Raw genomic sequence first — 72,089 nt, forward strand, 5'->3', positions numbered from 1 at the left:
CAGACGCACCCTCCATCTTTCCAGCCTTGTGTTTAAGAGCTTTTCTGGGAAGCTCCCACCCTACCTGAGCAGAATGCTCTCCCCGGCTATTCCCACCACCCATAACCTCCGATCCAGCACATTATTGAGTCTGCTTCCATACAAAAAGAAAGCGGCTCAATCCTCCTTTTCCTACAGAGCACCACAATTATGGAACGATCTCCCGCACACTTTAAAACCCTCCCCAAGTCTAAAATCCTTCAAGAGATCCCTCTCAGCATATCTCAAAACAGAATACACCTGTCATGGTTGATTATATATTTCCTACCTGTTCTATGTTAAATTTTGCATATATTATGTATTAATATTTTTTTTTTTTGTATCTTATTGTACCCTATTGTATCAATGCAATGTTTTGTGGACCCAGGACATACTTGAAAACGAGAGAAATCTCAATGTATACTTCCTGGTAAAATATTTTATAAAATAATAAATACCTAGTTAAAATAAATACAAAGTTACCTGTAAAATAAAACCTAACCTGAGTTATACTAACACCTAACAATTACAATACAATTAAATAAATTAAATTAACAAACTACAATTATCTAAATTACAAAAAAATAAACACTAAATTACACAAAATAAAAAAAGAAATTATCAAAAATAAAAATGAATTACTCCTAATCTAATAGCCCTATCAAAATAAAAAAGCCCCCCCAAGGGGGGGCGGAGCCAACTAACTTTCTGAGTGGACGTGTCTGATCATAGCTCCTGCCATAAACGTTAATAAAAGAACTAAACATCAAGATTATTGCACATAAAATCACCCCAGGTCACCCCTGTAGCTGAAATATCAGTCAGACTATGAACCGGGAGTCTGCGGAGTGCAAGATTTATGACGTCTGAATGATCTTGGTAACATACCAGCATTGGGCCCTTAGGCCGCAATGGCCAGAACGGACGTGATTTACCACTGCAATTGACCCTTCACTATCGGGGGGTAAGTGACATCAGCCTGGTGACAAACAGGCCATAAAGGCCATCAACACCTAAGATACGGACATATTTGCTGCCTGAGAGTAACTAACCGCTACACAGCATTACACTGCGCTGCCATCTGCGCTGCTCGGAGTCCTACAGCCTTTAGGATGGAGGATTTATACAGTGCAGTACAAGCTATGCTTGCGGAACATGAGTCTGTGATGCTGGCCAGATTTGATCACCTTATATTAAAACTGCAGGCTGTTAGTGCCCGGGATCATTCTGCTGAGGATACAACAGTAAGGGACATGGGCTCTGCTGAACCACAAGAGAGTACTTTGTGCTTTGCTGGCCAGAAGTCAAAGCCCGGTGAGATCAGATTTACTCACCCCATGCAAACCGGTATTGAGGAACCATACCCCTTGGCCCTGGCTGCTGCGTGGGGGGATACGGCCGCCGGTCCAGTGCGGAGAGCAGAGGCTGAGACTGGCTTTCTTAGCGAGAAGAGACGGCTGAGCATGCCCGCGGCAAAGTTCCTCAGGAGTACACTATCTAGTAAGGTCAGAATTGCCCGCCCAGTGTCTGATGGGCCCCCTGGTTTTGTAGCTTACATTGTGGAGTCCGTGAGGCCCCATCACAGGATGGGATTCAGCGCAGGTCGGCCATTTTGGATCTCGCACAGGCCCCTCCATAGGAGACTAACAGTGTTTGCAGATGCCTTGGTGGGCTGTGTAAAGTCTGGGTGTATAGCCTTTTCACTAGCTCGTAGGAAAGGAGAGGGTTGAAGAGTGCCGCTGGATGTGGATCTAAGTCTACTGGACATTGAGACTCTGCTACTGGTGATGTCTGGTGATTTTAATCCCACAATTTACTAGAGACGGGACATTGGATATTATCTAGTGTTTTTTATGAAGCCCCTGGGCTGATTTAGTATTGCAACCTCTAATCTAGATGACATGATAAGGCAACACTTTTTAGTAAATATGCTTGTGTTTAAAGCTTTTCCATAACAACACAGACCTGTTAGTTATTTATTCTATGTTAAGATGTTGAAAATTACCCATTATATGCAACAAGTTTTTTCCAGCACCTCTATAGACTGAGCATTGCTTAGCAGGGCCTCTCATATGAATACATTTGTGAGTCGTTTGGACTATATACTATAATACTAGATGCAGCACGTGGGGTGATCCTGCACTCATGAGAACACATGTTCTGAAACTACCGAGACCCCACACTTGTAACATTCTTACTTAAGTTCCTGCACTTAGCTGAATATCTTGGTTCATAAGCCTGCCAGAAATCTATATATGATAGTATATATATATATATATATATATATATATATATATATATATATATATATATCTCAAGTGATGGTGTAAGTGCACTCTCACCAACTTATGCAACTTGTCAGGGTGCTGTAAGATAATAGATAAACTGTAGCAAAGAAGCACTCACTGAACGATTCCAACTGTGACAAAAGACTTTAATTCAAACGAGTGACGTTTCGGGACAATAACAGTCCCTTCCTCTGACAAGCTAACAATGTGAAAAAGCAGGCCTTAAATAGGCTCCAAAAATACCCTCCCCATAAGTGTGACCAATCACGGTCAAGGTAACAAAACCTATCTTACCCAGTAACAAATAGTGATCGATATTACAATAGTGCAAAGTAAGTTAATCAAGTGAGATAAAACATAGGACCCCGTGTTGCTAATAGAGTGGGGGGAATAATCACAGTTCAACCCTTTCTAATCAGCTGCTAAACGACCATAAACAAAGGAAAAAACGAAGAAACAACGAAGAAAAAACCATATTATGTGAGGATCGTAATTCAACCAATCAGTGTGATCCCAGTCATGTAGATCGTAATTCCACCAATGGGCCGTCATCAGACTTGTGGGAATTATAATAGTACCAATCAGCAGCCTAATAGCATTCTGTATCAGAAGCGTCATACCATTACGCTTTCCAGATACGCCCACCTGTCACTGACTATGCCTGTTGCCTATAGCAACACAGTAAAAACATTTAGCTAAATCGGATCAGATCGCTGCTTGCCAGTCATGGACAGATGCAGCGATACACTCGCCATAGAGATCACAGCGGCTTTCGCATATCGGATAACAAAGGCGTTGCTCAGCCAAATTAATGCTGTTAAAGAGATGGCGAGATCCGACCAATCAGCCGTGTGTCCACACCCCCATGGGCGTAACAAGATCATCACTGTGTTATTGTCCGCCTCTGTGCCTCTGTATCAGAGATGATGGGCTAATCTATTAAAATAATCACACTCGTCTAAAAGTGACAAGCAGTTTCCATCCTGGGCCACACATAGACTGTCAATGGCGAACACGGCTATATTCGTATAACACTACCAATAAATTTCAGCTGTTTATTTCACAACAACAAACTGTTATTTATAATACCTGTCTGTTTCAACGGTCGCTGCATGCAGACTCCTATGCTGTGCATCAAACAACATCCTAAGAATAAAGTGTAAACAGTGTAAATAGAAACAATATATGTAAAAAAGGGGGACCTATATGTATAAAACCTATATGTATAAAACATATAAGCTATTATATATCCATAGAGAGTAATCACAAAAAAGTGAAAAGTATAAACAAATAAATCTTAGTTGTATATTTCATAACAACCAACTGTTGTTTCTAATACCTATCTATTTCCACGGTCGCTGCATGCAGACTCCTATTCTGTGCATCAAACAACATCCTAAGAGTAAAGTGTAAACAGTGTAAAAAAGGAACTATATATACAAACCGAGAAACCTATATACATATAATCTATATGAATAAAACAACATATAAGCTATTATATATCCATAGTAAGTAATCACGAAAAAGTGAAAAGTATATCACTGTCGGTTCCTTGTAAAGGCTCCACCAGCCTTGTATCTAACCATAATTGTGGCACCGATTATGGGTTTGGTGTGAAGTAGACCACCCAAGCTAAAAAGCAACACGGGGTAAGCACAAAGTGAATATAATTAAAATTAAAATTGAAATAATGTTAAAATTAATTCGTCCATATAATGGACACAATATTAACAACATGATGTCAAGAGAACCACCTATGGATATTACATAGGGGCAATATAGGACAGAGAAATCAGCATTGTCTTCGGTTACATTGTGCTTTTAGATCAATCAACTGTATTCAGGGTCTGGAAAAATAGTAAAATTGAAATAAAATTAAATAAAATTAAAATAAAATAAAATAAAATAACATAAAATAAAATAAAATCAAATGAGATAAACTAAATAAAATGAAATAAAATAAATTAAAATAAACTAACCAAAACAAAAATAAAATAAATATAAATAAAATATAAAAATATATAAAATAAAGAAAAATAAAGAAAGTAAATGAATAATATATAAAAGACGAGGGAAAACAAGGGGGGAAGAAACTGTAGAAGAAGAAAAAGCCAGTAGTAAATAAGACAGAAAACAGCCACCATACAGAAAATGAAACCACATTAAATAAAAATACGGGGGAATCAAGAAGTCAAGTTCGAAAGGAAAGAGAAATAGAGATAGAATAAAGACTAAGAACAAATGGATCATGAGCTCTCATTGAAATGGACATCAATATTCATATAGACTGGGTCTCAGCGTTCATAAATAACATTGCCATCCTGTGTGGGTGTTGAGACCCCTGGGACTGAGGGTACCAAGTTCATAGATCCACCTTGATTCTTTGCGGAGTAGCATGTTATCTCTGTCTCCCCCCCTCCGTGGGGTCGGTACGTGGTCGATCAGTCGAAATCTCAGATCGTTGACAGTGTGGCCTGACTCCAGGAAGTGCCTTGCGACCGATTGATCCGCCTCCTATTAGCGCGCACTCTGCGAAGAAGGATCAGGATTAGCGCAGCTCTCAAACGCACTAAAAGTAAGTATTTTACGATACAAGTGAACTTTTTCACTTGTGGCAAAGGAATATTTACATTTGTTTAATTAAAACAAATTTAAAAGTTCCATGAATGGTCGGTATTCGTTTTGTTTAAAACAAGATGAAAAATGAATATAATGGCCAATTATTCGTAATATATTATTTGTCTAACCCCAAAAATATTCCTGCGCACTTCTATTAAAATAATGTTCACACAGCCTTAAAGGTACAGCGCAATGCATTCAGTCTTAAATGGACAAACATGCACATTGTGCTAATTTTCAGACTCCTAACCAAGCCCCAAAGTTTTAGATGTATACTGATGTCTACAGACTCCTGGTTGTGTAATGGGTCTTTTCATATGCAAGGAGGGGAGAGTGTCATTGTCTCAGCCCATTTCAGTGGGTGTCCCAGCCTAACCTTATCAACAGTGCTAAGTTGGGAGCTTCTAAGTATGTTTGTTTTTTAAAAGGTTTTATTCTGGATTTTCATATCAGTGCATGTGCATATTCTTCTTGATAGTAGTGTATATTGCATGCAGTTATATGAAAATTGCTGTATAAAGTCCCTTTAAGGCTGTGTATGAATGCTTTGAGTCATCTCTTCAAGGGTTTGTTTACCATGAACCATCCCTTTAAACATTCATGATTCAGATAGGGCATGTACTTTTAAACAACTTTCTAATTTACTTTTATCATCAAATTTGCTTTGTTGTTTTGTTATTCTTAGTTGAAAGCTAAACCTAGTTAGGCTCATATGCTAATTTCTAAACCCTTGAAGACTGCCTCTTATGTGAATGCATTTGACAGTTTTTCACAGCTAGAGGGCGTTAGTTCATGTGTTTCATATAGATGACATTGTGCTCATGTACGTGAAGTTATTTAAGAGTCAGCACTAATTGCCTGTAATGCAAGTCTGTCAAAAGACCTCAGAAGGAGGCAGTCAGCAGAAGTTTAGATACAAGGTAAAAAAGGTAAAAAAGCATATTTCTATAACAGTGTTGGTTATGCAAAACTGGGGAATGGTAAATAAAGGGATTATCTATCTTTTTAAACAATAACAATTTTAAACCATTTTAACCCTTTGAATCTGTGCATGAAAACTGTGAGCTGTCCCTTTAAGGCTGTGTGTTTTTGTGCCTGCTGTTGTTTGTCCCTGTAACCTGCATGTATTGTGTGTGTAAGCCCATTTAAGACTGTGTCCGCATGGTGTGAGCTGTTCCTTTAAAGTGAATGTAAAATTTTGATGCTAAAGTGCCCGGTTTTTAAAAATTTGATTAAAAACAGGGGAACATCCAGCTTCCTCCGGTCGTCGCAAGCCATTTCTGATGTCAGAAATGATGAATTGGTCATCCTCCAATCACGGCTTCCCCCGGGGAATCGGTGTCTGTTTCAATGCCGTGATTGGAGGAACCCGGATTCCTCATTTTAGACCCAGGAAGAGGCTTTGCGACGGGTGGAGGAAGCTGGAGCTGCTGTCAAGATTAAAAGGTAAAAAACATTTCACAACACGAGAGAAATGTAAATTTTGATGAATTAAAGTGCTCCTGTTTTTAATCGAATTTTTAAAAACTGGGCACTTTAGCATCAAAATTTACATTCACTTTAAGGTTGTGTGACTCTGTGTACGACTATATCCTGAAGACAGTGTGCGTGTGGTGTTAGCTCTCCCTTTGAGACTGCATGCACCACCTGTCTTTGTGCATGCTGTGATCTGTCCCTTTGCTTTAAGGCTGTATGCATTGTGTGAGTGCATCTGTCCCTTTAAGACTGTGTTGTCTGTTTTTATGTGTGGTGTAATCTTTTCCTTTAAGGTGTGTACCATTAAAATTGCGTGCAGTTGTCCCTTTAAAGGCTGTGTGCCTGTCTCTTTAAGACAGTGCCCTTTTAAAGCTCTGTTCACTTAGGTGCTTCATGAGTCCCAGTAGCTAACAGCCCCAATTGTGTAATTTATGTGACAGGGGTAGTATCATAAAGGGCTTTTGTCAAAGAGAGTGATTTTTGTTAATGCTGCAGTAAGGTGTCCTGTACCTTTAAGGAGGCATAGAAGATCAATTAGGCCTTAAAGGGACATGGAAGTTAAAATGTTTCTTTCATGATTCAGATGGAGAATACAATTTTAGACAGCTGTCCAATTTACTTTATTATTTAATTTGCTTCATTCTCCTTTGCATCCTTTGTTGAAGCAGCAGCAATGCATTACTAGGAGCATTGGGAATGCCAATAACATGAGACATATATGTGCAGCCACCAATCAGCATCTCCTGAGTCTACCTAGATATCCCTGTCAATAAGAACAAAATAGAACAAAACAGTTTAGATAATAGAAGTAAATTAGAAAGTTTAAAATTGCATGCTCTATCTAAATAATGAAAGAACATATTTGAGTTTTATGTCCCTTTAATGCCTGAGGAGGAGTCCAGGGGAGAGGAGCCTGGTACTAGTCTGAAGGATACACAGACTTGTGTTTGCCTCTCAGACTGTGTATGGTATCAGCTGTTCTTTTAAGACTGTGTGCCTTGGGTATTTGTGCTCCTTTACCAATAAGATTGTGTGCCTGTGGTATAAGTTGTCTTTTTAAAGGCTGAGTGAGTTGTGTGCATGAGTGTATGTGTATGACCCTTTAAGGCTGAGTGCATTGCTTTGAGAGAGTGCAAGGTTGTGTGTGCACACATATGGTGATCTGTCCCTTTTAAAGGTTGTGTGTATGCCTACCCCTTTAAGACTGAGTGTTCCTTTGGTGGTTGTGCACCTGTACTATTAAGATTGCATGCTTTTGGTGTGTTGCCCCTTTAAATCTGTGTGTTGTGTCTGCGGGTCTCTTTAAAGGCTGTATGCATTGTGTGTCTGCGACTATCCCTTTAGACTGAGTGTTCTTTGGGTGCTTGTGCGCCTTTACCATTAAGATTGCATGCATGTGGTTTGTTGTTCCTTTAAGTCTGTGTGTGTTGTGCCTGTCCCTTTAAAGGCTGTGTGCATTATTTGTGTATGCCTACCCCTTTAAGACTGAGTGTTCCTTGGGTAGTTGTGCGCCTATAACATTAAGATTGCATGCATGTGGTGTGTTGCCCCTTTAAGTCTGTGTGTGTGTGTCTGTCTCTTTAAAGGCTGCGCACATTGTGTGTGTGCCTGTCCCTTTAAGACTGAGTGTTCCTTGGGTGCTTGTGCGTCTGTAGCATTAAGATTGCATGCATGTGGTTTGTTGTCCCTTAAAGTCTGTTTGCGTTGTTTGGGCTTGTCTCTTTAAAGGCTGTGTGCATTATGTGTGTATGCATACCCCTTTAAGGCTGAGTGTTCCTTGGGTGGTTATGTGCCTGTACCATTAATATTGCATATGTGTGGTGTGCTGTCACTTTAAGTCTGTGTGCGTTGTGTGTGCTTGACAATTTAAAGGCTGTGTGCATTGTGTGTGCGCCTGTCCCTTTAAGACTGCATGTTCCTTGGGTGCTTGTGCGTCTGTACCATTAAGATTGCATGCATGTGCTTTGTTGTCCCTTTAAGTGTGTGTTGTGTATGCTTGTCCCTTTAAAGGTGGTGTGCATTATGTGTGTCTGCGACTATCCCTTTAAGACTGAGTGTTCCTTGGGTGCTTGTGCGCCTGTACCATTACGATTGCATGCGTGTGGTTTGTTTTCCCTTTAAGTCTGTGTGCATTGTGTGTGTGTGTGTGTGTGTGTGTGTGCCTGTCCCTTTAAGACTAAGTGTTCCTTGTGTGCCTGTACCATAATTTCATGCATGTGGTGTGCTGTCCCCTTAAAGGTACATGAAACTCACAATTTTTCTTTCATGATTTAGAAAGAGCATGCAATTTTAAACAATTTTCCAATTTACTTCCATTATCTTATTTTCTTCATTCTCTTGATATCCTTTGTTCAAAAGCATATCTAAATAGGCTCAGTAGCTGCTGATTGGCTGACCATATGCATTGATATTTCTTCAACAAAGGATATCTGAAGAATGAAGCAAATTAAATAATAGAAATAAATTGGAATGTTGTTTAAAATGGTATTCTCTATCAGAACCATGTAAGAAAAAAATGGGTTTCATGTCCCTTTAAGTTTGTGTGCGTTGTGTGTGCCTGCCCCTTTAAGACTTTGAGAGTGTGCAAGGTTCACATACTGTGATCTGTCCCTTTAAGACTGTGTGTGGCGTGAGTTGTCTATTTAAAGGCTGTGTGTGCATGCCCCTTTAAGACTGTTCCCTTTTTCTTCTGGAGATATAACCAGTCCTGCATTATTGTTGGTCACCCCATACCAATATTTAAAGTTAAATATTGCTGTAAATCCAAGAAAATAACTTAATTTTAATTAAATGTTGTTAAATCTGCTAGAAAAAAAAAATACATAAAAATGAATTGTTTCGTCAGAAATTCACTATTCATCATGTAGTGTTACATACAAATAAAGCAAGTTAAAAAAAAACAAAAAAAAACAAAAAAAAAAACGAAACCCCCTTTATTCTGATTGGTTGGTGTATGCCACATGATCATAAAGCCATGAGGTTGCATTTGAATCTTGCTGACTTCCTGTACACAAGCTTCTGGAAGGCTGAAATTGCGCCAAAAAAATCATGAGATGTTTGGTGTTTAGCAGGTGAGATTTGCATTACTTTGAGTTGTGTTAAATATGTGATTTGTATCTTATATTCAGCAGTGATGTTTATATCATGTGTTTGCCTGCAGATGCGTGTGCAGTGTTTAAATTGTCTGCTTATTATGCTTTAAATGTGACCTAGTAACCTGTTTAGCTGCAATGCAGAATCAAATGCACTATCTTCACTACCTATGCTTTACCCATTAATACTGCAAGCATTTTGCTGTTAAACTTTTACAAAAGATTTCTTGCTGTTTATAAACATTTAGTTGTGTAGCATTGATTTGATGTATAGCTCAGATTACAAATAAGAGAACATACTCTTTATTTCAGTGGATAAAAAGTTCCTAAGTAAATGAGATACAGATCTGTAGTTAAAAAACAAACTGCTTTGTACTGAAGTAATGGGCTGTGTAGCTTGTTCCTGTGTTATCACATAATTATGCTATTATATTATTATTATTATTATTATTATTATTATTATTATTATTATTATTATTATTATTATTATTATTATTATTATTATTATTATTATTATTATTATTATTATTATTATTATTATTATTATTATTATTATTATTATTATTATTATTATTATTATTATTATTATTATTATTATTATTATTATTATTATTATTATTATTATTATTATTATTATTATTATTATTATTATTATTATTATTATTATTATTATTATTATTATTATTATTATTATTATTATTATTATTATTATTATTATTATTATTATTATTATTATTATTATTATTATTATATCCAATAGAAATAGCCAACATTTAAATAAATGGGTATATTACACATTTCTGGCGAAACAGTTCATTTTTATGTTTTTTTTCTAGCAGATTTAACAACATTTAATTAAATTTAAGTTATTTTCTTGGATTTACAGCAATATTTAACTTTAAATATTGGTATGGGGTGACCAACAATAATGCAGGAATGGTTATATCTCCAGAAGAAAAAGGGAACAGTCTTAAAGGGGCATGCACACACAGCCTTTAAATAGAAAACTTGCGCCACACACAGTCTTAAAGGGACATATCACAGTATGTGCACACTCTCAAGGTCTTAAAGGGGCAGGCACACAAACTTAAAGGGACATGAAACCCATTTTTTTTCTTACATGGTTCTGATAGAGAATACCATTTTAAACAACATTCCAATTTATTTCTATTATTTAATTTGCTTCATTCTTCAGATATCCTTTGTTGAAGAAATATCAATGCACATGGGTCAGCCAATCAGCAGCTACTGAGCCTATTTAGATATGCTTTTGAACAAAGGATATCAAGAGAATGAAGAAAATAAGATAATGGAAGTAAATTGGAAAATTGTTTAAAATTGCATGCTCTTTCTAAATCATGAAAGAAATTGTGAGTTTCATGTACCTTTAAGGGGACAGCACACCACATGCATGAAATTATGGTACAGGCACACAAGGAACACAGTCTTAAAGGGACAGGCACACACAATGCACACAGACTTAAAGGGAAAAAAAACAAGCGTGCAATCTTAATGGTACAGGTGCACAAGCACCCAAGGAACACTCAGTCTTAAAGGGATAGTCGCAGACACACATAATACACACAATCTTTAAAGGGACAAGCATACACAACACACACAGACTTCCAAAACATGGAAGGTTTTTAATATTTTAAAGGAAAAAAACTTGCCTGCTAGTAAACTATTCTTTAAATTCATTCAGTGGGCTTTGTGTTGTTTAAGCATGTTTTGTATACAGTATTGTGAAAATGCTTCTATTTAAATGCATTTATGCACATTTCTGTTTTTACCTTTCTATTTAAAGGGACAGTATACTGTAAAATAGTTTTTTGCTTAATGTATTTCCAATGACTTGTTATACCAGCTGCAGAGTATATAAAATGTATGGGAAATTGCATCTTCGGGTTTATTTATAGATATTAAATTTCTGGCTTTAAAATGAGTTGACCTTGCAGGTAAAATTGATCTCATTATGTTACCAGTTTGTGTACACACATTTTGCTTCCTTATCTTGTGTCTGTTTGTAAACCAAACCCCAATACTTACAATGGAAAAGTATTTTATTTAGTTATCGCTCTTACCCACCCACCGGGAGTGTAATTTCTACTGCTGGCTGTGTTTACATAGTTTGTCAATTACTTGGACTTAAAGGGACAGTCTAGTCAGACTTAAACTTTCATGATTCAGATAGTGCATGCCATTTTAAACAACTTTCCAATTTGCATTGTTCTTTTTGTATTCTTAGTTGAAAGCTAACCTAGGTAGGCTCATAACGCCTTAGAGGCCGCCTCTTATGTGAATACATTTGACAGTTTTCACTGCTAGAGAGCGTTAGTTCATGTGTTTCATATAGATAACATTGTGCACATGGCCGTGGAGTTATTTAACAGTAAGCACATTTATTGCCTGACATGCAAGTCTGTCAAAAGATCTGATGTAGTGGGATCCCTCAGGCACCTAACAAAAAGGCAGAGGGGAATAAATTAGGATGATCTAGCCCACGGGGAAGATGCAACGATACTATGTGCTAAATAGATTATGCAATGGGTGTACAAATAGGATATAAGCAATGAAAAATGTTACAATTTATTATACACAATCTGCACAAGTTAAATTCATGGATCCATGATACAAAATACACAGTAGCATAAGACAATAAAAAAAAATTTCACAGTGACATAGGACAATAAAAAATTAAAACAATGTATAAAATCAATGGGCTATTAATACTATCTTGATAATTAATAGCCCATTGATTTTATACATTGTTTTAATTTTTTATTGTCCTATGTCACTGTGAAAAAATTTTTTATTGTCTTATGCTACTGTGTATTTTGTATCATGGATCCATGAATTCAACTTGTGCAGATTGTGTATAATAAATTGTAACATTTTTCATTGCTTACATCCTATTTGTACACCCATTGCATAATCTATTTAGCACATAGTATCGTTGCATCTTCCCCGTGGGCTAGATCATCCTAATTTATTCCCCTCTGCCTTTTTGTTAGGCGCCTGAGGGATCCCACTACATTAGATTCCACTAACCCGGTGGTAACTAGGCACCACCTCTCTCAGGCCAGTAGGGGTTGGGTCGGCGCAGGGCCAATACTCTTACTGTCAAAAGATCTGAGATAAGAAGGCAGTCTTCATTAGCATCGATACAAGTTAATTGGAGGTAAAAAGTATATTTCTATAACAGCGTTGGTTATGCAGAACAGGGGAATGGATAATAAAGGGATTATGATATAAAATCTATTTTACTAACACATTACAAGTTAATGGCTTTTATTTTGATCAAGTATATGAAATCATTAAAGGGACAGTATACACCAATTTTCATTTAACTGCATGTAATACACTACTATAAAGAAGAATATGCACAGATACTGATTTAAAAATCCAGTATAGAACATTTTACAAACGTACTTGGAAGCTCCCAGTTTAGCACTGTTGGTGAAGGTAGTCTGGGACACTCGCTGTAAGGGACTTGGTAAACAAAAAAAAGACACCTTTCTTCATTTAAAGGGACAGTAAATGTTCAACATAATGTTACATAATTCTGCACACAGTGCAGAATTATATAACATTATTTAAAGGGACACTGAACTCAATTTTTTTTCTTTGGTGATTCAGACAGAGCATGCAATTTTAAGCAACTTTCTAATTTACTCCTATTCTCAAATTTTCTTCATTCTCTTTGTTTATTTGAAAAGCAAGAATCTATGTTTAGATGCCGGCCCATTATTGGTGAACAACCTGGGTTGTCCTTGCTGATCGGACAGCACCAATAAACAAGTGCTGTCCAATGGTCTGAACCAAAAAAGTGATAGCTCCTTAGCTTAGATGCCTTTTTCAAACAAAGATAGCAAGAGAATGAATAAAAAATGATAATAGAAGTAAATTAGAAAGTTGCTTAAAATTGCATGCTCTATCTGAATCATGAAAGAGGAAAAATTTGGGTTCAGTGTCTCTTTAAGCGGTAACTTAAAAAATGTAAAAGTATTTTCAGAATTTTCATTGAACGTTGGACTCCGCTCCAGGGTCTACTGACCGGGTCTTGAATATCCAAAGAGCTTCACGGGCTTGCTGGTTAGTCACAGCACTCCCGGTCTAGTAGCGGGAGCGAGCTACATTTATTCCAATAGCATGACTGGGCGTGATGCGACTAACCAGCAAGCCCATGAAGCGCTTTAGATATTCAAGACCCGCTCAATAGATCCTGGAGCGGAGTCAAACATTCAATGAAAATTCTGTAAATACTTTTTACATTTTTCAAGTTACCGCTTAAATAATGTTATATAATTCTGCACTGTGTGCAGAATTGTATAACATTATTCTGAACCTTTAAAACATAGCTGTTCTAGTTCTGCTGGTCTCATAGTAGAAAATGAACACCCACTGCATGCAGATCTGCAGACACAGAGGACGCTTTTTGGTTGCCTTGGAGATGTCAGCTTGCAGAGAAGGCTGATTGGTTGCCGGTGCACCAGCATTCTCAAACACTGCTCAGTTTCTGAGCGCGGATGAATAAGTCAGGCAGTCTGCACATAAGCAGGTGTACATAGGTCATACGACTGCCCTGCTTACTGGCCTTTGAAAGTTTGATTTCAGAGGGCACTGGAAAGCTTATACATTTAAAAGGTAAATAACATAAAAATGCAAAAAAAAGTAATAATGGATGATAATTATAAAAATGTAAATGACAAGTTTAACTTTTTAAATGTGTTTTGTTCCCAAAATGACTGTCCTTTTAAGTCCAAAAACTTTCTGTATAGGTTGGGATACCACAGGCTAAATCAGCTATTTCAAATGCCAAAATAAGGGCTAAACTAGCTACTTGTAAACAATGCAATGCACTCCAGCAGGTACAATAGATCATTTTGAACAAATTAAAGGGGAGAACATTTTTGAGTAAACTGTCCCTTTAAGTATGTTGAGTGTGGTTGCATGGTGTGTGTGTGATTTTTTTAATATATGTATCTCTCTCACAAGCTAAAGAATGGTTTCTCAAATTATTATAATCCCTTTTTATACTGTTGCCATATCCTGACTACCTCTGCTAGGCTACTTCTCTAATTGGAATCTATAACGTAAATGTATTGTCTGTTTTGTCTCTTCTAGCTGGCTTATTTGGAATATCTGTCCAGTTAAAAAATGGCTCCAGCAGTTAGAAACAGGTGATGGCACGGCAGAATGGCTTTATGGAAACTTCAAGCATATGACAGCTTAATTTTCTTCCACAAGGCTGTGAGACCAGTTTGAAGGTAAGTACAGGTTATTAATATGTAGGTGTCACATGGTCACTGGCAGATGTTACAGTGAGCTCTCTGCACATGGTGGCAGCTGTAGTTTACGGACACTAAAAGCAGTCCGCGGCTGCTCCTGGTGCCCGTGACTACAGCTGTAAAGCTATGGTGGGGCGTAAACTGTTTCTGAAGCCTCTGGACATGTGACTAGTCTAAAATAATTTCTACCCCTAGGATTATATTTTATTTCCCCCTATTTTCAAAGACTGCTTAACAGCATAAATTACTTCTCTCCCGTAAAGCCCTACATGGTCACTGGCAGACGTTACAGTGAGCTCTCTGCACATGGTGGCAGCTGTAGTTTGCGGACACTAAGAGCAGTCCGCACCTGCTCCTGGTGCCCGTGGCTACAGCTGTAAGGCTATGGTGGGGCGTAAACCGTTTCTGAAGCCTTTGGGCATGTTTAGTCTAAAATAAATTATTGCCTTTAGCGTGGCATTTTATCCCCCTCCCCTTATTTTCAATGGCTGCTTAACAGCATAATTTACTTTCTTCTGTCCTGTTAGACCCAACATGATCACTGGCAGATGTTACAGTGAGCTCTCTGCCCATGGTGGCAGCTGTTTTTATGGACATGTGGAGCAGTGCGCGCCTGTGCCCATGGATACAGCTGTAAAGCTATGGTGGATTGTAAATTGTCTCTTGACGCCTATGAGCATGATATTTTAAAATAAAATAATTTTATTACCTCGAATATAGCATTTTTAATTTTCCCTATTTTTCAAAGTAAAGTTTGTGACTTTATAGTTTATATTAAATAAAAATAAGCTATGCATTTTCTTCTATTAAAGTACTTTTTAAGCCCATCATGGTCATTCGCAGACGTTGCTGTGAGCTCTCTGTCATGGTGGCAGCTGTGCTTGTGGACACTTAGAGCAGTCCGCACCTGCTCCCAGTGCCCATGAGTACAGCTGTAAAGCTATGGTGGATTGTAAATGGTCTCTGAAGCCTTTGGACATGCAGTAAAGATATAATAATCCCTAAATATATCAATATTTTAATGACCATTATACATTATTTCCATTAACCTTTATTATGACCACTTTAAAAAAAAAAAATGGCGTATCGCTCCTTTTCAAAGTACTCTAAGGACCCTTGTCTTTTCCTACATGACTGCTTCACACATGCTATATCCAAGTAACTCCTCTTTGGCAAAGATCTCTCTTTTCCATATGTTAATTGGCAGTAGGTACAGTAAACGCTATTCATAGCAGCTGTGTCTTTGGGAAGTGGAAGCAGAGGGCCCCTGCTGAAGCTACCCAAGGCTAGTTATATACTGTGGTACATTACAAGTTTGTCTCCTCAGCCTTAGGTCATGCTCCCCATCATATGTCCCATGCAAGCCCAACCCAGAAAATGTACAGCTAACATTCATGGTAAACTATTCTGTTGCATTTATTATTGCTCTCTCACTGCCTATAATCACCAAGTCTTTACTAACCCAATTCCTGATCCTTTTATACCATTCCGCAGACACCTGGATTTATCTTGCTTTTCTTTCCCTTCTTATGTTCTTTATTTTATTTTTGTTGCATTTATGAAATTATGATATGGAGCGACTGTTAGGCCGTAGTTTTGAAGCATTTGGTCATATAACTAACAACTTAAACCCACTAAATAGATATGCTGTACAGCCCAGAATATAGCCCTTAAGACTTTATGTTCATTCTTCTAAGTGTTTTATCTCTGCATGTTCTGCTTGAGTATTAACTATAGGCAATGCAAATTTACCACAATGTCCTGTTTCTTACGTTAAGTAGTATGTATTTTTTTCCCCCCGTATCTGCAGGTGATGCTAAAGTTATCAGATCTACAGCACCAGTTGACATACGGCCAACACTTAGTGTCTAGTTCATTGTCAAAAGAAAATGTTTGTGCCTCTTTTGTTACAACAGGTAAGAGTTAAATTGTTGTAAAATACAATAAATTCATAGTATTCAAGCTGTTTCCGGTATAACAGTAGATAATTTTTGTTGCAGACATATTATCATAGTATAATTAAATGGTGATAATAGTTAAATCATTACATGCTCTAATTTGTTATTGGCAAATTTTAAGACTAGCGACCCCGCATTATTGTGTGTTTTAACCCTTAAAGGAGTAAACAGAGTAGAAGGGCTTGCAAAACAGTGCTGGTCCCAATTGGTGGCGCTAGTTAAACATCTGAGTTGTGCTACTGATTGTATCTACTTGGGACTAAACACATAGCATTAGAGCATGTCATTTTTATTACCAACAATAATGTCCTGCTCAAGACGTACTTCTACTTTGTGTTTAACCCATACAGTGGTGCAGGATCACTAGCCTTAAAATGACATATTCTAACAAATTAATGTAATTTTACCACTACAATGACCCTGTAATGTTGTCCACTTGTCCTTGTAGTGTCTTTTTGTGGTATGACTGTACTTTTTAATTTTGATAGACTTTTATCCTTAAAGGGACACTAAACCCAATTTTTTTTCTTTCGTGATTCAGATAGAGCATGACATTTTAAGCAACTTTCTAATTTACTCCTATTATCAAATTTTCTTTATTCTCTTGGTATCTTTATTTGAAATGCAAGAATGTAAGTTTAGATGCCAGCCCATTTTTGATGAACAACCTGGGTTGTCCTTGCTGATTGGTGGATAAATTCTTCCACCAATAAAAAAGCTGTCCAGAGGTCTGAACAAGAAAAAAACATAGATGCCGCCTTTATCAAATAAAGATTGCAAGAGAACAAAGAAATTGATACTAGGAGTAAATTAGAAAGTTGCTTAAAATTGCATGCTCTATCTGAATCCTGAAAAAACTAATTTGTGTTCAGTGCCCCTTTAAAGGAATAGGGGAAGAATTTGAGTCATATTGTATATCTATCTTGTTTCTTAAAGGGGCATTAAATAGTATGTTCTGCAGCAATATAGCTTTTTTTTTTTTTTTCTTCAAAAATAAAACAAAAAATGTTTTAGCGTCTTAAGCAAGGTTGACGAGCATAGGCAGCTATTTATTAATGTAAATATTCAATGTACTTGCTTGCACATGAGATCATAACAGCCAGTGCTAAAAAAAAAACTTAAAGGGACAGTACACTGTAAAATAGTTTTTATATTAATGTATTTTCAATGACTTGTTTATACCGGCTGCAGAAGATAAACCTGAAAATGTAACTTCTCACACATTTTATTTGTGAATATGGAGTAGCTGGTTTTGTGCGTTTAAACCACAGCCTATTACAATGGTTTGAGCTTCAGGTAATATCCTAGCTCATTATGTTATCACTTTGTGTACACACACTTGCTTCCTTATCTTAGTCTGGAATACTAAAGCTCAATACATAAAGGGAACAATGGAAAATGATCATTTTATTACTTTACTATCCTGCACCCCACTGTGAGTGTCATTTCTTCTGCTGGCTGTGTTTACTTAGGCTATTCAATAGCTGAGACTCCAGTATCTAAACTTTCAGTATAGGTTTGGAAACCACAAGCTAAATAAACTATTTCAAATGCCAAAATAGGGTTAAAGGAGTTACTTAGAAACAATTAAATGCACTCCAGCAGGTAAAAGGGATCATTGAGAACAATTTAAATTGGAGAACACTTTTAGGTGACTATTTTTTTACCTCTGGGATTACCTTGTATCTAAGCTTCTGCAAACTGCCCCTTATTTCAGTTCTTTTGACAGACTTTGTATTTTATGTGCACACTCCTGGGTTCCTTTCAGCCGACTTGGCTTTATTCTTTAACAAAGGATACCAAAAGAACAAAGCAGATTTGGTAATAGAAATAAATTGGAAAGTTGTTTAAAGGGACACTGAATCCAAATTTTTCTTTTGTGATACAGATAGGAGTAAATTAGAAAGTTGCTTAAAAATTGCATGCTCTATTAATTTTTCTTCGTTCTCTTGCTATTTTTGTTTAAAAAAGGCATCTAGGCTTTTTCTTTGTTCAGTACTCTGGACAGCACTACTTTATTGGTGGATGAATTTATCCACCAATCAGCAAGGACAACCCAGGTTATTCACCAATAATGGGCCAGCATCTAAACTTACATTCTTGCATTTCAAATAAAGATACCAAGAGAATAAAGAAAATGATAATAGGAGTAAATTAAAAATTTGCTTTAAAAAGCGGACACCTTTCTTCATTTAAAGGGACAGTAAAGGTTCAGAATAATGTTATATAATTCTGCACACAGTGCAGAATTATATAACATTATTTAAGCGGTAACTTGAAAAATGTTAAAGTATTTTCAGAATTTTCGTTGGATTTCGCTCCAGGATCTACTGAGCGGGTCTTGAATATCCAAAGAGATTCACGGGCTTGCTGGTTAGTCACAGCACACCCGGTCTAGTAGCGGGAGCGAGCTACGTTTATTCCAATAGCACGACTGGGCGTGCTGTGACTAACCAGCAAGCCCATGAAGCGCTTTGGATATTCAAGACCTTTACTGTCCCTTCAAAACAAAGCTGTTCTAGTTCTGTTGGTCTCATAGTAGAAAATGAACACCCACTGCATGCAGATCTGCAGACACAGAGGACGCTTTTTGGTTGCCTTGGAGATGTCGGCTTGCAGAGAAGGCTGATTGGTTGCCGGTGCGCCAGCATTCTCAAACACTTCTCAGTTTCTGAGCGCGGATGAATAAGCCAGGCAGTCTGTGCACATAAGCAGGTGTACATAGGTCATACGACTGCCCTGCTTATTGGCCTTTGAAAGTTGATTTCAGAGGGCACTGGAAAGCTTATACATTTAAAAGGTAAATAACATAAAAATGCAAAAAAAAGTAATAATGGATATTAATTATAAAAATGTAAATGACAAGTTTAATTTTTTTAAATGGTTTTTGTTCCCAAAATGACTGTCCTTTTAAGTCCAAAAACTTTCTGTATAGGTTGGGATACCACAGGCTATATCAGCTATTTCAAATGCCAAAATAAGGGCTAAACTAGCTACTTGTAAACAATGCAATGCACTCCAGCAGGTACAATAGATCATTTCGAACAAATTAAAGGGGAGAACATTTTTGAGTAAACTGTCCCTTTAAGTATGTTGAGTGTGGTTGCATGGTGTGTGTGTGTTTTTGATTTTTTTAATATATGTATCTCTCACAAGCTAAAGAATGGTTTCTCAAATTATTATAATCCCTTTTTATACTGTTGCCGTATCCAGACTACCTCTGCTAGGCTACTTCTCTAATTGGAATCTATAATGTAAATGTATTAAGTCTGTTTTGTCTCTTCTAGACGGCTTATTTGGAATATCTGTCCAGTTAAAAAATGGCTCCAGTGGTTAGAAACAGGTGATGGCATGGCAGAATGGCTTTATGGAAACTTCAAGCATATGACAGCTTAATTTTCTTCCACAAGGCTGTGAGACCAGTTTGCAGGTAAGTACAGGTTATTAATATGTAGGTGTTACATGGTCACTGGCAGACGTTACAGTGAGCTCTCTGCACATGGTGGCAGCTGTAGTTTGCGGACACTAAGAGCAGTCCGCACCTGCTCCTGGTGCCCGTGACTACAGCTGTAAAGCTATGGTGGGGCGTAAACTGTTTCTGAAGCCTCTGGACATGTGACTAGTCTAAAATAATTTCTACCCCTATGATTATATTTTATTTCCCCCTATTTTCAAAGACTGCTTAACAGCATAATTTACTTCTCTCCCGTAAGGCCCAACATGGTCACTGGCAGACGTTACAGTGAGCTCTCTGCACATGGTGGCAGCTGTAGTTTGCGGACACTAAGAGCAGTCCGCACCTGCTCCTGGTGCCCGTGGCTACAGCTGTAAGGCTATGGTAGGGCGTAAACTGTTTCTGAAGCCTTTGGGCATGTATAGTCTAAAATAAATTACTGCCTCTAGCATGGCATCCCCCCCCCCCCCCATTTTCAATGGCTGCTTAACAGCATAATTTACTTTCTTCCCTCCTGATAGTCCCAACATGGTCACTGGCAGACTTTACAGTGAGCTCTCTGCACATGGTGGCAGCTGTAGTTTGCGGACACTAAGAGCAGTCCGCACCTGCTCCTGGTGCCCGTGGCTACAGCTGTAAGGCTATGGTGGGGCGTAAACTGTTTCTGAAGCCTTTGGGCATGTATAGTCTAAAATAAATTACTGCCTCTAGCGTGGCATTTTATCCCCCTCCCCTTATTTTCAATGGCTGCTTAACAGCATAATTTTACTTTCTTCTGTCCTGTTAGACCCAACATGATCACTGGCAGATGTTACAGTGAGCTCTCTGCCCATGGTGGCAGCTGTTTTTATGGACATGTGGAGCAGTGCGCGCCTGCTCCCTGTGCCCATGGATACAGCTGTAAAGCTATGGTGGATTGTAAATTGTCTCTTGACGCCTATGAGCATGATATTTTAAAATAAAATAATTGTATTACCTCTAATATAGCATTTTTAATTTTCCCTATTTTTCAAAGTAAAGTTTGTGACTTTATAGTTTATATTAAATAAAAATAGCCTATGCATTTTTTTCTATTAAAGTACTTTTTAAGCCCATCATGGTCATTGGCAGACGTTGCTGTGAGCTCTCTGTCATGGTGGCAGCTGTGCTTGTGGACACTTAGAGCAGTCCGCACCTGCTCCCAGTGCCCATGAGTGCAGCTGTAAAGCTATGGTGGATTGTAAATGGTCTCTGAAGCCTTTGGACATGCAGTAAAGATATAATAATCCCTAAATATATCAATGTTTTAATGAAAATTATACATTTCCATTAACCTTTAATATGACCACTTAAAAAATGGCGTATCGCTCCTTTTCAAAGTACTCTAAGGACCCTTGTCTTTTCCTACATGACTGCTTCACACATGCTATATCCAAGTAACTCCTCTTTGGCAAAGATCTCTCTTCTCCATACTTGTTCATTAGCAGTAAGTACAGTAAACGCTATTCATAGCAGCTGTGTCTTTGGGAAGTGGAAGCAGAGGGCCCCTGCTGAAGCTACCCAAGGCTAGTTATATACTGTGGTACATTACAAGTTTGTCTCCTCAGCCTTAGGTCATGCTCCCCATCATATGTCCCATGCAAGCCCAACCCAGAAAATGCACAGCTAACATTCACGGTAAACTATTCTGTTGCATTTATTATTGCTCTGTCACTGCCTATAATCACTAAGTCTTTTACTAACCCAATTCCTGATCCTTTTATACCATTCCACAGACACGTGGATTTCTTACTCTTCTTTCCCTTCTTATGCTCTTTATTTTATTTTTGTTGCATTTATGAAATTGTGATATGGAGCGACTGTTAGTTATATGATCAAATGCTTCAAAACTACAGCCTAACATCTTAAACCCACTAAATAGATATGCTGTACAGCCCAGAATATAGCCCTTAAGACTTTATGTTCATTCTTCTAAGTGTTTTATCTCTGCATTTTCTGCTTGAGTATTAACTATAGGCAATGCAAATTTACCACAATGTCCTGTTTCTTACGTTAAGTAGTATGTGTATTTTTTTTTTTTCCCCCCGTATCTGCAGGTGATGCTAAAGTTATCAGATCTACAGCACCAGTTGACATACAGCCAACACATAGTGTCTAGTTCATTGTCAAAAGAAATGTTTGTGCCTCTTTTGTTACAACAGGTAAGAGTTAAATTGTTGTAAAATACATTAAATTCATAGTATTCAAGCTGTTTCCGGTATAACAGTAGATAATTTTTGTTGCAGACATATCATAGTATAATTAAATGGTGATAATAGTCAAACCATTACATGCTCTAATTTGTTATTGGCAAATTTTAAGACTAGCGACCCGCATTATTGTGTGTTTTAACCCGCAAAGGAGTAAACACAGAGTAGTACTTCGGCTTGCAAAACAGTGCTGGTCCCAATTGGTGGCGCTAGTTAAACATCTGAGTTGTGCTACTGATTGTATCTACTTGGGACTAAACACATAGCATTAGAGCATGTCATTTTTATCACCAACAATAATGTCCTGCTCAAGACCCACAGAGCACTGCTAGTCCCAAGCAGAAAGCGCTGCTGATTGGGACCGGCACTGCTCTGGGGGTCCCAAGCAGTACTTCTACTGTGTGTTTAACCCATACTGTGGTGCAGGATCACTAGCCTTAAAATGACACATTCTAACAAATAAATGTAATTTTACCTCTACAATGACCCTGTAATGTTGTCCACTTGTCCTTGTAGTGTCTTTTTGTGGTATGACTGTACTTTTTAATTTTGATAGACTTTTATTCTTAAAGGGACACTAAACCTACATTTTTTTTTTTTCTTTCGTGATTCAGATAGAGCATGATATTTTAAGCAACTTTCTAATTTACTCCTATTTTCAAATTTTCTTTTCTTTCATGTAATTGGCAAGAGTCCATGAGCTAGTGACATGACATATGGGATATACAATCCTACCAGGAGGGGCATAGTTTCCCAAACCTCAAAATGCCTATAAATACACCCCTCACCACACCCACAATTCAGTTTTGCAAACTTTGCCTCCTATGGATGTGGTGAAGTAAGTTTGTGCTAAGCTTTCTACGTTGATATGCGCTTCTCAGCATCGTTGAAGCCCGATTCCTCTCAGAGTACAGCGAATGTCAGAGGGACGTGAAGGGAGTATCACTTATTTGAAAACAATGATTTCCCTAATGGGGGTCTATTTCATAGGTTCTCTTTTCTTGGCGTGGAGATTCATCTCCTACCTCCCTTTTCAGATCGACGATATACTCTCAATTTACCATTACCTCTACTAATAACTGTTTTAGTACTGGTTTGACTATCTGCTATATGTGGATGGGTGTCTTTTGGTAAGTGTGTTTTCATTACTTAAGACACTCTCAGCTATGGTTTGGCACTTTATGCATTTATATAAAGTTCTAAATATATGTATTGTACTTATATTTGCCATGAGTCAGGTTCATGTATTTCCTTCTGCAGACTGTCGGTTTCATATTTGGGGAATATAAATATTTTAAGAAATGTATTTCTTACCTGGGGTTTAGTCTTTTTTTTTTTTTTTTTCAATTAACTACTTCTTGCGATTGCGGGTATTAGGCCCCCGGGTGCGTCAAATGCTAAACTTAATTGCGTCATTCTTGGCGCGAAAAAATACTTTTGACGCAACTTCGTCATTTCCGGCGTCATACGTGACGCCGAGACCTTTCACACGGTGGAGTCATTAGTGACGCGAGTGTCATTTCCGGTTATTTTTGGCGCCAAAAAAGTTTACGTTACGTTGTGCGTCATACTTTTTCATTATTTCAATACCCCTTGTATGTTTGCCTCTTGCTTTTTTTTTCTCTTTCAGAGGCTTATGCTATTGCATTTTTCCCCATTCCTGAAACTGTCATATAAGGAAATAGATAATTTTGCTTTGTGTTGTTTTTTCTCATACATTGTGCAAGATGTCCCACTCTGATCCTGACTCAGAAGTTTCTGCTGGAACATTGGTTCTACCAAAGCTAAGTGCATTTGTTGTAAAATTGTAGAAATTATTTCACCGAATGTCATTTGTAATGGTTGTCATGATAAACTTTTACATGCAGATAGTGTTTCCATCAGTAATAGTACATTGCCAGTTGCAGTTCCTTCAACTTCTAATGTGCATGATATACCTGTAAATTTTAAAGAATTTGTTTCTGATTCTATTCTGAAGGCTTTGTCTGCATTTCCACCTTCTAATAAACGTAAAAGGTCTTTTAAAACTTCTCATTTAGCTGATGAAATTTCAAATGACCAACAACATAATTCATCCTCTTCTGATGAGGATCTATCCGAGACGGAAGATCCTTCCTCAGACATTGACACTGACAAATCTACTTATTTATTTAAAATAGAGTATATGCGTTTTTTATTAAAAGAAGTGTTAATTACTTTGGATATTGAGGTAACCAGTCCTATTGACGTTCAGTAATCGTTTAAATGCTGTTTTTAAACCTCCTGTGGTTTCTCCGGGGGTTTTTCATTTTCCTGAGGCTATTTCTGATATGATTTCTAGGGAATGGAATAAGCCAGGTACTACTTTTATTCCTTCTTCAAGGTTTAAAAAAATTGTATCCTTAGAGTTTTGGGAAAAAAATCCCCAAAGTTGATGGGGCTATTTCTACTCTTGTTAAACGTACCACTATTCCTATGGAAGATGGTACTTCCTTTAAGGATCCTTTAGATAGGAAGCTTGAATCTTATCTAAGGAAGGCCTATTTATATTCAGGTCATCTTCTCAGACCTGCTATTTCTTTGGCTGATATTGCGGCTGCATCAACTTTCTGGTTGGAGAATTTAGCGCAACAAGAATTGGATTCTGACATGTCTAGCATTATTCGCTTACTGCAACATGCTAATCATTTTATTTGTGATGCCATTTTTGATATTATCAAAATTGATGTTAGATCCATGTCTTGAGCTGTATTAGCTAGAAGAGCTTTGTGGCTTAAATCTTGGAATGCTGATATGACATCTAAATCTAGATTACTATCTCTTTCTTTCCAAGGTAATAATTTATTTGGTTCTCAGTTGGATTCTATTATTTCAACTATCACTGGGGGAAAAGGAGTTTTTCTGCCTCAGGTTAAAAAAACCTAAGGGTAAATCTAAGGCTTCTAACTGTTTTCGTTCCTTTCGTCAGAATAAGGAACAAAAACTCAATCCTCCCCCCAAGGAATCTGCTTCCAATTGAAAGCCTTTCTCAAATTTGAATAAATCCAAGCCATTTAGGAAACCAAAGTCAGCCCCTAAGTCCGCATGAAGGTGCGGCCCTCATTCCAGCTCAGCTGGTAGGGGGCAGATTAAGGTTTTTCAAGGATTTTTGGATAAAATCTGTCCAAAATCATTGGATTCAGAGCATCGTCTCTCGAGGGTATCTAATAGGATTCAGAGTAAGACCTCTTGTGAAGATTTTTTTTTTTCTCACGTATCCCTGTAAATCCAGTAAAAGCTCAGGCTTTTCTGAAGTGTGTTTCAGACCTGAAGTCTTCAGGGGTAATCATGCCAGTTTCTCCTCAGGAACAAGGTTTGGGGTTTTATTCAAACCTATTCATTGTACCAAAGAGAAAATTTATTCATACCAGTTCTGGATCTGAAAATTTTGAATAGTTATGTAAGAGTACCAACTTTCAAGATGGTGACTATAAGGACTATTCTGCCTTTTGTTCAGCGAGGACATTATATGTCCACAATAGAATTGCAGGATGCATACCTTCATATTCCGATTCATCCAGAACACTATCCGTTTCTGAGATTCTCTTTTCTAGACAAGCATTACCAATTTGTTGCTCTTCCATTTGGCCTAGCAACAGCTCCAAGAATCTTTTCAAAGGTTCTGGGTGCCCTACTATCTGTAATCCGAGAACCAGGGTATTGCGGTGTTTCCTTATTTGGACGATATCTTGGTACTAGCTCAGTCTTTACATACTGCAGAATCTCACACGATTCAACTAGTGTTTCTTCGGAAACATGGTTGGAGGATCAATTTACCAAAAGGTTTCTTGATTCCTCAGACAAGGGTCACCTTTTTAGGTTTCCAGATAGATTCAGTGTCCATGACTCTGTCTCTAACAGACAAGAGACGTTTAAAATTGGTTGCAGCATGCCAGCACCTTCAGTCTGTCATTCCCTTCAGTGGCTATGTGCATGGAAGTTTTAGGTCTCATGACTGCAGCATCGGACGCGATCCCCTTTGCTCGTTTTCACATGAGACCTCTACAGCTTTGTATGCTGAATCAATGGTGCAGGGATTATACAAATATATCACAATTAATATCCTTGAATCCCAATGTACGACACTCTGACATGGTGGACAGATCACCATTGTTTGGTTCAAGGGGCATCTTTTGTTTGCCCAACCTGGACTGTGATCTCAACAGATGCGAGTCTTTCAGGTTGGGGATCTCTGACAGCACAAGGGGTTTGGAAATCTCAAGAGGCTAGATTACCAATAAATAATTTAGAACTCCGTGCAATTCTCTCAGGGCTCTTCAGTTCTGGCCTCTGCTAAAGAGAGAACCGTTCATTTGTTTTCAGACAGACAATATCACAACTGTGGCTTATGTCAATCATCGGGGTGGGACTCAGTCTCCAAGCTATGAAAGAAGGAATCCAGCTCCTGTCTAATCTCTGCGGTGCATATCCTAGGTGTAGACAATTGGGAGGCGGATTATCTCAGCCGCCACACTTTACATCCCAGGGGAGTGGTCTCTCCATCCAGATGTGTTTTCTCAGATTGTTCAGATGTGGGGTCTTCCAGAGCTAGATCTCATGGCCTCTCATCTAAACAAGAAACTTCCCAGATACCTGTCCAGGTCCAGGGATGTTCAGGCGGAAGCAGTGGATGCGCTGACACTTCCTTGGTGTCATCATCCTGCTTACATCTTCCCGCCTCTAGTTCTCCTTCCAAGAGTGATCTCCAAAATCATCATGGAACAGTCTTTTGTGTTACTGGTGGCTCCAGCATGGCCACACAGGTTTTGGTATGCGGATCTGGTTCGGATGTCCAGTTGCCCGCCTTGGCCACTTCCGTTACGGCCGGGCCTATTATCTCAGGGTCAGTTTTTTCCATCAGGATCTCAAATCATTAAATTTGAAGGTATGGAAATTGAACGCTTAGTTCTAAGTCATACAGGTTTCTCTGACTCAGTGATTAATACTATGTTACAAGTTCGTAAATCTGTCTCTAGAAAGATTTATTATAGAGTTTGGAAGACTTACATTTCATGGTGTTCTTCTCATAAATTCTCCTGGCTTTCTTTTAGAATTCCTAGAATTTTACAGTTTCTTCAGGATTGTTTGGATAAGGGTTTGCCTGCAAGTTCCTTGAAAGGACAAATCTCTGCTCTTTCTGCTTTATTTCACAGAAAGATTGCTACACTGTTTTGTACAGGCTTTAATTCGTATTAAGCCTGTCATTAAGTCAATTTCTCCTCCTTGGAGTCTTAATTTGGTTTTGAAGGCTTTACAAGCTTCTCCATTTGAGCCTATGCATTCTTTGGAGATTAAACTACTTTCTTGGAAAGTGTTTCTTTTGGCCATCTCTTCTGCTAGAAGAGTTTCTGAGCCATCTGCTCTTTCTTGTGAGTCTCCTTTTCTGATTTTTCATCAGGATAAGGCAGTTTTGCGGACTTCTTTTCAATTTTTACCTAAGGTTGTGAATTCTAACAACATTAGTAGAGAAATTGTTGTCCCTTCCTTATGTCCTAATCCTAAGAATTGTTTGGAGAGATCCTTACATTCTTTGGATGTGGTAAGAGCGTTGAAATATGTGGAAGCTACTAAAGATTTCAGGAAGACTTCCAGTCTATTTGTTTTTTTATTTTCTGGTCCTAGGAAAGGTCAGAAGGCTTCTGCTATTTCCTTGGCTTCTTGGTTGAAACTTTTGATTCATCAAGCTTATTTGGAGTCGGGTCAGGTCCCGCCTCAGAGAATTACAGCTCATACTACTAGATCTGTCTCCACTTCGTGGGCTTTTAAGATTGAAGCTTCAGTTGATCAGATTTGCAAAGCGGCAACTTGGTTCTCTTTGCATACATTTTACTAAATTCTACCGTTTTGATGTATTTGCTTCTTCGGAAGCAGTTTTTGGTAGGAAAGTTCTTCAGGCAGCTGTTTCAGTTTTATTCTTCTGCTTTTGATTTAAGTTTTTTTTTCTTTCAAAGATGAAATAAACTTATTTTTGTTTTGGGTTGTGGATTAATTTTTTCAGCGGAATATGGCGTTTTTTATTTTTATTCCCTCCCTCTCTAGTGACTCTTGAGTGGAAGATCCAAATCTTGGGTATTGATATCCCATATGTCACTAGCTCATGGACTCTTGCCAATTACATGAAAGAAAACCTAATTTATGTAAGAATTTACCTGATCAATAAATTTCTTTCATATTGGCAAGAGTCCATGAGGCCCACCCTTTTTATGGTGGTTATGATTTTTTGTATAAAGCACAATTATTTCCAAATTTCCTTTGCTTTCTACTCCTTTCTTTATCACCCCACTGCTTGGCTATTAAACTGAATTGTGGGTGTGGTGAGGGATGTATTTATAGGCATTTTGAGGTTTGGGAAACTTTGCCCCTCCTGGTAGGATTGTATATCCCATATGTCACTAGCTCATGGACTCTTGCCAATATGAAAAATGAATTTATCATGTAAGTTCTTACATAATTATGTTTTTTCTCTTGGTATCTTTATTTGAAATGTAAGTTTAGATGCCGGCCCATTTTTGGGGAACAACCTGGGTTGTCCTTGCTGATTGGTGGATAAATTCTTCCACCAATAAAAAAGTTGTCCAGAGGTCTATTTAAAAAAGGCATCTTTTTTTTTTTTTTTTGTTCAAAGATTGCAAGAGAACAAAGAAATTGATACTAGGAGTAAATTATAAAGTTGCTTAAAATTGCATGCTCTATCTGAATCCCAAAAGAACAAAATTGTGTTCAGTGCCCCTTTAAAGGAATAGGGGAAGAATTTGATAGTCATATTGTATATCTATCTTGTTTCTTAAAGGGGCATTAAATAGTATGTTCTGGGGCAATATAGCTTTTTTTTTTTTTTCAAAGATGAAACAAAAAATGTTTTAGCGTCTTAAGCAAGGTTGACTAGCATAGGCAGCTTATTTATTAATGTAAATGTTCAATGCACTTGCTTGCACATGGGATCATAACAGCCAGTGGTAAAAAAAAAAAAAAAACCTTAAAGGGACAGTACACTGTAAAATAGTTTTTATATAATGTATTTTCAATGACTTGTTTATACCAGCTGCAGAAGATAAACCTGAAAATGCAACTTCTCACACATTTTATTTGTGAATATGGAGTAGCTGGTTTTGTGCTTTTAAACCACAGCCTATTACAATGGTTTGAGCTTCAGGTAATATCCTAGCTCATTATGTTATCACTTTGTGTACACACACTTGCTTCCTTATCTTAGTCTGGAATACTAAAGCTCAATACATAAAGGGAACAATGGAAAATGATCATTTTATTACTTTACTATCCTGCACCCCACTGTGAGTGTCATTTCTTCTGCTGGCTGTGTTTACTTAGGCTATTCAATAGCTGAGACTCCAGTATAGGTTGGGAAACCACAAGCTAAATAAACTATTTCAAATGCCAAAATAGGGGTAAAAGAGTTACTTAGAAACAATTAAATGCACTCCAGCAGGTAAAAGGGATCATTGAGAACAATTTAAATTGGAGAACACTTTTAGGTGACTATTTTTTTTTGTTACCTCTGGGATTACCTTGTATCTAAGCTTCTGCAGACTGCCCCTTATTTCAGTTCTTTTGACAGACTTTGTATTTTATGTGCACACTCCTGGGTTCCTTTCAGCCGACTTGGCTTTATTCTTTAACAAAGGATACCAAAAGAACAAAGCAAATTTGGTAATGGAAATAAATTGGAAAGTTGTTTAAAGGGACAATGAATCCAAATTTTTCTTTCGTGATACAGATAGAGCATGCAATTTTCTAATTTACTCCTCATCAATTTTTGTTTCGTTCTCTTGCTATTTTTGTTTAAAAAGGGCATCTAAGCTTTTTCTTGGTTCAGTACTCTGGACAGCACTTTATTGGTGGATGAATTTATCCACCAATCAGCAAGGACAACCCAGGTTGTTCACCAATAATCGGCCGGCATCTAAACTTACATTCTTGCATTTCAAATAAAGATACCAAGAGAATAAAGAAAATAGGATAATAGTAGTAAATTAAAAAGTTGCTTAAAATTTAATGCTCTATCTGAATTATTAAATACAATATTTGGGTTCAGTGTCCCTTTAAAATTATATATTGTAGCTGAATCGTGAACGTTTAATTTATAAGTCAAGCATCCTAGAGTTACATTTTAAAACCATGTTCAAGTTTAAATATTACTGTATTTTTTTATGTGTTATATTTTTTTCTGTGTCCCTATGTCACGCTCGTTATGTTAACATATATACACACCGTTGGGTAACAGATGTGAAAGATAGAAAATACTTTCTTTCCATGACCTTTTAGACAGATATTGGGGGGGTGGGAGTGTTGTTCTTATAATCTGTACATGAATGATCATATTTTTGTTGTTTATCATGCAGTGCAAGAAGCACACTTCATTACACCCCCATCTCTGTATTTGCATTTTAGGGATAGCTAAAAAAAAACCTGAAACTTTGTTTCCTCTCAACAGATCTAGCAATGTGAAGCGAGGGGCCATAATGTATAAAGAGAGGGCTTCACCTCCAACTGCGTCTGCTGAAGAAATGCTTCTGTCCAATCACTAGACTACTGGCAAATGAGAAGAATGTTGACCTCACATCCAGGCTGCAAGTTGGTAAGGACAGAGTCTGGGGCTACTGTTGCCTTTCCGATATATTAGATTCAATTTTGTAACAAACTGCTTTATAAATTATTAAGCAGAAACCTAATGCTGCTGTTAAGCTAAGGTTTTATGATTTGATGTTTGTTCATTTGCCACAACAAAGGCAGGAGGTATTCATTGTATTCTGTGTTCACAGGCAGTGGGGACAGTGCGGCCGACTGCTCTCACCTCCTGTGATCATGGAAAGTTAGGCAGATTCCAATCTGTACCTCAAAATGCCTTTTGGCATTTTTTTTTTCTTTGTCTGTTGTGAATGTATTTCTGTCTCCTGTGCATCTCCCTTTAACATTTTATTTAAGGTTATCCGGTCAAGCTGCTGTTTGCTGCATGAAAAGGACACATCTGCTACATCATTCTGCTACACAAGATGAGATTTCGCTGGGACCACATTCAAGTATGGCAAGGATTCAACCAGATTCATCAGTCCTCAGACGTGTTCAGAACGCCACGTTGGTATATGATATGTATAATGTTTTATTATATATAATATGTATATTTAGTATGTTTTGTATAATATATTATTATTATTATTCTGTATAAAGTTATAATTTGTAGCATGGTAACTGAACACATTGAATTCTGTGTCTGCTGAAGTGTTCAGGGATAGTGAGAGTAGAGTGCGGCTGCTCTCACTGTCTGTGATCATGGGAAGATTTCATTTTGTTTGGTTATCTATTGTACAATATAATTATGTATAATTGTTATATTATACAGAACATACTAAATATACATATTATACATATTTTATTATGTATAATAATTATTTGTTATGTTTAAAATGTATGTTCTATATATTCTGTATAAAGTTATAATGTGTAGTATGGTACTGTCACACATTGAATTCTGTGTCTGCTGAAGTGTTCATGGATAGTGAGAGTAGAGTGCGGCTGCTCTCACTGTCTGTGATCATGGGACGCTGATCAGATTTCAGTTTATGTTTGGTTATCTATTGTACAATACAATTATGTATAATATGTATATTTAGTATGTTCTGTATAATATATTATAATAATAATAATAATAATAATAATAATTTATTATATTTAAAATGTATGTTCTATATATTATGTATAAAGTTATAATTTGTAGTATGGTACCTTCACACATTGAATTCTGTGTCTGCTGAAGTGTTCATGGATAGTGAGAGTAGAGTGCAGACTGCTCTCACTGTCTGTGATCATGGGACGCTAATCAGATTTCAGTTTGTTTGGTTATCTATTGTACAATATTTTGTAGAATATAATTTATGCATAATATATTTTATTTATGTTTAGTATGTTCTGTATAATATGTATGTTCTGTATAATATATTTTATTATGTATACTTTGTATGTTATTATTTATTATTATTGTTTAAAGTTTGTTCTATATATTCTGTATAAAGTTATAATTTGTAGCATGGTAACTGAACACATTGAATTCTGTGTCTGCTGAAGTGTTCAGGGATAGTGAGAGTAGAGTGCGGCTGCTCTCACTGTCTGTGATCATGGGAAGATTTCATTTTGTTTGGTTATCTATTGTACAATATAATTATGTATAATTGTTATATTATACAGAACATACTAAATATACATATTATACATATTTTATTATGTATAATAATTATTTGTTATGTTTAAAATGTATGTTCTATATATTCTGTATAAAGTTATAATGTGTAGTATGGTACTGTCACACATTGAATTCTGTGTCTGCTGAAGTGTTCATGGATAGTGAGAGTAGAGTGCGGCTGCTCTCACTGTCTGTGATCATGGGACGCTGATCAGATTTCAGTTTATGTTTGGTTATCTATTGTACAATACAATTATGTATAATATGTATATTTAGTATGTTCTGTATAATATATTATAATAATAATAATAATAATAATAATAATTTATTATATTTAAAATGTATGTTCTATATATTATGTATAAAGTTATAATTTGTAGTATGGTACCTTCACACATTGAATTCTGTGTCTGCTGAAGTGTTCATGGATAGTGAGAGTAGAGTGCAGACTGCTCTCACTGTCTGTGATCATGGGACGCTAATCAGATTTCAGTTTGTTTGGTTATCTATTGTACAATATTTTGTAGAATATAATTTATGCATAATATATTTTATTTATGTTTAGTATGTTCTGTATAATATGTATGTTCTGTATAATATATTTTATTATGTATACTTTGTATGTTATTATTTATTATTATTGTTTAAAGTTTGTTCTATATATTCTGTATAAAGTTATAATTTGTAGCATGGTAACTGAACACATTGAATTCTGTGTCTGCTGAAGTGTTCATGGATAGTGAGAGTAGAGTGCGGCTGCTCTCACTGTCTGTGATCATGGGAAGCTGATCAGATTTCAGTTTGTTTGGTCATCTATTGTACAATATAATTGTTATACAGAACAAACTAAATATACATATTTTATTATGTATAATTATTATTATGTTTAAAATGTATGTTCTATATATTATGTATAAAGTTATAATGTGTAGTATGGTACCTTCACACATTGAATTCTGTGTCTGCTGAAGTGTTCAGGGATAGTGAGAGTAGAGTGCGGCTGCTCTCACTGTCTGTGATCATGGGAAGCTGATCAGATTTCAGTTTGTTTGGTCATCTATTGTACAATATAATTGTTATACAGAACAAACTAAATATACATATTTTATTATGTATAATTATTATTATGTTTAAAATGTATGTTCTATATATTATGTATAAAGTTATAATGTGTAGTATGGTACCTTCACACATTGAATTCTGTGTCTGCTGAAGTGTTCAGGGATAGTGAGAGTAGAGTGCGGCTGCTCTCACTGTCTGTGATCATGGGAAGCTGATCAGATTTCAGTTTGGTTATCTATTGTACAATATAATTATGTATAATATGTATGTTCTATATATTCTGTATGATTGTTATGAATAAAATGTTTGGCTTAAATATGGGAAATCTCTCTCACTCCTTTTTTGCTTAAACTTCTTTTCATAAGCGCATGAGGTAGGCTCAAGAGCGTATGTCTTAAGCATTGTTGCAAACCCTTGTGCCATGCAGTGCTTAAGACATGGGCACATTGAGCCTACGGACATGCTCTTAAAAAGAAAAATTATACGTATACCCTGTGAGCTTGTGCACATGCTCAATAGGGGCGTGTTCCCCAGAAAGTGTGAATATAAAAAGACTGTGCAAAATGTGATGTCTTAAAACTGCATGCTATTTCTGAATCATTAGTTTTATTTTGACTTGAGTGTCCCTTTAATTCTGTATTAGGACAAACGGTTTAGAGCTGATGGAGTTGTACTTTTAAAGAGACATAACCCAAATGCTGAATCATTAGAAAGTGATGTAGCAAATCTGTAAAAGGCTGACAATAAAATAGTATCTCTGTAATGACTTACCTCTGTGTCTTTGGTAGCCTCATCCCATTATAGACCAGATGTAAGCATCTGAATGCTTGTCCCAGGACTAGCAAGGGCTCATGCGCCTTAGATGTCCCTTTTATTTCAGTTCTCCGTTTAAAGAAAGTTTAGTGTGATTTTATTCATTTTTTTTTTAAATCCCACAAGATAACCGTAAAGTATGAACTTGGTGCAGATGACTCTAAAAGTGGCTTAAATAAATCTCCCTCCTTTTTTTTTTTTATTAGAACATACATCTCTAAATAACTTTTCCAATTTACTTATACATTTTGTTATTCATTCTCTTAGTATCCTTTATTGAATGAGCAGCAATGCAAAACTGGTAACCAGCTAGCTAAACACAGTAAGCCAATAACAAAGATCTTTATGTGCAGCCAACAATCGGCAGCTAAATCCCAAATCAATTACACTCTAAATAGCCATCCTTAAAGGGACAGTATTATCCCCATTTTCATATAACTGCATGTAATAGACACTACTATAAAGAATATGCACAGATGCTGATCTAAAAATCCAGTATAAAACAGTTTAATAACTTAGAGGCTTTTCGTTTAGCGCTTTTGATTAGGTTGACTGGGACACTCAGTGAAAGCAGACACTCCCCCCACCCCCTTCCTCGGCATATGAAAATAATCTTTACACAAACGGGATGCTGCATATCAAGTTGACTTGTCAGCAGTTATTTGTATGTGATTCAATTTAAAATTTTGTGAATGAGTTAGTTAACCCTTTTTAAGGATCAGGAATTTCAATCAAAAACTTACTCAAAAGGCCAGAGCAGTTTTGCTCCATTTAAACAGAAAAAGAGCCTTTGTGTTTTTTTTATTTACCTATCAAAACTATATATAATGTGATCATATTAAAAAAAGACCTTTTCTCAAACTTTGGGTTTCTCACTGAAATTTATTTTCAGATCGCGTATGCAGTAATAACACAAATGGCTGTTTAGGAATAGCAGACCTTACAGGTCTTTGACATTGCCTTTTGGTGATTAGGAGGTGTTAATTGCAGCTGTGCACGGACTTCTGAAATTCCTGACAGTGTAGGGGTTAATCATATAGCTTGTAAGATTAAGTTTGGCTGCAGTGTAAGATTTTTATTTTTTGTGCAGTGTAGGATTCACACGGCTCTGATCTCGAGTGGGACATGCAGAATAGAGCAATCTCGCCACTGTCAGCTAGATTGCCGCAGAAAGAGCCCAGGACAGCAGCATCCTTAAGCGCTAAACAACTACTGCGCCTGTACGGCACTGTTTGTTAGTTAAGGGGTTCAACGGAAAAATGCATATTGCTGAATACAGAGGTTGATACCAGTTGTAGGTGTTCCCTGAATACAAAATATTTAAATGGATGCAGTTGAGGAGAAAATTGTACACTATGTCTACTGTATGTTATTCTCTAGGGTTTGTAGGAATAACTTTTTGTTCTATATTCTCCCTTTTTTGTTTTGCAGGTGTTTTAACAGCTGGAGTCCGTGTGTTTTGCGTAACAGCTGCTCTCACAACTCGTGTACCCATGGAAAGGGATTGTCCTTGGCGTTCCTGTTTGAACTATAAACCTGGCTATTTAATAAAATGCTAATAAAGTGTTTTTGATTATCTGTTCTATTAATAAAGCTGTGACTGATCTTACATTTTGTTATCGTGTTTTTTTTATTTATATGGGTATGCATTAAAGTGATGATAAATCCTACTATTTATGAAACGCTAGAATTAGCATCACTTAAAATAAAGGCGACCATTTTCATCAGTTAAATTTATTTTTACCTCAGTACTAGCCTAAGCGCCTTGGGCCACCCACAGCACAGCTCAGTTTTTCAATAGCACAGCTATTGACTAAGGTGTAAACGTTTTTTAATAACACCCAAAGATACAGGCAGGGAAAAATGGTAACTATATATTAAAATATATTTTATATTAAAAAATATATTGTATTTATATATACATGTATTTGTACGTGTGTGTGTGTAATATATATTTAAAAAAATAAATGTATGTGTGGGTGTGTATTTTAGGTATGTAGATACTTGTTATAATTTAGTTCAGGAGTTTCAGCCACACCCATTGCTAGTAAGTGTATAAAGTCCAGCATGTAGCCATAAAATCTCCATAGGCGCAGATTGGCAGTACGATGGGTCATACTGAACAAGTCAGTTTGAGAAATTTCTGCCCTACTAGATGAGACTTGGTCAGCTGTAAGTTCTATTAGCATCAAGAGCTCAGCCGTAAAGCAGTAGACCACACAAACTCACAGAACAAGGATGCTGAAGCTCATAGAGTGTAAAGAGACAGTATACACCATCTTTCATATTACTGCATGTAATACACTACTATAAAGAATATGTGCAGATACTGATGTAATCCTCCAGTATAAACCTTTTAGAAACTTAATTAGTAGCTCCCAGTTTAGCACTGTTAATGAGGTTAGTCTTGTATACCCAGTAAAAAGGTCTGGAAAGCAAAAAGAGCAGAACCCCCCCCCCCCTCCCCTGCATATAAAAAGACCCTTTACACAAACCCCTGAGCAAGTTGGAGGAGTAGGTAGACAAGTTTACTTCTAAAACTTTGGGGCTTGGTTTGGAATCTGAAAATCAGCACAATGTTTTTATAAAAAAAAAAAGCAAAACTACATTTTTAGATGCCGCCCCCCCCCCCCCCCAAAAAAAAAACAAAAACAAACTGTATTGGCTTCATAGATGGTTCATCTACAAAACATTTATGCAAAGAAAAATTTAGTGTACAATGTCCCTTTTTAAAGGGACACTCAAGTCAAAATTATACTTAAATGATTCAGAGCATGCAATTTTTTTTATAGATTTATTTTAGAACCAGCAGTGCAGAAAAAATAGGTTGTGCCTTGCAAGGCCATCAATCATACCAAATAAAGAAAAAATATGACATTGTTTTAAATCACAACTTAATTAAAGCCAGTGAGGCTTGACACAGAAAATGTCCTTATACTTATTTTTAATGATACCCTTGACCCATCTAAATAACAAACAAAAACAGGGAAGAGGAAAAAATAACTTGAACCAAAAACCAAGGGGAAGGAGAAGGGGGTGGGGGGTAGAAGGCAAGACAGATGTATTCACTTTATCACTGTCCAGCCCTTCTAGTGTTACCATATGCCCAGGAGTACTAGCTCTGAGTTTCTAAACAGGAATATCGGATGATTTATCTCAGTTAACCGGGAGCGATTTAATAAATTCTATCCATTTACGGAAGAATTTTCTGATTCATTATCCCTCTGTTCTAGTAAACATTGCTTCTTCAAGCAGTTCTTGATCTCTGAGATCAATAGATGGAATTGCTCTCATTTTCCACTTTTTGAGGATTAGGTACCTAGCTGCCAGAATAGATAAGGTTACTAGTTTTTCAATAGGTTGATGTCCCTCTTGATTTTTTTTTTTTTTTTTAAACAAAATAGGACCTGCATCTGATATCAGCGGAGGGGAGATCTTTAGTAATTTGTTCTGCCAAAACTCTAGTTTCCACCAGAGGTATCTGATCTTAGGGCAGTTCCATAGCATATGTAGTAAGTCTGCTGCAGGAAAGGAACATTTAGGGCATTTGTTGAAGCTTTAAGTTTCGGAGTTTAAAACCTTTTTCGGGGGTGAAGTATGACTTATGCAGGAGTTTAACATGTGCCTCCCTCCAGGTGGCTGACAGGGGTAGCCTGTGATACTTTCTGTATAGATAGTTGTATAAATGTAGAATCAATATTGATCTAGGGTATCAGCAGGTTCCATTCTGCAACCAATTTCTCTAAAATAGGGGGCTCCCTTGCTAGATCCAAGAAGATTATAAGACTGGGTAGTAGACGTGCCCATTCTTGAACAGTATGAGACAACTTCCAAGTTACCCAAGGCCCAACTCCGTTTTAAGTTCCTCAAAGCTTTTGACAAATATTTATTTTGTTTCTTTGTCAATAAGATATACTATCTTGTCTAGCCCTGCATTGTGCCATTTTTTTTTTTTAATACTACTGAATTTAGACCTGCAGGGAATTTTGGGTTCCCCATCAGCGGTAGATACTGAGACCTTACAATTTATTGACAAGAGATTGCTTATTTTCCACCAGGCCTTCAAAGGGTTAAAAAAAAATAAATCTTTATTTCCCCTGGTATCTCTTTAGGTTCACAATGGATTAGTGCTAGCAGGTGAAATTGATTATAGATGCTTGCCTCAACTGCATTATTCACATCATAGTTGTTAGAAAATATCCAGTCTGCCACTATGTATGCTAGAAAGACATAGTTGTACAAACGAATGTCAGGCAGTGAAAGGCCTCCACTCTTTTTTGAAAGCGAGTTTGTTTAAGGATATCCTGGGTCTTTTATCCTGCCATATACATTTGCTGAGTGGGAATATCCCTCTCTAAGATAATTATTGGAGTATTCTTTAGGACGTAAAGAAGCTTTGGGAGGAGAACCATCTTAAACAGGGCTATTCGTCTAGAGATAGAAAGTGGTAGATTCTGCCAGCTCTTTAGTTTCTCCCTGATACTTGCTAAGCCTGGAGGAATGTTAAGATTTATAGATATCACCTGGCATAGATGGAATTAAAATCCCTAAATACTTAAGTCTTTGACCATTCTAAAAGGAATGTTGGGGGAAGAGTTACTGTTTTTCCTGAGCCATAAGAGTTCTGATTTTGCAGCAATTGACCTTGTAACCCGAAAAAGTTTAGGTATGCTGGTTTTAGTGTTTGACAGGTTCAGGAGTATGTCGTCCACATACAACGCAATTTTTATCTCTAGAATACCAACTTTAATGCCCATCAGTTGGTGCCTGATCATAATTGCGAATAGTTCAATAGAGACATCAAATAGAAAAGGGGGGGGGGGAAAGAGGACATCCCTGGCGAGTTCCTCCCTCCCCAACAGCATCTGCGGCGACAGTGTTATTAGCTATCAATCTTGTATGAGGTTTTTTTATACAGATTAATTATGAAGTTGAGGAACTCGTCTCTAAAACCAAACTTAGCTAAAGAAGTGAATAGATGGTCAAAGTATATTGAGTCAAATGCTTTCTCTGCATCGAGACAATAGCTAAATCAGTTACATCCTCCCCCCCCCCCCCCCCGACATCTCCATGTTCCCATAATACTCTGTGATAACCAGGGCTTCCCTAATTTTTGCTGAACATTTACGCATATGCAGAAACCCGGCTTGATCTGTATGGATGATATTAGAAAGCGTTATCTGAAGCCGTTGGGCAGTAATTGAACTATCTTGTAGTCTGAGTTTAAGAGGGCTATGGGTCTATATGATTTCTCAGGGTAGGATCTTTTCCCCCCTTTGAGGATTAAGATTGTGTGAAAGGCGGTGAAGGAGGTAGCTACTGGATCACCCTTGGCATTCATACTATTGCATAATTACTGAGATATGGGTTGATCTCAGGAGACATATTATAAAACTTGTTGGGTAACCCATCAGGTCCTGATTCTTTGTTCAAAGCGAGATCAAAAATAGCTTTTCCTAATTCCTGCTCAGTAATCGGGGCATTGAGTTTCAGCAGATTCGGCTGATATAGTAGGCTAGGTGTTTTCAGACTGAGCTAAATTCGGGCTCCTAAGAGAATAAAGTTCTTGGTAATATTTTACCTCCTGTTGAAGTTTCTTGATTAGAGATGACTTCTTGTCCCTTTTGACCAAATTGGCCAGGAGTTTCCCAGATTTGTTTCCAAATCTGTAAAGTCTAGCTTGGAGTTTTAAGTCTTTCTGTGTTTCTTGGAAAACTGCAAAGGTATCTTTCATTTCTTCTATAAGATACGAGTCTATGGGTTCATCCTTTACTTGTGGGATATTATCCTCCTGCTAACAGGAAGTGGCAAAGAGCACCACCGCAGAGCTGTCTATATAGCTCCTCCCTTAACTCCACCCCCCAGTCATTCTCTTTGCCTACTCTAAGTACTAGGAAGAGTAAAGTGAAAGGTGATAAAATGTTAGTTTTTATTTTCTTCAAGCAAGAGTTTTTTTATTTTCAATGGTACCGTTGTGTGCTATTTTCTCCCAGGCAGCAGATGGATGAAGACTTCTGCCTGGAGGCTGATGATCTTAGCAGTTGTTGCTAAGATCCAGAGTAGTTCCCACAGAATGGCTGAGGAGTACTTAAGAAACTTCAGTGTGAGGAACGTTTTTCATGCTATAAGCAGTGAGGTATGTTCAGTCATTTTTTTCTGGAGAGACTGTGTTATTTCAGAATTGGCTGACAGCATCCTCATGAGGGAAAGGGTAAGCAGTAATCCTAAAGTATAAAGAGGGATATTACTGGACTTGCATATTGGGCTATAAAAAACAACGGTTGACACTGATGTTATGATGTTTGTGGGCAAACATTTTCATGACTGGGAGTTACAGATAACTTTTTTTATATGCTAGACGTTTTTCTACTTTATTAAGTATAGAGGGTACACATGGCTTCATTTATGGGTATATGAAACCCACATGACTAGTTTTTAGACTGCTTTGGTGCAGTTATTTTAGGCTGTGAGACATCGAGTGAGATGGGCGGGGCCTATTTTCGTGCCGCAGTTGTTTTTCCCAGACAAGCAGCAAGCTCCAACTCCGGTGGGCCTTTCAGAACATTATTGGGCCTAATCGAAGTTTTAATCCTATTTTACAGACCCCTGAGGGCAGGTAGGCGCCACAGCAGGGTTGTGGCGAGGTGCAGGGGGTGTTTTTATTTGAAGTTAACGTTTTATAGCACAACGTTTTTTTGTTAAGGGTTAAGTATTCCTTTCCTTGTGGGGCAAACTTAGCTGACAATTTGGGATGCTTTTATCATAAAATTGGAAAAATTGTATACTTTTTTCTCTTAAAGGCACAGTACCTTTTTTCAGATTATTTTTTCACTAAATAAAGTGTTTTCAAGCCTGTTTGTGGTCATTACTAGCCTGTGTTAACATGTCTGACATTGAGGAAAGCCAACGTTCCATGTGTTTAGAAGCCATTGTGGAACCCCCACTTAAAATGTGTCCCTCATGTACTGAAAGGGCCTTACATTGCAAAGAACATATTTTAGCTGATAAAAGTATGTCTCAGGATGATTCTCAGTCAGAAGAGAATCGGGTTATGCCATCTACTCCTCCCCAAGTTTCACAACCTTTAACGCCCGCCCAAGCGACGCCAAGTACTTTTAGTGCGTCTAATTCTTTCACCCTGCAAGATATGGCCGCAGTTATGTCTACTACCCTCACAGAGGTATTATCTAAACTGCCTGGTTTGCAGGGGAAGCGCAGTAGGTCCGGTATTAGAGTAAATGCTGAGCCCTCTGACGCTTTGTTGGCCATTTCCGATGTACCCTCACAATGTTCTGATTTGGGGGTGGGGGAATTGCTGTCTGAGGGAGAGCTTTCTGATTCAGGAAGGATGTTCCCGTAAACAGACTCAGATATGACGGCCTTTAAATTTAAGCTTGAACACCTCTGCTTGTTGCTCAGGGAGGTTTTAGCGACTCTGGATGATTTTGACCCTATTGTAATTCCACCAGAGAAATTGTGTAAAATGGATAGATATCTAGAGGTCCCTGCTTACACTAATGTTTTTCCAGTCCCTAAGAGGATTTCAGACATTGTTACTAAGGAATGGGACAGACCAGGCATTCAGTTCTCTCCCCCTCCTACTTTTAAGAAAATGTTTCCCATATCTGACACCATTCGGGATTCCTGGCAGACGGTCCCTAAGGTGGAGGGAGCTATTTCTACCCTGGCTAAGCGTACAACTATACCTATTGAGGACAGGTGTGCTTTCAAAGATCCTATGGATAAAAAATTAGAGGGTCTTCTAAATAAATTTATTCATCAGGGTTTTCTTCTGCAACCTATAGCGTGCATTGTTCCTGTAACTACTGCAGCTGCTTTTTGGTTTGAGGCTCTAGAGGAGTCTCTTAAGGTTGAGACCCCATTTAATGATATTTTAGATAGAATTAAGGCTCTCAAGCTAGCTAATTCTTTTATTACAGATGCCGCTTTTCAAATGGCTAAATTAGCGGCAAAGAATTCAGGTTTTGCCATTGTTTTTTTTTTCTTCAATATTTATAAACCAACAAAATATCCAGACAGTCTCTGTAGTAGAATAAGAAAAAAAATTGTGTTACATGTACATATTAATCTTACCACGCAGGGTAATTTGGGACAAAACTTTAACAAATACTATATCAAGTAAGACAAAAATAGGAAATTAATTATACATATATACCTATTTGTAACAACTTAATTATCTGGGTATATAATTATACTTTGCCTAGCAATTTCCTCCTTTTCTCTCTCCTCCTTTCTCTTGTTTCTAGTTTTATATTGGCATTAGATTGATGTTGGTGTATTGTTGGTTTTTTTTTTATTTTTATTCTTTAATCTTGTATTTAACAGCCCCCCCAAATAAAAAAAAAAAGGGTCCCTCCAGTTCTCCTACCCCCAACCTCGTTCCACATTTCAGGGTATGCTGTGATTTGCCGTTTTCTAGATTGGCAATCTACGTCCATTCAGGTGGTAAACTACCTGACTGCACCAAGATGTCAAAAAAAGTTGTTTTCTTTATACCAGAAATTATTTGATCTTGGATTAGGGGGGAGTAGGATTTTATTATACCCAGCCATTTTTGAAAATATTTCTCCAAATTCCCTTCTATAAATAAATCACTTGAGTATTGTTCTATAATAATTGTATTGGCCACCACCGATTTATATTTTTGAAAAGATATAAATTTATTAGATTTCCAATTTAATAAAATTATATTACGAGCAGCCAATATAATTGTGTTAATTGTCTTGTGATACTTATTTTCCGAAGGTTTACACAGGAAGAAAACCTCTGATGGACCTATCTTATATGAGACTTCTAAGCTAAGAGATAACCAGAAATTTATCTTATTCCAAAACTGATGAATTATCGGACAATTCCAGAAGCAGTGCATAATATCTGCATTCAAATTACCACATTTCAAACAGACGATTATTGTCAAGGGGATACCATTTTTTAAGATGTGCGGGGGTAACGTATATCAAATTAAGAAGTTTGCAGTGTGATTCTCTCCAGGATATTATACTAGTAGTTTTCCCTATTCTTTTGAAGCTATCCTCAATTTCTATCGAAGTAAGCTGGGGAAAGTATATTTTCCATTTCTCAACTAAAACTTCAAGTCGGGCCTGGCCGGCTTTCTGAACCAGTAGATTATACAGAAGAGAAATAGACCTAATACCTTGTCTGTATATATTAATTGTTATATCAATATCTCCAAGCTTCCAGTCAGTTTTATTATCCTGCCATAATTCTTCATACAGATGTCTCAGTTGCAGATATGCATAAAAGCTATGTTTATGAATCCCAAATTCACTCTGAAGATCTAAAAATGACTTAGCTATATCTAGCCTGTTATCCCTGATTTGGATCACTTCCTGTAATCCTTTATTAAACCATACTTTGAAAATCCTGGAAGAGATTCCAGCTGGAAATTTAGGGTTACCTCGAATAGGCAAATATTTAGAAGATTTCCAATTAATCTTTAACTCTTCACACAGCTTATGCCAGGCCAGGATTGGGTTCAACAAAGTCCCCATCTTAACCAGCCGTTTGGGTTGCTCCCTCTTATCCAGATGAATCGGGGCTCTCAGACTAAATGGTGCCACAATTTCCATTTCAAAGTGTGGATTGGTTGTATATCCTGTTTCCGTAATCCAATCTAGAATATATTTACTTAGAATAGCTAAGTTATAATATTTAAGATTTGGAAGCGCAAGACCTCCCGTGTTTGTATGTAGAGTTAAATTTTGTGTGGATATCCGTCTACGTTTTTGGTTCCATAGGAACCCTGCTGTGAGATTATTAAATAAGATCAGATCTTTACTTTTAATCAGAAACGGCAAGTTTTGAAGTAAATAGAGAAGCTGGGGGAAGAAAAGAGTCTTAATCATGGCAACCCGCGCAGATAACAAAATTGGAAGCGACATCCATCTATCAAGCTCTTGTTTGTATTTGGAAAAATAGGGTGTGAAGTTCAGATCATACCATGCATTGGGATCTTTATGGATTTTAATCCCTAGGTAATTTATAGAATCTACCAATTTAAAGGGATACCTACCCGGTGGAGTGTCATTTTGAGTAAACCATAACATTTCAGATTTTTCTGGGTTGATCCTATAGCCCGCAAAGGACCCAAATTGTTTAGCTAGGGTCAGAAAATGTTGTATGGATAAATCTGATTCATTCATAAATAGAAGTAGATCATCCGCATATAAAGTAAGCACGGTTTTACTTTTACCAATCATCCCTGGTAGATCTTGCCTTAATTTCACTGCAAAAGGCTCTAACACCAAGTTAAACAGGAGGGGTGAAAGCGGGCAGCCCTGTCCTTTACCTAGAATAATATCTGGAGAAGGTTCAGAATTTATTAATAGATTAGAGATTGGGTTTTGATAAATTGTATGGATCATTGTTAAAAAGTTACCCTTGAAACCAAAAGTTACTAAAGAACAAAATAGATGATCCCAGTTAAAAAGATCAAAAGCCTTTTCGGCATAGATCGCCACTAAGGCCATGTTAGATCTTTCTCGATTCGTTTTACCCTTATTTTCTGACCAAAAAAAATCTAAGACTGTCAAGACTCGACGTATGATTTTGGACACATTTCTGCCTGGCATAAAACCTACTTGATCCTCATGGACCAAATTTCCAATACCGCTTTTCAATCTATTTGCTAAAATCGACGTAAGAATTTTATAATCGCAGTTTAATAGTGATATAGGCCTATATGCCGCTATACTTTCTGGGTCTTTATTCTTTTTCGGTATGAGGGTAATTAGAGATGCTGAAAAATATCTAGATGGTTTCTTATTTTCTATATAATAGGAATTAAACAGTTTCACTAAAGTTTCCGGAACATATTCCAAAATAATTTTGTATAGTTCCATTGGCAATTGATCAGGGCCAGGTGCCTTAGAAGTTTTAGCCACCTTAATCTGCTTTACAACTTCTTCCACTGTGATCGGTGCATTTAATAAATCAAGCTCTTGACTAGATATCGTGGGCATTTTAAGACTATTCCAGAAATTTACTTTATTTTGATCATTTATTTCTTCCTTCTTATAAATCTCTTTATAGAAGTCAAAAAAAGCTTCTTTAATTTCCACAGGATTAGTGATAATTTTCCCCGCTACTCTGATTTTGTTAATTCTATTACTCTGTCTATGTTTAATTAGATTAGCAAGATACTTGGCAGATCTCCCATAGTTCCTTTGATATCTAGCTCTCAATTTTAAGTCTTCTTGGATGGTCTTATGTTTAATGTAAAGGTCCCTTTCACTTTTTTTCTCAGAGTAATTATCCCAAGTTTGTTTAGTAGGATCCTTAATATATACCTCATATGCATTCCTAATTTGATTTGTTAACTGGATTTCTCGGGCCTTACATTTTCTTTTTAACTTGCATAGATATGCTTTTATTTCACCCCTTTTGCGGATTAAGAGAATTTAAGTGTCTAATGATTGATTTTCTTTTAATTGGAGATGTTATTCCCCCTACATTCCAGGACAGAAAATTGAGTTCATTTGTATTCATGTTTTTCTACTAAGAAAAAATATGGTGCGTCACTGTATTTCTTAGAAAGCATAAGACGAGGTGGGGGGGGGGGGGGTGGAGGGAGAAAAAAAAAGCAACAACAAAAAAAATAAAATAATAAAATCCCTCTCAAACATACAACATTCATACAGACGTCCCAGCCGAGGACCATACTTAAATATAAAAGGAAACAAGTAAGCATGGAACCTAATGTTCTATTCATTCTAATTGAGTTTAAGTTCTTTACATAATGTTTGAGCTGCTTCAGGTTCTGTAATTATTTGGGTGATATCATTGACTTTAACTATGATTTTTGCTGGGTAAACCAGTTTTGCTTGTAATTTAGCATTGATAAATTTAGAGCAGAACGGTGCCATAATTCTCCGTTTTGCCGAGGTTTCTGCAGAAAAATCTTGAAATAGAAGTAATTTATGTTGGTTTATTTTTCATTCCTGAATTCTACGATAATTCTGCATTATTAAAATCTTATCTTGGAAGTTAAGACATTTTATTATAATTGGTCTAGGTCTAGTAGGTCCTGTAGGGTTCTCCCTAGCTGCTCCTAACCTATGTGCTCTTTCTATTAACAAAGGCGGTTGGTTCTGTAAGCCCACGCATTGTGGTAGTAAAGCTGATGCAAAATGTATAAGATCATTAAACTCAGCACTTTCAGACAGGCCCACTACTTTTAGATTATTGCGTCTGGACCTGTCTTCAAGATCTTCGATCTTGGCTTGCATGGTAGCTATTTTTTTTTCATGATCCGCTACTATTGTATCTTGGTTATTTAGTAGGTCCTCTAAGTTTGAAATTCTGTGCTCTGCCTCATCAAGTCGGCCAGAAAATTGACGGACTTCTATTGCTAGATTGGATATCTCCATTTTAATCTCTGCAAATTGTGGCGTGAATAAGTCTGACATATTTTGTAATAGTTGCTTGCTTTCAAAATATAAAGGTTCCTCCTGGGAACTTAAACTAGTCCTGGGCCCTTTTTTATCTTTCGATTTAGGCGGCATAGCTAAAGGTGAGAAGGCGGTGGAGGACAAAAAATTGTCCATTAAGTGTATCACACAAATAAATCACACACACTTAGAAAGAGAAAAAAAAAAAAAAAGGAAAGCCCTGTGAAGTGAATGTGTTATAGGTCAAAAAGTGGATCAATTATTTATGTATTTCTATATATAAGAAATCTAAGCTTCATCAAAGGCCTATGAATAGTGAGATATGTAAATTAAAATTCATTCGTGACTATGGCTATACCATTGTGTTATTTATAATTAAATCAGTAGACCTTAGGACTATTTATTTGAATTACCAGTCACTATAAAATATCACAAAATATGCTATTATCACAGGCTAGTTTTACACAATAGTAGTCTGTAGTCAAAAAGCCCACATTTTTCAGAGAAGAGCCTAGTTTAGATACATAAACATGAGCATAGATAATTTAATATTCTTAGCAGCAGCAACTTAAGAGGAAAAATACAAGCACTCAATATCTCTTTATCCCTCCGGTAGCTTAACACTATATGCAATATATAATTACTATGTAGAAAGCAAGAAATATCAACATTTTCAAATCATCTTAACGCTCCTTCATCTAAGCTAAATATCACACCTTTTATATATATATATATATATATATATATATATATATATATATATATATATATATATATATATATATATATATATATAGTTAGTATGCAGTGTTTGAAAAGTTCTTTTCCCCCTTTTCTTTCTTTTTTTTCTTCTTTTCCTCTCTCCTTTAAAAATCAAGCTCGTTTTTAAACATCCAACAACCTACATCTAGCAAGTATTTAACTGCCTCCTGTTAGTTATTTCTCTCTTTTTGAATATATTATTATTCAGCGACCGTTAAACCTGTTGTAGACCGGATTGCCTCATAATTCTTCTACTTCAGAATCTATATACGGAAGCAAACACCATAACAAGTTAATTTTTAACAATTTTCAACTAAAAAAAAAAAAAAAAAAAAAAAGCAGTTACTTCAAACAGGATACTCTTTCATAATAAAAAAGGCTTATAAACATGTCCAGAGACACTATTGGTTAAATTGTCCATCTTTTATCTTAGTGAGTAGGCAGGTGAAAGGACTGCAAAAGAAGAGTTTGTTAGTATTTTTAATCCAGCAATAGCCAGTTCATATATATAATCAACCATCAACCATCGATTCTGTATAAACTTCAAAATATGGATAAAGTTCCAGCTAAAGGTGACTTCCCAGAAGGATAGTGTACTCCCTGTATGTCTCAGAACAAGATAAGGGACGTCCATGTTGATGCCTATTTTCCATGTGAGGACATGTATAATCAAGGCATATTGTATAACTTGGTACAAAACAGAATTACGCCCCTTGCAACACTCTATACTGGGCTTACTCGTGTCAGATAATGTTAAGTCCAAGACGTAGCACAGCACCCTGGCCCTCAAAAAAAAAAAGCCTGCCCTACCTTCACCCTGGTTGTCTCAGGGACTTACCCTTGGCGGCTGAACCAGACAATACTTAGACTGAGCCAGGTGTGGAGCAAGCTAGCGTCAGGTCAGTCCAAAGCTGACTTAGTTAATGTTGTAATGTTAATGTTAATGTTGTATATCATACGCAAAGGTCACAGAAAAACCCCCAACACAGTACCTGTATTACCAGCTCTTCGCCCTCTTCAGTTGCAGGTTGCCGTTGTTTAAGGGGGTTTACTACTCCTTGTTCCACCGCACTTTCTGTTCCTTCCTGTGCCTGTATATTCAGAAGTCTCAGCTCCGTTGTAACTGGTCCGGTGTAGTACTCACAATATTCGCTTCAGGTGCTCGGGTATGCAGGTGCCGGGGCAACTCGGCACATAGCCCAATCATTGGCTTCCACTCGCCGGGTCCCACAGCGTGGGACTTCAAAGTATCCGAGCCGCCCAGGTTGATAGCGGCTAAGGAATCAGGCGAGACGACGATCCTCTGGCATACTCGTCGTTCGGGAGAAGAGCAGGATCTCACACAGCGTGTGCACACTCCTCACACAGCTCCTCACACAGTGCGTGTATGCTCCTCCCACCGGAAGCCTCAGCCCAACAGTATCCTAAGGAATGCAAGACCTAGCTGTGGGTTTTGCCATTGTAGCGCGTAGAGCGTTATGGCTTAAGTCCTGATCTGCTGATGTGTCATCAAAATCTAAGCTATTAGCTATTCCTTTCAAGGGTAAGACCCTATTTGGGCCTGAATTGAAGGAGATCATTTCCGACATCACTGGAGGAAAAGGCCATGCCCTTCCTCAGGATAAGATAAATAGAATGAGGGCCAAACAAAATAATTTTCGTTCCTTTCGAAACTTCAAAGGTGGTCCCTCTTCCTCCTCCCCTTCCACAAAGCAGGAGGGGAATTTTGCTCAATCCAAGTCAGTCTGGAGACCTAACCAGACCTGGAATAAAGGTAAACAGGCCAAGAAGCCCATTGCTGCTACCAAGACAGCATGAAGGGGCAGCCCCCGATCCGGGACCGGATCTAGTAGGGGGCAGACTTTTCTTTCATGTAATTAGCAAGTCCATGAGCTAGTGACGTATGGGATATACATTCCTACCAGGAGGGGCAAAGTTTCCCAAACCTAAAAATGCCTATAAATACACCCCTCACCACACCCACAAATCAGTTTTACAAACTTTGCCTTCCGTGGAGGTGGTGAAGTAAGTTTGTGCTAGATTCTACGTTGATATGTGCTTCGCAGCAGGCTGGAGCCCGGTTTTCCTCTCAGTGTGCAGTGAATGTCAGAGGGATGTGAAGAGAGTATTGCCTATTTGAATTCAATGGTCTCCTTCTACGGAATCTATTTCATAGGTTCTTTGTTATCGGTCATAGAGATTCATCTCTTACCTCCCTTTTCAGATCAACGATATACTCTTATATACCATTACCTCTACTGATTCTCGTTTCAGTACTGGTTTGGCTTTCTATTACATGTAGATGAGTGTCCTGGGGTAAGTAAGCCTTATTTTTTGTGACACTCTAAGCTATGGTTGGGCACTTTTATATAAAGTTCTAAATATATGTGTTTAAACATTTATTTGCCTTGATTCAGGATGATCAATATTCCTTATTTCAGACAGTCAGTTTCATTATTTGGGATAATGCATATGAATAAAACATTTTTCTTACCTTAAAAATTGACTTTTTTCCCTGTGGGCTGTTAGGCTCGCGGGGGCTGAAAATGCTTCATTTTATTGCGTCATTCTTGGCGCTGACTTTTTTGGCGCAAAAAATTTCTTTGTCATTTCCGGCGTCATACTTGTCGCCGGAAGTTGTTCGTGTTTGCGTCATTTTTTTGACATTTTGCGCCAAAAATGTCGGCGTCACCGGATGTGGCGTCATTCTTGGCGCCAAAAGCATTTTGGCGTCAATAATGTGGGCGGCTTTTTTGGCGCCAAAAAAATGTGGGCGTCATTATTGTCTCCACCTTTTTTCTCACATTATTTAAGTCTCATTTTTCATTTGCTTCTGGTTGCTAGAGGCTTGTTCATTGGCATTTTTTCCCATTCCTGAAACTGCCTTTTAAGGAATTTGATAGATTTTGCTTTATATGTTGTTTTTTCTCTTACATATTGCAAGATGTCTCAGATTGACCCTGGATCAGAAGCTACTTCTGGAAAAACGCTGCCTGATGCTGGATCTACCAAAGTTAAGTGTATTTGTTGTAAACTTGTGGTAACTGTCCCTCCGGCTGTAGTTTGTGATGAATGTCATGATAAGCTTGCTAATGCAGATAGTATTTCCATTAGTAATATTCCATTACCTGTTGCTGTTCCATCAACATCTAATACTCAGGATGTTCCTGTTAATATAAGAGATTTTGTTTCTAAATCTATTAGGAAGGCTATGTCTGTTATTCCTCCTTCCAGTAAACGTAAAAGGTCTTTTAAAACTTCACATTTTTCAGATGAATTTTTAAATGAACATCATCATTCTGATTTGTCGGTTTCTGATGATGATTTTTCTGGTTCAGAGGATTCTGTCTCAGATATTGACACTGATCATATTTATTTAAAATGGAATTTATTCGTTCTTTACTTAAAGAAGTTTTAATCGCATTTAGAGATGGAGGAATCTAGTCCTCTTGATACTAAATCTACTAAGCGTTTAAATTCGGTTTTTAAACCTCCTACAGTTATTCCGGAAGTTTTTCCTGTCCCTGATGCTATTTCTGAAGTAATTTCTAGGGAATGGAATAATCTGGGTAAGTCATTTGCTCCTTCTAAAAGGTTTAAGAAATTGTATCCTGTGCCATCTGACAGATTAGAGTTTTGGGACAAAATCCCTAAAGTTGATGGGGCTATCTCTACTCTCGCTAAACGTACTACTATTCCTATGGCAGATAGTACTTCCTTTAAGGATCCTTTAGATAGGAAAATTGATTCCTTTCTAAGGAAAGCTTATTTATGTTCAGGTACTCTTCTTAGGCCTGCTATTTCTTTGGCTGATGTTGTGGCAGCTTCCACTTTTTGGTTGGAGGCTTTGGCACAACAAGTGTCAGATCATAATACTCATAGCATTGTTAAACTTCTTCAACATGCTAATAACTTTATTTGTGATGCCATCTTTGATATCATTAGAGTTGATGTCAGGTATATGTCTTTAGCTATTTTAGCTAGAAGAGCTTTATGGCTTAAAACTTGGAATGCAGATATGTCTTCTAAGTCATCTTTGCTTTCCCTTTCTTTCCAAGGTAATAAATTGTTTGGTTCCCAGTTGGATTCTATTATTTCAACTGTTACTGGGGGGAAAGGAACTTTTTTACCTCAGGATACAAAATCTAAAGGTAAATATAGGGCTGCTAATCATTTTCGTTCCTTTCGTCAGAATAAGGAACAGAAGCCTGATCCTTCCCCTAAAGGGTCATTTTCTGTTTGGAAACCATCTCCAGTCTGGAATAAATCCAAGCCTTTCAGAAAGCAAAAGCCAGCTCCCAAGTCCACATGAAGGTGCGGCCCTCATTCCAGCACAGCTGGTAGGGGGCAGATTACGATTTTTCAAAGACATTTGGATCAATTCGATTCACAGTCTTTGGATTCAAAACATTGTTTCACAAGGGTACAGAATAGGTTTCAAAGTAAGGCCTCCTGCAAGAAGATTTTTTCTTTCTCGCATTCCAATAAACCCAGTGAGGGCTCAAGCATTTCTGAAATGTGTTTCAGATCTAGAGTTGGCTGGAGTAATTGTGCCAGTTCCAGTTCTGGAACAGGGTCTGGGGTTTTACTCCTATTTATTGTACCAAAGAAGGAGAATTCCTTCAGACCAGTTCTGGATCTAAAAATATTGAATCGTTATGTAAGGATACCAACATTCAAAATGGTAACTATAAGGACTATTCTGCCTTTTGTTCAGCAAGGGCATTATATGTCCACAATAGATTTACATGATGCATATCTGCATATTCCGATTCATCCAGATCACTATCAGTTCCTGAGATTCTCTTTTCTAGACAAGCATTACCAGTTTGTGGCTCTGCCGTTCGGCCTAGCAACAGCTCCAAGGATTTTTTCAAAGGTTCTCGTGCCCTTCTATCTGTAATCAGAGAACAGGGTATTGTGGTATTTCCTTAAGTGGACGATATCTTGGTACTTGCTCAGTCTTCACATTTAGCAGAATTTCATACGAATGACTTGTGTCATTTCTTCAAGAACATGGTTGGAGGATCAATTTACCAAAGAGTTCATTGATTCCTCAGACAAGGGTAACCTTTTTAGGTTTCCAAATAGATTCAGTGTCCATGACTTTGTATCTGACGGACAAGAGACATCTGAAATTGGTTTCAGCTTGTCGAAACCTTCAGTCAATCATTCCCTTCGGTAGCCTTATGCATGGAAATTCTAGGTCTTATGACTGCTGCATCGGACGCGATCCCCTTTGCTCGTTTTCACATGTGACCTCTTCAGCTTTGTATGCTGAACCAGTGGTGCAGGGATTATACAAAGATATCACAGTTAATATCTTTAAATCCGATTGTACGACACTCTCTGACGTGGTGGACAGATCACCATCGTTTAGTTCAAGGGGCTTCTTTTGTTCTTCCAACCTGGACTGTGATCTCAACAGATGCGAGTCTGACAGGTTGGGGAGCTGTATGGGGGTCTCTGACAGCGCAAGGGGTTTGGGAATCTCAGGAGGCGAGATTACCAATCAACATTTTGGAACTCCGTGCGATTTTCAGAGCTCTTCAGTCATGGCCTCTTCTGAAGAGAGAATCGTTCATTTGTTTACAGATGAACAATGTCACAACCGTGGCATATGTCAACCATCAAGGGGGGGACTCACAGTCCTCTGGCTATGAAAGAAGTATCTCGGATACTTGCTTGGGCGGAATACAGCTCCTGTCTAATTTCGGCGGTTCACATACCAGGTATAGACAATTGGGAAGCGAATTATCTCAGTCGCCAGACGTTACATCCGGGCGAATGGTCTCTTCACCCCAAGGTATTTCTTCATATTGTTCAAATCTGGGGACTTCCAGAAATAGATCTGATGGCTTCTCATCTAAACAAGAAACTTCCCAGGTATCTGTCCAGATCCAAGGATCCTCAGGCGGAGGCAGTGGATGCATTGTCACTTCCTTGGAAGTATCATCCTGCCTATATCTTTCCGCCCCTAGTTCTTCTTCCAAGAGTGATCTCCAAGATTCTAAAGAGCGTTCGTTTGTTCTGCTGGTGGCTCCAGCATGGCCTCACAGGTTTTGGTATGCTGATCTTGTCTGTATGGCTACTTGCCAACCTTGGACTCTTCCATTAAGACCAGACCTTCTATCGCAAGGTCCTTTTTTCCATCAGGATCTCAAATCATTAAATTTGAAGGTATGGAGATTGAACGCATGATTCTCAGTCATAGAGGTTTCTCTGACTCCGTAATTAATACTATGTTACAGGCTCGAAAATCTGTGTCTAGGAAGATATATTATCGAGTCTGGAAGACTTACATTTCTTGGTGCTCTTCTCATCAATTTTCCTGGCATTCTTTTAGAATTCCTAGAATTTTACAATTTCTTCAGGATGGTCTGGATAAAGGTTTGTCTGCAAGTTCTTTGAAAGGACAAATTTCTGCTCTTTCTGTGCTGTTTCACAGAAAGATTGCTAATCTTCCTGATATTCATTGTTTTGTACAGGCTTTGGTTCGTATAAAACCTGTCATTAAGTCAATCTCTCCTCCTTGGAGTTTGAATTTGGTTCTGGGGGCTTTACAAGCTCCGCCGTTTGAACCTATGCATTCTTTGGATATTAAATTACTTTCTTGGAAAGTGTTGTTCCTTTTGGCCATCTCTTCTGCTAGAAGAGTTTCAGAGTTATCTGCTCTTTTTTGTGAATCTCCTTTTCTGATTTTTCATCAGGATAAGGCGGTGTTGCGGACTTCATTTAAATTTTTACCTAAAGTTGTGAATTCTAACAACATTAGTAGAGAAATTGTTGTTCCTTCATTGTGTCCTAATCCTAAGAATTCAAAGGAGAGGTCTTTACATTCTTTGGATGTAGTAAGAGCTTTGAAATATTATTTTGAAGCTACTAAAAATTTTAGAAAGACTTCTAGTTTATTTGTTATCTTTTCTGGGTCCAGAAAAGGTCAGAAGGCCTCCGCCATTTCTTTGGCGTCTTGGTTAAAGTCTTTGATTCATCATGCTTATGTCAAGTCAGGTAAAACTCTGCCTCAAAGGATTACAGCTCATTCTACTAGGTCAGTTTCTACTTCCTGGGCATTTAGGAATGAATCTTCGGTTGATCAGATTTGCAAAGCAGCAACTTGGTCTTCTTTGCATACTTTTACTAAATTCTACCATTTTGATATATTTTCTTCTTCTGAAGCAGTTTTTGGTAGAAAAGTACTTCAGGCAGCTGTTTCAGTTTGATTCTTCTGCTTATAATTTCAGTTTTTTTCATTATAAGATTAAAACTTATTTTGGGGTGTGGATTATTTTTTCAGCGGAATTGACTGTCTTTATTTTATCCCTCCCTCTCTAGTGACTCTTGCGTGGAAGTTCCACATCTTGGGTATTATTTATCCCATACGTCACTAGCTCATGGACTCTTGCTAATTACATGAAAGAAAACATAATTTATGAAAGAACTTACCTGATAAATTCATTTCTTTCATATTAGCCAGAGTCCATGAGGCCCACCCTTTTTTTGTGGTGGGTATGATTTTTTTGTATAAAGCTCAATTATTCCAATTCCTTATTTTTATGCTTTCGCACTTTTTTTTCTTATCACCCCACTTCTTGGCTATTCGTTAAACTGATTTGTGGGTGTGGTGAGGGGTGTATTTATAGGCATTTTGAGGTTTGGGAAACTTTGCCCCTCCTGGTAGGAATGTATATCCCATACGTCACTAGCTCATGGACTCTTGCTAATATGAAAGAAATTAATTTATCAGGTAAGTTCTTACATAAATTATGTTTTTCTCTCTTCACTCAGGCTTGGGCAAGAGACATTCAGGATTCCTGGGCTTTAGAAATCGTGACCCAGGGATATCATCTAGAATTCAAAGATTCTCCTCCAAGGGGGAGATTTCATCTTTCAAGGTTGACAAAAAGAGAGGCGTTCTTACGCTGTGTAGAAGACCTATATACTATGGGTGTAATCTGCCCAGTTCCAAAGCAGAACAGGGGTTTTACTCCAATCTGTTCGTGGTTCCCAAAAAAGAGGGAACCTTCAGACCAATTTTAGATCTCAAAATTCTAAACAAATTTCTCAGAGTCCCATCCTTCAAGATGGAGACCATTCGGACAATTTTACCAATGATTCAGGAGGGTCAATATATGACCACCGTGGATTTGAAGGATGCGTATCTTCACATTCCTATCCACAAAGATCATCACTATTTCCTAAGGTTCGCCTTCCTGGACAAGCATTACCAGTTTGTGGCTCTTCCCTTCGGGTTGGCCACAGCTCCCAGAATTTTCACAAAGGTGCTAGGGTCCCTTCTGGCGGTTCTAAGGCCGTGGGGCATAGCAGTGGCGCCCTATCTGGACAATATCTTGATTCAGGCGTCAACTTACCAGCTAGCCAAATCTCACATGGACATCGTGTTGGCTTTTCTAAGATCTCACGGGTGGAAGGTGAACATAAAGAAGAGTTCACTTGTCCCTCTCACAAGAGTTCCATTCCTAGGAACTCTGATAGACTCGGTAGACATGAAAATTTTCCTGATGGAGGTCAGAAAATCAAAACTCTTAACCACTTGCGAGCACTTCATTCCATTCCTCAGCCATCAGTGGCTCAGTGTATGGAGGTAATCGGACTAATGGTAGCGGCAATGGACATAGTTCCGTTTGCTCGCTTGCATCTCAGACCACTGCAACTATGCATGCTCAGACAGTGGAATGTGGATTATGCAAATTTATCTCCTCTGATAAATCTGGATCAAGAGACCAGAGACTCTCTTCTTTGGTGGTTGTCACAGGATCATCTGTCCCAGGGAATGTGTTTCCATAGGCCAGCATGATTCATAGTGACGATGGACGCCAGTCTCTTGGGCTGGGGTGCAGTCTGGAATTCCCTGAAGGCGCAGGGTGTGTGGACTCAGGAGGCGGCTCTCCTTCCAATAAATATTCTAGAACTGAGAGTGATATTCAACGTGCTTCAGCTGGCTTCGGCCAAATTCAAAAGATTCCAGTCGGACAATATCACGACTGTAGCATATATCAATCATCAAGGGGGAACAAAGAGTTCTCTAGTGATGATAGAGGTTTCCAAAATCATTCATCACTCTTGCCATCTATCAGCAATCTATATCCCAGGAGTGGAGAACTGGGAAGCGGTTTTTCTCAGTCGTCAGACTTTTCATACGGGGGAGTGGGAGCCCCATCCGGAGGTGTTTGCACAATTGATTCATCAATGGGGCACACCAGAATTGGATCTGATGGCATCTCGTCAGAATGCCAAACTTCCTTGTTACGGGTCCAGATCACGGGATCCTCAAGCAGTACTGATAGATGCTCTAGCAGTACCGTGGTCGTTCAACCTGGCTTATGTGTTTCCTCCTTTTCCTCTCCTTCCTCGTCTGATTGCCAGAATCAAACAGGAGAGGGCTTCAGTAATTTTGATATCACCTGCCTGGCCACACAGGACTTGGTATGCAGATCTGGTGGAAATGTCATCTCTGCCACCGTGGAAACTGCCACTGAGACAGGACCTTCTCATTCAGGGTCCGTTCCAACATCCAAATCTAGTTTCTCTGCGGCTGACTGCCTGGAGATTGAACGCTTGATTTTATCTAAGCGGGGATTCTCTGAGTCGGTCATAGATACATTGATTGAGGCTCGAAAGCCTGTCACTAGGAAAATTTACCATAAAATATGGCGTAAATATCTTTATTGGTGCGAATCCAAAGGCTACTCATGGAGTAAGATCAGGATTCCTAGGATTTTGTCCTTTCTCCAAGAAGGATTGGAGAAGGGGTTAGCAGGTAGTTCCTTAAAGGGACAGATTTCTGCTTTGTCAATCTTACTGCACAAGCGTCTGGCAGATATCCCAGACGTTCAGTCGTTTTGTCAGGCTTTGGTTAGAATTAAGCCTGTGTTTAAACCTGTTGCTCCGCCATGGAGTTTGAATTTAGTTCTTAAAGTTCTTCAAGGGGTTCCGTTTGAACCTATGCATTCCATAGTTATTAAGCTTCTATCTTGGAAAGTTCTGTTTTTAGTTGCTATCTCTTCTGCTCGAAGAGTTTGAGCTATCTGCATTACAATTTGACTCACCTTATCTTATATTCCATTCTGATAAGGTGGTTTTGCGTACCAAACCTGGATTCCTTCCTAAGGTTGTTTCAAATAAGAATATTAAAGGATTACTTTCTGTTATAATTTTTAAGCTAAACAACTAACATATTAAAGTTAATAAACATTAATTAAAACCTACTGACCTATATTTTCTCCAAAACAAAGTTTCATAACGTTCTAAAAGTTATATCTTTTATTCGCCGATGATGTCACGTTATCCTGCCCACTATTTTCAGCACTGCATGTTCAAAATACTTAAACCAATAACTTTGTGTTTAAAGCGCCATTTTGAAACCTAGGTATTGTAAACGGATTGGTACAGAGCAAAGGATACCCACGGAGTGGGTTTGGAACTTGGACGTGGTTCGTGCCTTGAAGTTTTACTTGCAAGCGACCAAGGATTTCCATCAAACATCTTCTCTGTTTGTTGTCTACTCTGGAAACCGTAGAGGTCAAAAAGCTACGGCTACCTCTCTTTCTTTTTGGCTGAAAAGCATCATCCGTTTGGCATACGAGAATGCTGGACCGCAGCCTCCTGAAAGGATTACAGCTCATTCTACTATAGCGGTCGCTTCCACATTGGCTTTTAAAAATGATGCTTCTGTTGAACAGATTTGTAAGGCTGTGACTTGGTCTTCCCTTCATACCTTTTCCAAATTTTCCAAATTTGATACTTTTGCTTCTTCGGAGGCTATTTTTGGGAGAAAAGTTCTTCAAGCAGTGGTGCCTTCTGTTTAGGTATCTGTCTTGTCCCTCCCGTTCATCCGTGTCCTGTAGCTTTGGTATTGTATCCCACAAGTAAAGGATGAATCTGTGAACTCGTCGTATCTTATAGAAGAAAAGTAAATTTACTGTTACCTGATAAATTAATTTTTTCTATGATACGACGAGTCCACGGCCCGCCCTGTCAATTTAATACAGATTATATTTTTTGATTTATAGAATACCAGGTTCGCCCCATACATGGAATCATATATATAGTGTTGTTCAAATGATCCCATATATAAATTTGCATTACTAGGGGTGAACCTGGTACCCATGGCCTCACCTGAAGATAGTATTCATCCTGGAACATAAAATAGTTATGGCTTAAAATATATGAAATTAATTCTAAAATAATTTTTTTCTGAAGATCAGGTAAATACATGTCTGTTTCCAGATAGCCAGATACCGCTTGAAGTCCTAAATCGTGTGGAATATTTGAATACAATGCTTGGACATCACACGTGATCCAAATTAGATTGCGCGTAATTTCCAGAATTAAATCTGAAGAGTCTTGAATATAGGACTCAAGTCCTACCACGTATTTCTGTAAAAAGTGGTAAACGTAGGCGGATGCATTATCAGTTAAACTCCCTATTCCGGCTATTATAGGACGACCAGGTTGTCAAGTGGAATTTTTATGTAACTTGGGGAGATGATAGTAGAAGGCTCGATTCGGCTCTTTAGGAATAAGATAATCTTTTTCTTTCTTTGTTAACTTTCCTTCCTTAAATGCATTTTCAATCAGGTCCTTCAGTAGGGCCAAAAATTTGGTGGTGGGATCAAATGTTAACCTAGTATAATATACTGTGTCATTAAGGATCTTTCTGGCTTCCACAAGGTAGTCAGCCAAACCCTGTATAACGATCCCACCACCTTTGTCAGCCTGTCTGATAACTATTGACTGATCATTTTTTAGGGTTTTTAAGGCTCGTTTCTCATTACCAAAGAGATTACATTTATGCAAACTGTTCCTGGGTATGAGGTCGAAATCATCGCCAACCAATTGTCTAAATATCTCTATATGAGCATTATTATTTAATCTGGGGATAAAATGAGATTTATTTCTTAAATGGGTGCGAATATAACTATCACAAAGGTGATCAACCAAAGAGTCTGGTTCATAAACCGGAATTTGTTGTTTGATAAGCCTAGAGTCCATGGTCTCTGTTAAGATAGGTAACCTGGAATCATCTTTCAATTGCTTCTCTGCAAAATACTTTTACATAGAAAGTTTTTGGGTGAAGCGATTGAGATCAACAAAAAGAACAAAGGTATTATGTTTATTAGTTGGACTGAAAGATAGTCCTTTACCAAGGACTCTAATTTCTTCATCTGTCAGTATATGAGATGATAAGTTAAAGATGCCACTTTTTAGTACCCGTAATCTTGCCTTTGTGAGGGCTGTATTACGTCCTCTACACCCTTGTTTCCGTAGGGTCTTTTTCCTTTGTAGGATGGTGTTAGGGAGACTACAGGTTCCAAATAACTGGCAATCTTCTTTTGTTTCCATGTGGGCTGTCTTGGGCGTGAATCTAAAAAACGTGATGATGACTGAGTATTTGTCACTAGTGATGTCGCAAACCTAAAATTTTCAGTTCGCGAACGGCGAACTTCCGCAAATGTTCGAACCGGCGAACCGGGAAAAACCGCCAGAGACTTCAATAGACAAGCGAATTTTAAAACCCACAGGGACTCTTTCTGGCCACAATAGTGATGGAAAAGTTGTTTCAAGGGGACTAACACCTGGACTGGTTTTAATCCATAAAGGGCATAAATCACCTAACATTCCTAAATTGTTTGGAATAACGTGCTTTAAAACATCAGGTAGGATGTTGTATCGATCAGGTAGTGTAAGGGTTACGCCGCTTCACAGTGACAGACCAAACTCTCCGTTTAATGCACCGCAAACAACCCGCAAACAGTCCATTTGCACAACCGCAAACTCCCCATTTGCACAAGGTTGGACCTGAGCTCTGCAATGACGGCATTCTGGTGGGGGCAACAGCATGCGTTGATTGGCGTGCTGTCTGGCTGAACCCGGGTGCCGATGCATGCTGTCTGACTGTGCCACTAGCTCCTTGCGATGACCTCCCCCTGCTTCCAACTCGTCTCCTCCTCCTCTCTGTCTCCCCATCTGAACTTTCCCCCTGTTCTTCTTCTCTTCTAGCGGGCACCCACGTGACATCCACGGACGCATCGTCATCATCAACCGCTTCACTTGTATCTGACAACTCGGCAAAGGAAGCAGCAGCGGGTACAACATTATCATCATCACACCGTACGTCCTTGTGTGTAATGCTGCCTGACTGAGACATATCCCTGTTATCTACATCCTCTGGCAATAATGGTTGCGCATCACTCATTTCTTCCAACTGATGTGTAAATAACTCCTCTGACAGAACAAGTGAAGCGGCTGTGGTTCTAGTGTTTGTGGTGGCGGCAGGCGGGCTAGTGGTAACTTGAGAGGTGCCCGAAGCTAAGCTGGAGGAGGACGGTGCGTCAAGGTTCCGAGCGGAAGCTGTAGAAGATTGGGTGTCCTGTGTTAGCCAGTCAACTATGTCCTCAGAACTTTTCGAGTTCAGGGTACGTGGCCTCTGAACACTGGGCATTATTCTAGGGCCAAAGGGAATCACAGTACCACGAACACGACTGCCCCTGTGGGGTGGCCTGCCTCTGCCTGTCATTTTTTTTCCGATTAGTGGTACTATGCGTGCAAGCTACTGTGACAACAGATATGAGTGGCAATATGCACTGGCAGAAGTTGGCAGAGTAGACGCTGTAGGCCTGACACACACGCTTGCAGACAACTAACTGCTATTCAATCTATTACAGTCAAAATTGTATTTTTTTTTTTTTAAATGTACACTACTGTTACACCAGATATGAGTTGCACTGGGGTGACACTGTGCCCTGGCAGGCAGGCACTGAAACGCACACGTGTGAAGGAAAGTGACTGCTATTATTTCACAGTCAAATTTATATATTTTTTTTAACCCCTTAATGACCGAGGACGTACGCCATACATCCTCAGAAAAAATACAGTTAACGCCTGAGGACGTATGGCGTACGTCCTCGGTTTCGAAAGCAGCTGGAAGCGATCCTGATCGCTTCCAGCTGCTTTCCGGTTATTGCTGGATGCCTCGATATCGAGGCATCCTGCAATAACAAATTTTACCCCTTCGGTGTGGCCCTCTCTGCACTGGGCATCGATGGCCGCATTCGTTGGTGGGTGGGAACTGAAGTGGGAGGCGGGTGGGTGGCCATCGATGTGGTCCTTGTCAGAGAGGGGGGTGGGATCGGGATCGCCGGGGGTGCGCGCGGGAGGAGGGGGGTGGGAACCGCTACACTACAGAAAAAATGTTTTTAGAAGTGGGAGAAAGGGGTGCAAAATATTTAGTACTTGGAAATCTAAGTGATCTAGGAGCGGGTGGGGGAATTGGTCTTGGGGTGGGGGGGAAGCTACACTACAGAAAAATGAAATAAAAATAAAAAAAAAACATTTTATTTGCAAACTGGGTACTGGCAGACAGCTTCCAGTACCCAATATGGCCCCCAATAAGGCAGAGGGGGAGGGTTAGGAAGCTGTTTTGGGGGGGATCAGGGAGGTTGGGGGCTAAGGGGGGGATCCTACACAACAGCATTTGTAAATATGCTAAAAAAAAATATATATATAAAAAAAAAAAGGATCCCTTTTATTTTAGTACTGGCAGACTTTCTGCCAGTACTTAAGATGACGGGGACAATTGTGGGGTGGGGGAGGGAAGAGAGCTCTTTGGGAGGGATCAGGGGGTCTGATGTGTCCGGTGGGAAGCTGATCTCTACACTAAAGCTAAAATTAACCCTGCAAGCTCCCTTCAAGCTACCTAATTAACCCCTTCACTGCTGGGCATAATTCATGTGTTGTGCACAGTTGCATTTAGTGGCCTTCTAACTACCAAAAGCAACGCCAAAGCCATATATGTCTGCTATTTCTGAAAAAAGGGGATCCCAGAGAAGCATTTACAACCATTTGTGCCATAATTGCACAAAATGTTTGTAAACGATTTCAGTGAGAGCCCTAAAATTTTGAAAAATGTAAAGTTTTTTTTTATTTGATCGCATTTGGCGGTGAAATGGTTGCATGAAATATACCAAGATGGGCCTAGATCAATACTTTGGGTTGTCTACTACACTACAGCTAAAATTACCCCAAAAAGCTCCCTACATGCTCCCTAATTAATTTCTTCACTGCTGGACATAATACACGTGTGGTGCGCAGTGGCATTTAGCGGCCTTCTAATTATCAAAAAGCATCGTCAAAGCCATATATGTCTGCTATTTCTGAACAAAGGGGATCCCAGAGAAAAATGTACAACCATTTATGCCATAATTGCACAAGCTATTTGTAAATATTTTCAGTGTGAAACCTAAAGTTTGTTAAAAAAATTGTGAAAAAGTGAACAATTTTTTTTATTTGATCACATTTGGTGGTGAAATGGTGGTATGAAATATACCAAAATGGGCCTAGATCAATACTTTGGTATGTTTTCTAAAAAAAAAATATATACATGTCAATGGCTATTCAGGGATTCCTGACAGATATCAGTGTTCCAATGTAACTAGCGCTAATTTTGAAAAAAAATTGTTTGGAAATAGCAAAGTGCTACTTGTATTTATGGCCCTATAACTTGAAAAAAAGTAAAGAACATGTAAACATTGGGTATTTCTAAACTCAGGACAAAATTTAGAAACTATTTAGCATGGGTGTGTTTTGGTGGTTGTAGATGAGTAACAGATTTTGGGGGTCAAAGTTAGAAAAGTGTGTTTTTTTTCCATTTTTTTCTCATATTTTATAATTTTTTTATAGTAAATTATAGGATATGATGAAAATAATGGTATCTTTAGAAAGTCCATTTAATGGCGAGAAAAACGGTATATACTATGTGTGGGTACAGTAAACGAGTAAGAGGAAAATTACAGCTAAACACAAACACCGCAGAAATGTAAAAATAGCCCTGGTCCCAAACGGAAGGAAAATGGAAAAGTGCTGTGGTCATTAAGGGGTTAATGTACACTACTGTTACACCAGATATGAGTTGTGGCACTGGGCAAGTGGGCACAGTATACGCTGTGCCCCTGACACACACGCTGGCAGGCAACTGCAATTAGATTACACAGGGAAAAAAAAAAAGCAGACTGATGTTCTAGCCCTAAAAAGGGCTTTTTGGGGTGCTGTCCTTACAGCAGAGATCAGATGAGTCCTTCAGGACTGTAGTGGACACTGAATACACTAGCCTAGCTATCGATTTACCTATTAAATCAGCAGCAGCTACACTGTCCCTCGTCTCACTAAGAATGCAGATTCCAAATGAATCTAAAATGGATGCTGTCTGGGAGGGAGGGTCTGCTGCTGATTGGCTGGAATGTGTCTGCTGACTGTGAGGTACAGGGTCAAAGTTTACTCAATGATGACGAATAGGGGGCGGACCGAACATCACATCGCAGGGAACTATTCGCCGGTGAACTATTTGCGACATCACTATTTGTCACTTCATGTGAATCCGAAGGTCCATTATCATCAAAATGGGACTCTGTGCTATTAAGAACATTAAATCTATTGGAGGTGCTGACATTGTCAAATCTGGATGACCCCAGGTCTCCATGGCTTGTATAATTTACTTGATTATTAGCCACTAATGGTACCCTTACGTATGATGGATGGCTATTTGATACAGGTGGGGTATTAGACCACTGATTGGTGTTATTAGGTTGGGACCCATATTGATCATTTTGATGTCTTGTATCTTTAGATCTATACTGATAAAAATCATGTGTCCCTTTTACCCCAAATCTGTTATTATTGGTATTATGTTGAGTCTTACTATGTTCCCATCTGTGGTTATAGGTGTAGTGTTGTCCATACCCTGGTTTTGGATGATTATTTCTATAATCTCTAGCATAATGATTTTTTTGTTTATTTCTCTTAAGATGGTTTACCACAGTCCACTGATTATCGGTATGGTAATTAGAAGTTGATGCACTCGGTGTGCTGGGGTAATCATAATGATGTTCCTTAACAACTGGTAATTCAATTTGTGGTTTCTTTTTATTATAAGTATATACTTCCCCTTTGACATAGTCCTCATTATCTCTTGCCAATTTGCGGTTTTTATTTTCCATTAGTTCTTTTTGGAAAACATAATTTTTTTGTAACACCATATTTTTAAGTTCCTCGTATTGCTTTAAGGATTTACATTTATCAAGACTATTCTGTACAATATCTATCTCCTTAGATATTTTTACCACCAATGATTTACGATGTGCAATTAAAATGTTCATAAGAGTAACTGAACAGTTAGTCAAAGTATCATCCCATTTAGAATGTAAAGCCTGATCTTCCTTAAAGGAACAGCTTTTAAAGATTCTAAGGCCTCTAGGGACTTGATTTCTATCTACATATTTTTGGAGCATTTCAGCGTCCAACCAATGCCTACATTCATCGTTTATTGAATCTTCCAATTTGGCAAACGGAGTGTGAATAGGCATATGTTCAACTGAATTATCATCACCCGATATGTGAGACTAATAAAAGTCTTTTATTGTTTTTTAGTTAGATGTACTAATTCAAAAAAATAGAAAAAATAAAACTTATATACAATGTTCAAATGTCCTATAGCTAAGTGTGAACTAAATATACACCTATGGTGTGTGAAATAATATGGTAGCACTATTTGCACCAATCCTATTACTTAAGGTGAGTGTATAAAACTACTAAAATGTGTAGTAAAGTGATTGCACTACTTATAAATAAAAAATAAAATATGCCTAATTAGTAAATATGGCAATTTACAGTGTAGTAGTACTCCTATACTTAAATGTAAATGTGTAAGTAATACAAGATACTGTGCATACACTCGTGCATATACAAAAGAAGTTAATTTCCTAAAGAATACGTGTGTATATATCCAGATAATATAGTAAATCTCACACTAGTATCACAAAACAATATTAAGGAAAAAATAATCTTAAATTCCACAATAATAAGTGACAATATAAACAATGAGTAATAATAATAATCAGTGATTCACGTGTGAATCATTAGTGATACTTAGCACACAGTCCTTCAATAGTCTCTGTGAAAAGTGAAACGCTGTCCAAAGCCGCAACCTCAAAGCTGTAGCTGAATAAACGATGAAGAAAAAATAGGGATCAGACACCCTATAGAGATGCGCTAAGGGTAACAATGATGGTCCGAAAACGATCGAGTCAGAGGCATCGCTCCCCAGATGGATGGTCAGAGGTGAATCCTGTGAAAAGGAATATGATCACACATTTTACACTTTTTATTCTTACATTTGTAACATCCTTTTCTAGACCCGATATTAGGGAATTTGATTGAAACAAAACCTACAGTAGTATTTAAAAAGTATTTTGGCACCAAGTAAAGTGGTCAAAAATATAAATAAAAATAAAAAAGAACCTTTGGTGAATGGTATTAGAAATAATACTAATAATAAAAATCAACCTATAAAAAGATCTAGAAAAGGATGTTACAAATGTAACAATAAAAAGTAAAATGTGTGATCATATCACTCAAAGTCAAATATAACCAAAAAAACATACATTATGGGGACCAATATGTAGTGTGCATCAAATTATGTGATATACCTCTTGTCTTGTTTTTGTGGTTGTCAGTATATAGGGCGCACTTGTAGGCGTCTTAGTATAAGATGGTCGGAACATTATCTATTAAAAATAATTTCAAATCACATAGTGTACCTAGACACTGTCACATGAAACATAAAGGCAGATTAGATTGCTTTAAAATTACACCAATTGAACATATCCCTAGGTCTGACTTATACAATCGTTTTTTTAGATAAGACATAGAGAGACCTACTGGATTCATAAACTCCAGACACTCCATCCACTTGGTCTCAATATGAATCTTAGCAGCTTTCCAGTAACTCCTAATATTTATGTCAGCTTAGTATCTGGCAATTTGTCCATGAGATTTTGGAAATATATATATTTTTTTAGTGAGGTGAGAATTATATATTGATATTAGTAGGTGCACTAATCTGAAACCACCATTCTATATATTTTTTGGATGCTGATAATGATTACATATATTATCATCAGAGTTCAATAGGGAAATATTGTCATATATCTTTAGGTTAGAATTTTTCCTATATATATCACTGTTCTGAGTATATGAGTAGTCTGATAGGAAACCTATTCCCACTGGTATTAATGTTCCAACTACACTATGGAGCGTTATAAATTGACTGTATCTAGTTGTATATGAATTTGTGATATATTAGCTTATATACTTATTATTTAAACCAAACTTTTAACAATTGAGATAATTTTAAACATTGCGAGTATATGATCATATAGTTTTGTACCATGTTTCCAGTATATAGTTTTTAATTTATTGTTTAATGGAACATTTTATATATTTATATTTCACTAATGTATGGATCAAATGTTTTATTTTATATATAATGAATTTGTGTTCAATGTTCGTATGGATTGCCGGCATTAGGGGTTAAGAAATTGCTCCCGACATAACATGTCTAAATATGGGAGTGTCCCGATTTCTGCAATCTGATTGGTGAGAGGGAGGTACTAATATAGCAGGGGATTAGCGTGTATTTTACAGCCTGATGAAATGGCTCTGTGCAGCCGAGAAACGCGTTGCTGATGTTTCATAAATTTTAATAAAATTGTTACAAGCTTTTATATCCCTTGCTGGTGCGTATTGGATTTCATTTTACCCTTAAACTTATTGCCATACTTGCTGAGGGAGGCGAGTGGCTCGGGTGACGTCAATTATCTGCTTCAACACACCCCCCTCATTGGCACTGACAATTGGAGCCGTGTTCCGGAGGTGTGGGTGCTTGCTGGTTCCCGATTGGCTGTACGTCCCCTTGTGACCTGTTGGCGTTCACGCTGGATTTGTCTGTCGTGTGACTAAGAGGTCCCGGCCTGTGATATCTGGCATTATCAAGTGCCTCCTCGTTTGTGAGTTTCCTTTCGTTCTATTATTGTTGTCTCCTGATTTGACGATATTACCCTATGTGGCGCCTTCTTATTCCTTTTCACAGGATTTACCTCAGATTGATACATTTGCCTGGCTAGATTTCAGTCAGAGATTGCAAGGGAAAGCAGTTTCCCAAGCTGTCACAGGAACCTGCATCCTGCTACCTAATCTTCCTAGCAGTGTAGTGTGCTCACAAGCAGCCAGAGTAAGTACTTTTATTCTCATTCAGGACCTGCTACTAGTTAGATCATGAGGAACATTTTTCCTTGCCTTGATTTCTCCTAATCCTCTCACTTCACTGAAGTTGCTGTCTGGCTGCCCTGTAAACACAGGGCTCCTCTCTCTCTCTTTTACTATTGTGTTTCTCTATCCCTATCTATGAGAATCTGTACTTCATGTAGTCTTTCCCTGGCTTAGTTTCCTTTCCTTCTACAAGATATGAAGAGTCCACGGATTTTATCCTTACTTGTGGGATTTCTCCTCCTGCTAACAGGAAGTGGCAAAGAGCACCACAGCAGAGCTGTTTATATAGCTCCTCCCTTCCCTCCACCTCCAATAATTCTCTTTGCCTGTGTTAGTAATAGGAAGAGGTAAAGTGAGGTGTTAGTTTTAGATTCTTCAATCAAGAATTTTTTTATTTTAAAATGGTGCCAGTGAGTACTATTTTCCTCAGGGAGAAATCGTCAGTCTGGATTCCCAAGAGGAATGGAGACATTAATTTTTTTTGCCCTGATGTTGATGATCTTAGCAAACGTTATCTAAGATCCATTCTGGTTCCCACAGAGCTTCTGAAGGTAGTGCAAGAAAAATCTTCAGTGTGAAGAACGGTGTCATGCTACAAGCAGCATTGAAGTATGTTCAGTCCTTTACTTCTGGGGAGACTTGTTATATCAGAACTGGCTGACATTATTCCCTACCGGGGAAGGGGTAAGCAGTAGACCTATATGCTAATTATGGTGGTACTGGAATTACTGTTTTTTATATTGAATGTTATATGTTATATGTGAGTCAATATGGGCTAGACACTGGGAGATGCGGTTGAGAGACTGTCCTATTATTTGATAATTGGCCTAGAAAGATGGCTGTTTATTGTAGTCGTTTTTACTATACATTAGGGGACCACATGGCTTCACTGAATTTTCTTCCCATGCGGATGTGGGGATGGCTAATGCGACGCCCATGGTGGGCGGGGCCTATTTCGCGCACTCAGACGTGCAGTTTCTCTTCAGTATAATGCAGCAAAGCCCTAGCTCCGGTGGGGCCCAAGTTAGTTTTTCAATCAACGGATCGTTATTGTCACAGACTTGAGTACCCTGGGGGCAGGTAGGCGCCACAGCAGAGCTGTGGCGAGGTGCAGGGGCTGATATTGTTTTAAAACTTGGTTATATCAAATAAAGATGCTATAAAATGTGACAGCATTTTCTAACAAATTGTGCAATATTAATTAGCTAATTTGAGCTTCTTATTATATTTTTTATTGTTGCAAAATCGTTTTTTGTGAGATACAGAAAAATTGTTGCGCTTTTATTATTTATGATAAAGTAATTTTTATTATTTGTAGTAAAGGCATAGTAACAAAAAAAAGGGGAAATAAAGAAACAGTCCATAGTAACATGAATCTTGGTTTCCAAAAGTTACATGGTAAGTGGTATAAAAAGGATTACAAAATACAAGATCAATAAATACCGTAAATTCTGAGTCCTCTTCAACATAGGAAGTCTATACACGTCAACCGTTATAATAAAGGAATCAATGTAATAAAAAACTGGTTTGAGTATAAATATTTAGTATTGCTAAACACAATAGATCACACTTTGACCCAGCAAAACCACATATTACCAAGAAGAGAAACAACATAATAAAGGACTAACAAAAGAAAAAGAAATGTAAGTAAAGTAAAGAGGGGGAGACAAGAAACAGAGAAGGGATTATCTCCTGACTACATCACTTCGAGCATGATGTGTATTGTGTGTATATTTTACTATTTTTCTATTTACCTATATTTCTCCTGTCACAACGGATGGCCGAATATACATGAGGGAAAGGCGCCCTGTGGGAATGACTCTGTTGACCTAGAATGGTATGCTAGGCCATATTGTGTAAAACCCAATAATACCAAACCTTCTGGAAGGTTTCTTGGTTGTCTAGGGTAAATGCTGCCTGTGCTGACATATTGTAGTAAAATTTGATCTTGAGTATGATTTCCTCCCAGGAAGGGGCACCCTCCTTCCAGTGACAAGCTATACATACCCTTGTGGCTGTGCATGTTATCTTAATGAACAGGTTAATGTGTTTATTAAACTCCCTAAGTCTAAAGTGAAGTAAGGCTTGCTCCATGGATAAATTAATTGGGCTATCTAAAATAAAACTTAGAAACCAAGATAGTTGGTTCCAGACTCTATGTGTGTGGGGGCAGTCCCACCACATGTGTTTATAGTCCCCTTCCTCTCCGCACCCTCTATAACAAATTCTGGATCTATTTCTAGAGGAGTGGGAGGTTATCTGTGGTGTAAGATACCAATGAAAGTTGGTTTTAATGCAGTTTTCCAGCATGTCTGCACTCAATAATCCTTTCCCCGCATTATATAGAATTATGTGCCATTCCTGAATCTCCATTTCCTTATTAATATCCTTTTCCCATTTAGTCTGCAAAGTGGATTTAGAGTTTCCTGTGGCGGATTGGATTTCGTGATAAAGCCTTGAAATCGTGCTCTTGGGTCTAGATGTAACACTACACATATTCTCTAATATGGAGGGAGGTTTTTAGCTATGGTTGGTAAAAGAGGTTGAATTATAGAGGTGAGCTGTAGATACAGGAACCATTCTAGTTTAATTGGCTGTAATTTATCTTGTTACTGGGAGTAGCTCATCACTTTACCCCTTTCCAGGAGGTCTGCTATTCTATAGAGTCCTCTATTTTCCCATTTCTTTAAAATCGAGACCAGTTCCTGTCTGACTATGCATGTGAGTGGAGTTTTAATGGAGTGTTGGGGAAGTAGAGCCAAAGCTGTGGTCAACTTGGAACATTGTTTAATCATAAAATCTATAACAGAGAAATTGTGGAGTTTTCTATTAAAGCACCTCTTTGGGTCCCAAAGAATCAGATTGCCCGGTACAAACCCTGCGATATCTGATTCAAGTTGTGTCCATACAATGTCCTCATCAGGGTCATTGAGAAGGGCTGTCTGTGCCAGTCTGGCTGCTTGGTAGTAGTGTTTGAAGTTTGGTGCCCCCACCCCACCTAGTTTTCTATTCCTATTGAGGATTGCCGTGGGAATTCTAGCCTTTTTGTTTCCCCTTATAAAACTATTTACACGTTTTTGGAGGTCGTCTAGGTCTGGGGTTGGGATTCCTATCGGTAAGGTGCGGAACAGGTATAAAATCCTTGGTAACACCATCATTTTGACTGCCAATAGTCTACCAAACCATGAGAATCTTAGTTTACTCCAATTATTTAAATCTTGTTTTATAGCTTTGTACATGGGGGGGTAGTTGGCACGATATAATTCTGTTGAGTGTTTTGTAAGATTAATTCCTAGGTATCTAAAATGGTGTCTGGCCCATTTAAATTCAAAATTAATCTCTATCAATTTTTTGGTAGGTTCTGGTAGCTGTATGGGTAGAACTTCACATTTCTCTAGGTTAACTTTATATCCTGATATTAATGAAAAAGAGTTAAGAGTATGGTAAAGGTTCGGCAGTGTTATTAGCGGTTTTGACAGGGAGAGGAGGATATCATCCGCGAAAAGTGTGAGCTTGTATTCCCTCTGTTTTATTTTAATTCCTGCAATATCAGGGGATTTTCTAATATGTTGGGCCAGTGGTTCTATGCATATTGCAAACAGCAAAGGGGACAAAGGGCATCCCTGACGGGTACCATTAAGAACCGCAAATCTTTCCGACTGGTGACCCATGGCTCTAACACTCGCTGAAGGGGTGGAATATATGTTTTGAATTGCGCCCATGTACTCCCCGGTGATACCTATCTTGTTTAAAACTGCCTGCATGTACGTCCAGTCAACTCTGTCAAACGCCTTCTCCGCGTCCAGAGAAAGGAGCAGAGAAGGCGTTTTCGTCTCATGTAGATAATCTATCAGGGTCACCATTCTCCTAATATTGTCTGGAGCTTCTCTGTTTTGAATGAAATGAACTTGATCCGGATGGATCAACTTGGGGAGTAGATGTTTAAGGCGATTAGCTAGGATCTTTGTAAATATTTTTAGGTCCTGGTTTATTAAAGAAATTGGTCTATAATTTTGACATAGCGTCCTATCTTTGCCTGGTTTAGGGAGGACTATAATTTTGGCATCTAACAGTTCAGGTGGAATAATGTGACCCCGCAGGATGGAATTGCAGAACTGGACTAGACGCGATGTGAGAGTAGGTTTAAATAATTTGTAGTAGTCACCCGGGAAGCCGTCAGGGCCTGCAGCTTTACCTGGTTTTAAGTCTCTGAGGACTCCTATTACCTCCCTATCCGTAATGTCAGCGTTTAGTGAGTCTAGA

At 38.0% G+C, this 72,089-nt stretch overlaps 1 long non-coding RNA gene across 6 annotated transcripts; it reads left to right on the plus strand.

Annotated features, from left to right (window-relative positions):
- Positions 1 to 9,410: 9,410 nt before the first annotated feature.
- Positions 9,411 to 36,118, plus strand: LOC128660513 (uncharacterized). 6 transcript variants are annotated; one of them, XR_008402545.1, is made up of 9 exons: positions 9,411 to 9,472; positions 14,618 to 14,760; positions 16,109 to 16,178; positions 16,592 to 16,697; positions 20,027 to 20,169; positions 21,780 to 21,849; positions 22,269 to 22,373; positions 30,892 to 31,536; positions 35,941 to 36,118. It is a non-coding gene; the product is annotated as an uncharacterized LOC128660513 (long non-coding RNA). The 6 variants fall into 6 exon arrangements; XR_008402541.1 differs by lacking the exon at positions 21,780 to 21,849 and having other exon boundaries at positions 30,892 to 31,035; positions 31,383 to 31,536; XR_008402543.1 differs by lacking the exon at positions 21,780 to 21,849 and having other exon boundaries at positions 30,892 to 31,554.
- Positions 36,119 to 72,089: the final 35,971 nt, after the last annotated feature.

This window comes from Bombina bombina, chromosome 5, assembly GCF_027579735.1.
Source record: "Bombina bombina isolate aBomBom1 chromosome 5, aBomBom1.pri, whole genome shotgun sequence".
Classification (NCBI taxonomy): domain Eukaryota; kingdom Metazoa; phylum Chordata; class Amphibia; order Anura; family Bombinatoridae; genus Bombina; species Bombina bombina.